General features: G+C 41.7%; 4 protein-coding genes across 4 annotated transcripts; 2 read left to right on the top strand and 2 right to left on the bottom strand.

Annotated features, from left to right (window-relative positions):
• Positions 1 to 3,844: 3,844 nt before the first annotated feature.
• Positions 3,845 to 8,141, top strand: LOC133001555 (calcium release-activated calcium channel protein 1-like). The gene is made up of 2 exons (XM_061071161.1): positions 3,845 to 4,163; positions 5,464 to 8,141. Exons 1-2 carry the CDS (start codon positions 4,050 to 4,052, stop codon positions 6,007 to 6,009), a joined length of 660 nt encoding a protein of 219 aa, XP_060927144.1. The 5' UTR covers positions 3,845 to 4,049; the 3' UTR covers positions 6,010 to 8,141.
• A 2,410-nt stretch (positions 8,142 to 10,551) lies between these two features.
• Positions 10,552 to 21,979, top strand: LOC133001909 (histone-lysine N-methyltransferase SETD1B-A-like). Its single transcript, XM_061071619.1, has 17 exons — positions 10,552 to 10,689; positions 10,801 to 10,905; positions 13,247 to 13,517; positions 13,610 to 13,722; positions 13,835 to 14,854; positions 15,347 to 15,964; positions 16,073 to 16,189; positions 16,286 to 16,364; positions 16,473 to 16,642; positions 16,751 to 16,880; positions 16,975 to 17,394; positions 17,910 to 18,935; positions 19,430 to 19,593; positions 19,682 to 19,810; positions 20,839 to 20,958; positions 21,168 to 21,305; positions 21,785 to 21,979. Exons 1-17 carry the CDS (start codon positions 10,552 to 10,554, stop codon positions 21,956 to 21,958), a joined length of 4,932 nt encoding a protein of 1,643 aa, XP_060927602.1. The 3' UTR covers positions 21,959 to 21,979.
• Positions 21,980 to 22,035: 56 nt separating this feature from the next.
• Positions 22,036 to 26,405, bottom strand: hpdb (4-hydroxyphenylpyruvate dioxygenase b). Its single transcript, XM_061071620.1, has 14 exons — positions 26,236 to 26,405; positions 26,039 to 26,065; positions 25,745 to 25,807; positions 25,305 to 25,409; positions 25,013 to 25,055; positions 24,650 to 24,732; positions 24,484 to 24,573; positions 24,224 to 24,327; positions 24,038 to 24,115; positions 23,470 to 23,632; positions 23,298 to 23,369; positions 23,082 to 23,204; positions 22,776 to 22,892; positions 22,036 to 22,663 (listed from the first exon to the last, which is right to left on the bottom strand). Exons 1-14 carry the CDS (start codon positions 26,236 to 26,238, stop codon positions 22,553 to 22,555), a joined length of 1,182 nt encoding a protein of 393 aa, XP_060927603.1. The 5' UTR covers positions 26,239 to 26,405; the 3' UTR covers positions 22,036 to 22,552.
• A 14,074-nt stretch (positions 26,406 to 40,479) lies between these two features.
• Positions 40,480 to 42,250, bottom strand: aplnra (apelin receptor a). The gene has a single exon (XM_061071666.1). The coding sequence runs from the start codon at positions 42,111 to 42,113 to the stop codon at positions 41,028 to 41,030; it is 1,086 nt and encodes a 361-aa protein (XP_060927649.1). The 5' UTR covers positions 42,114 to 42,250; the 3' UTR covers positions 40,480 to 41,027.
• Positions 42,251 to 63,525: the final 21,275 nt, after the last annotated feature.

Raw genomic sequence — 63,525 nt, 5'->3', positions numbered from 1 at the left:
CATCGATGTAACCGGAAATGAAGATAAGCAGGTAAAACAAGATGATTCACTCTTACACATGTGTGTTGGCTTCTGCTCGGTGTTGTACAGGTTAATTCTTCAAAGGTTCATTTTGATTTATTTGACATAGTAATCCCCAAATGTGTGTGTTAGTCTCACACTCAGCTGACAGGCCTTTGAACGGGTTTACCTGACATTATGTGTGGCCTTACTAGCTTTGTAATGATTACTCGTGGTGTTTACATGTTATAGCTCTTTGGTCACAATGTTAAAAGTCAGTCAGAAACCTCAGTGCAGCTGAGGAGGTGTTTTAGCTGAGGACAGGAGCAGATGTGAAGATGGCTGCCGTATATGTAACATCAATAATTAAAATGTCAGCCGGTGTCATTTACCAGATTTGCCATCATATATTAAACACGATAACCTCAAATATATTGAATCCCTCTGAAAATAAAAATAAAACACCGCCTATACTAATGATCTCATATTGATGAAGACCCTCAAGTCAAACGTGAGTCAGCTCTTTGATGTTGTTTAGGTTCAGATCTAATCAACGTAACAATCAATCAATCAATCAAATTTTATTTGTATAGCCCACATTCACAAATAACAATTCGTCTCATAGGGCTTTAACATGGTGTGACATCCTCTGTCCTTAACCCTCAACAAGAGTAAGGAAAAACTATTAAAAACCCTTTTAACAGGTAAAAATATGTAGAAACCTCAGAGAGAGAGCCACATGTGAGGGATTCCTCTCCCAGGACGGACAGAAGTGCAATAGATGTCAAGTGTAGGAAAACATCATCGGGATTAAAGTTTTTTAGCAGCATCGATGAGGGTAAACATTTCTGAAGGATAACTTCAATACTATATGTCAAGTAGTCCTGCTGCAATCATAGTCTCTGGTCAGCAGCCAGCAACAGGAGATGTGTCATCGACTTCTTCGTCAGTGAACCGTGTGATATGATACTGGATCATGTCGCTGTGTGGTGTGAACATGATGTGATTTGGCGGCATCTGGGGGATCGAATCAAGAACATCTCCTGCAGCGAAACAGTTATATAACCTCCATGTCGAGGGAAACGTCAGTGTTCTTTCGCTTTATATGAAAAGTGATTTAGTCTCAAGATGAACTGGTTATTTTTTATTTAATAAAAGGGTAAATTGGCAGATTTATACTGGGATGTCCTCTTCTCACTCATCACTGTGCCATGTGTAATGCACTTATAATGCACAATCTCTTAATGTCACTGGTTGTAACTGATGTTCAAATGTAGTCACTTCAATTATCCTTCTTATTCACAACAGCATCGTGTTCCTTTCAAATGATCAAATGAGGCTCTTTGCTTGTATTAGGTCCACTTCCTCACTTGATATGTTGAAGCATGCCCTGTCCTCTCATTTAGAGATGAAAGAGCAATGAAGCTGTATGTATATCATTTCATCTATATAAATAGATACAGTATAACAGTATATCTTATGTTAATGCCTGACAATTATAGCTGGTTGTATGTGGCGATCCACTCAAACTCAACTGTTTATGAGTTCATCGTTTTTGACTGAAATCATTCATAAAATGATTTTTTTTCCTGTTTGTTTTTGTGTTTGTTTTCCTTCTTCTGTTGCTGTTTCGATAACTGTATTCCTATTTTGGAATGTATTGATTGTGGTTTATGTCAGGACCCCTCGAAAACAAGATGGTAGGCCTACATCTCAAGGGGTTTGACATAATGAGTGCAATTGAAATAAATGCTTTTATGTGTCTGCAGGCTCTCTAAAGGCTGCACTGTGTTTCATTTTTTTCCTTATACAACCATATTCATATTCTTTTTTGAAACATGGCTAAATCCAGACCCGACACATGTAGAGGCTTTGATTCATCAAGATGAGCTGTATCACAGGATATAAGGGAGTGGTGTTCAATCTGCAGAGATGGGTTTGGCAGGGAAATCAGAAATCACTGCTCTCAAAACTAATTAGAAACGACATTGGATTCAATGAGAGACATTTGGTATGGTTTATCTGTGATATATAATATAATATGTAATATATACTCTTTACTATAATATAAGGTATTTTCTCAACATTAAAAAATCGACATCCCATGCATGTCGGATTCTGCCCATAGGATATGTTGTGATTGTGAGCCCTCAGGTGGTGAACGACTGCCATGACGTTCCTCACCATATTTTTCCCTGTCCATTCATTCCACAGTGATAAATATAGCGTCTTTATTCTCAATCCAAGAAAACTGAGCCAGATTATAGAGAAACGCTTGTTGACAATAAGCTGTGCATGTGTCTTAGATAGTGGTTACCTTGATCTTTGTGGTGTGAACGTTCACAGGAAGGTCTGCAAAACCAGTGGCTGATTGTCTCCAGTGCTGCTGCAGAGCCTCAATGGAAACAAACTCTGAGTGTTTAACTTTGATTATATCTACTCTCTGTCTGTGGGTGTGTGAATGCTTGAGTTTACCCCAGCTACTGTCAAATACATCTGTGGATATTGTGGTGTGGAGACAGTTGATATGAATGAGTTGTCAAGTAATATTCAATTGATGTAAGTATAGGGAAAAGGAAAACATAAATAGCTGATGATGATACTACTGTGGTGGAAATAGATGCACACCATTTCTTGGATGTCAGTGGAGCCATTTTGTGTCAAGTCCTCACTCTTTTGGACCACACTGTCACAGTCTCTGATTTGGTCATATAAAAAAACCACATGGGAACAATGGGTTGTTTGTCTCAGTGAGATATGGGCTAACAAACCACCTCAACCTCCAAACATAGTTTTGCAATAAATTGAATTAACATTTAGGTAAAATATTTCTTTGAACACACTCCCCAGTGGCATGGGAGCCATCACTAATGTACAGTTCATTAGTATTTTGAATTTGCTTGCGGTTAGAAACACAGAGATATGTAACATTTAGTTTTCATTGGTTTCTCATCAAAACAGGATGACAATTTTCATTAATATCTGTAAGGGTGTGAAACCTAAGTGTAATGATTTGACACAGAATGACACAATGGCAACTAAGGAACTGTAGAATGATTAAAAGGACACATCACACCAGACTTCAGTTAGATTCTGTGTGTTTTCTCCAAGTCGCTCTGACTTTAGGTCTAAAATCAATAAGTGCTGAGAGTAAACCCAGTGAGCGACACCACTATACAAACACTGTATATGTTTGTATAGTGGGGTTGTTCACTGGGTTTACTCTCAGGAAGTGAGACGCTCACACTCAGGAAGTGTGCGAGCATCAGTGTTAAGCCATTTCCTGTTGAAATAAAACAGGATTACACAGTTGTGCTTAATGTTGGGGAAGGGCGGGACAATATGGTCAAAAAGGATCAGTCAATATCAATAATCATCAAGATAGATGTCACATTATTATTTATTTTAAAGAGATACTGCACACTTTAAATATTGTTTTTATGATATGACTGTTCCTTGATGAAATATATAATAATGCATAATACATAATGCTGGGTTTAATATCACCTTTATTACATATTTTATTTGAAAAAAATCCATATTCATGGGTTGAACATGGCTCATAACGAATCATAAAGACATATTTTATGACACTTGATAAACAGAAAAATATTTAACAAATCTGAGGTGGATCAGTTGTGTGTTCTTACATCAACATATGTTAGACACTTATTATACTGCTAAGAATGAAAATGAGTCAGCTTTAATTATTGACATGATTTCATTAGCCAGCTCTACGTTGGGGACGTATTCTCAATGGAAAATAGGCGCAGAATGACAGTTTGAGCTGCGGGCGTAAGGAGGCGAGCTGAGAGGAGGAGCGGTGGATTGTGGGTATGTTGTGTTTCCTGACAGTCAGCTGCTGCAGGAAAGTCTCCACATAGTTTGACAGCAACTTTCTCAACCTACTTGTATCGAGGGTTAACTGAGTGGAAACTCTTTTCCTGCCTGACTATTAGATCCTTGTGTGGAGTCGCGACCTCCAGCTCCAGCTCGGATTGATCCGGACAAAGGCGAAGCGGAGACTTTCCGAGCAACTCTCTGTCGGAATGAGTCTGAACGAGCACTCGTTACAGGCTCTGTCCTGGAGGAAACTCTACCTGAGCCGAGCCAAGCTGAAGGCCACCAGCCGGACTTCGGCTCTGCTCTCCGGCTTCGCCATGGTGAGTTCACCGCTTCTTCTTCCCGTGAACACAACAGTGAAGTTCGACCCAACACACAGACACACACACACAGACACACACACACACACACACACACACACACACACACACACACACACACACACACACACACACACACACACACACACACACACACACACACACACACACACACACACAGACACACACACACACGCACACACACACACACAAAGAGTAAATGTGACGCAGATGCTTGATTTAACCTGCTCAGGCCCAACCACCGCTCCTGTGTAATAACATGTTATGATTGTGTATTGACTCTTTACAAAAGTAACTCTAGGAAACAAAAGGTAAACTCTCTCCTCACGGTGCAAAGCAGCGCAACAATCTGAAGATCAGTTGGTGCAAACTTCATAGAGTTTGCCAACTCACCCCCAACTAAGTCGTGTAGGGTCACCTTCCGCCACAACAAGTAGACCGCAAAGCAGCACCGTGCTGACACATCCGAACCATTTAGCTACATTCACATCTACACCAATCCAATTCATATACAATAAAAAAGCAAGCTACACTTTTAAGTAGTAAATAATGTGCAACAAGGTGTTGTAATGTTCTACTTGGGATGTTACCCCCCTCACACACACACACACATAATTATGATAGTACTAAATAGTAAAATGCTGTTGTGGAAAAAGTGTTTTTAGCTCATATGTTTTGGTTTTCAGATAAAAGTTAGTCTCATATTGTTAAACATGCAATATAACACTTCAGTGAAGATTTGTATGGTTACATTTCATTGGATTAATAGCTGCCATTGATATGCCCCATCTCATTGTAGAAAAACTGCTCATTACTTATTCTCATTGTGCATTTACTGTAAACAACAGTCGTGTTTATTGTGTTACTGATACAGTCTGGGTTAAATAATTCAAGATATTAAATAATTGCATCCGTGCAGTTGGTTGTTTATTCAGTCGTTAGGTGGAGCAAAGTAATCTCAGGTGTGTATCAGTCCTGTTTTTCAGCATTTTTGATAATGGCAACAGCCTAAATCAATTTATATCTCCAAACTATCAAAGTTTGAAATGGACTGAATGAAAGACAAGTTTATAAATAACTCAAAAAAAAACTCTAAAAAAACACAGCAATTAATAATAACTATATTTAATTAAAGATACAGGATTTCCGTACAGTTACTACCAGTGGTGACACCATTCCAGTGGAGTTAGATCGGTGCAGAGATCTGCCACTGTGTTTATTCATGAAAAATTACTGTTTATAAAATATTGTAAATACCTCGCTGTCTTTATTTTACCAGGTTGCTATGGTGGAGGTCCAGTTGGAACCAGAGCATGAGTATCCTCCCGGGCTGCTCATAGCCTTTAGTGCCTGCACCACAGTTCTGGTTGCAGTTCACCTCTTTGCCCTCATGATCAGCACCTGCATCCTCCCTAACCTTGAGGCTGTCAGCAACGTTCACAACCTCAACTCCGTCCACGAGTCTCCCCACGAGCGGATGCACCACCACATAGAACTGGCCTGGGCTTTCTCCACAGTCATCGGCACCCTCCTCTTCCTTACGGAGGTGATGCTCCTGTGCTGGGTGAAGTTCTTACCCCTCAGAAGCAAATCAGAAGTAAACGGCACCATAAGTTCTGGCCAGGCCGCGGCCATCGCCTCCACTTGCATCATGGTGCCGTTTGGAATAGTCTTCATTGTGTTCGCCGTCCACTTTTACCGCACGCTCGTTAGTCACAAGACGGACCGACAGATCCGAGAGCTGGAGCAGGTCATTCGGCTCCAGGACCAGCTGGACCACCGGCCGGAGAATGAAGAGCTGAAGTCAGTTGCTAATTTCCCTTGATCACAGCCAGACAGCACACAGCAATATTCAGCAGTACTTTTATTGTGAAATCTCCTCTTATAGCTTTTGATGAACTGTGCTCAGCTGCTTTTTTTCTGAAATTGCAAGCCTTATCTGTCCAGCATTTCAGGTCAAGCCCCTTTCGGATAATGCATGATCACAGACAAACAATGGCAGTAAAGTAAAAGTGCACTTCTTTGTCAGGCCAGAAATTCTTTTCAGTGTTTGTGTGAATTAATTCCGTTGAAAAGGTCTTACCAGGGTATTTTATGTGGGGAGTTTGCAAGCTCTCCCTATTATTGCCTGAGTTTATCTGGGTACACTGGTTATCTTCCACAGTCCAAAGACATGCTTGCTAAATTAGTTGGCGAGTCCCTAATTGCCAGTAGGCGTGAATGTGAGTGTGAATGGTTCTCTTCATTATCTGTGCTGTGATAGGCTGTCCAGGTACCCCACCTCTGACCCAACGATTCTTAAACGATAAGCAGTCTTATAATGAATGGATATTCAGTTACATTAGAAACTCTGTCTGCTGGCTTCAAAACCAAAGTTATAGAACGAGCTGCTTCCTTGTCAAACATTTATTAGTCCTAAGGTTTGGTTGTTATACACATGTTCATCCTCACTGAATTTAATGGTTGCTTGTAAGAACCTTTTATTATCCCCTAGTTATCGGTTGTGTCAAAGCTTTGCTGATTTTCCCTTATGAGTTTTTTTTTTGTCTCCTGAACAATTGAAACCTTGCTATTAGTATAATTATCTTTTTGAAGATATGTATGCATAGGAAAATTCAGATCTGAACAAAGACATGGTTTAGGACTTTAACAATAAAAGCAAATGTAAAGTAAATGAATGGCACTTACAGCAACCTTTAAAATGCTACAGTGTAATCTTTTTGTAAAAACTTTTGTTTTTAGTACCACAAAGTACCATTCGTTAACACCCATGCATTTATAAACATAGGACCCAGATTGAAAAATACCAAAATTGTGCTTAAATGTTAACATCTACCAGTTTTTATGTGCAATATGAGGCAACAGGGACATTGCTTAAAACAAATGCTGGTCAGGGAAATTCTTTGCAATGTGTGTTATTGCAGTGAACATATTTTTAAAGCAACAGTTAAAGTTAGGAAACAGATAACATTAAAGACAGCATTTTATGCCAATGGTTGCGTCTCTTTAGGACCATTTTTTTCTTTCACAGTCTCTTTTGAAGTTCCAAATGACCTCAAATGGCTTTTGGCAAATGTTGGTTATAAATATGTATGTTTTGTACTTTGAATAGTTTACAGACTTGAGCATGTTCACAGGTTGTTAAGGGTTAAAGTGTGGAATATAGGGTTTGTTCTTTTTGTCCTGTGGCACATTGTTGAATTGTTTTACTTGGGTTTGAACATTTTCTTTTCTTTTTCTCTCCATTGATGCCAAAACTCAAATGAAGGAATGTGAACTTTTAGAGTTGAATGGTGATTTATGCAGAATGTCGTATCCCTAAATATTATTAAATTAGTAAAATCCCTCTTAACATGATTGTAAATATATAAATATATATAGAATGAATCTTTATTTTGGCTTTTTTTCAACAAATTGCACAATTTTGTGATTTTGGACTCTTAACCAGAGGCTGTATTTAAACCAAGGCAAGGATGTGGTTATCATTGCAACATCAGTTTTAGTCTTGGCACAGTCATCTTGGTGGTGAACACAATACTACTGTGTTTCTATGTAGTATGCAAATGAGTAATAAAGGGTAAGTAACTTACTGGCTGATTAGTAAAAAAATGATCACACTATACCAAATCATTGTTGATTGGGTTTCTTGAAGACTTTTTTGTTACAAAGAATTAAATAAAGACAGAACTGCTGTCACTCTGAAGCACTTCTGATGAGAATGTTCTGCGTGGGGCTTCTTTACAAACAGATCAATGCAAACAAAAGCATGTTTCTTTGTTACATTTTTTTGTGGCTTATTTATTTAATTATTTGTTTGGTACTGTATATAGAGAGTTTGCTGGTTCTCTGCATGCACGGCTTTAAAAAGTGAATTATCTGTAGATACTGTATTTTAAGTTTAAGCAGCTGAAGAAGCTTTTTGGGATTCTGTTTTCAGTTTGAATAAAAAACACAACATTTGAGATAATTTGTGTGTGTCATTTATTTTTATTTGCATGTTTTCGTGTTTCGAAATAACATGAAAAACAGACAACCTTATTCTCAAACCGAATTTTTTTTAAACTGTGAAGTCAGAAAGGGGAAGCTACACAGGAAATGTGTCCGGACATTCAATTTGAGTGCAGCCTACACTTGTGGCCAGTAAGAAGCATGACTGTGCATCACAACAAGCAGCCTTGTGGCCTCTAGTGTTTCCGAGGCTGCTTATCTTGCTAAGCCGTCCACAGTTTCCCTTAATCTGGCAGAACACTTCAGTTACAGAAAGTCATTGATTTACGTCTGGCTTGTTCTCACAAATGTGTGACTTTCATTTGTTTTTATCCTGTGATCACACATAGATATTGCTTAAAAAATAATACTATCTACACATGCTATAGCCTGGGTAAAATAGTCATGGCCACAGGAGATTGTTTGTGTGGATACTTGTGAAACCATTCTGACCCGATGACCATTGTTTTCACTTTTTTTTTAAATGTCTGCTTTGTATTAAGCATTGCACCTCAGGTAACCACTAAATATATTTAGCACAGGCATATTTGTGTATTGTAGGGAAGTACTAACTGCAACATGTTATTTATGCATAGGTTGTGATAGGATAGTATTACCTCTGTCACGTTTTGAGGAACTTCTCTTCAGGGACATAATTGGTGAAAGTAATTTCACCCTAATCCGGATGTTAACAAGAACAACAAACAGTAAAGATACCTAAATACCTTTATATAGCATCAGCAGATCTTAAGCAATCCCATTAACCTGATAATATCATACACTGTACGTAGGAGATGAGATCTTCATATACAGTGTATGGATGAGTGCAGAGAAGAGAAGAGAAGAAAAGATCAGATCAGATCAGATCAGATGCTATAGCAGCAGATAGTCAAAAAGAGGTTCACAAGTGAAAAAAGTATGAAATAGAATTTAAAAAAGGGATACAAATATTTTATATTAATACCATTACATCATGCAATCATATACCATCATGTTTTAAATCAGTTTCTCATTTTAAATCACATTAAAGTCAAATAAGTCACTTAAAATGATACAATAGAATGTTACATCCTTCTCTGGGGATTGTTAGAAATTGTTGATATTATTTGAAAGTATAAGTATATAGTAAAAGGCATGAAAGTGTGTATTTTATTTCAGTTCAGTGTATTTTACTATAGTTACAGTCTACTGTATGTGTACAAACATACTGTGTACCCTGTACAACACTCCGCTCCATATACACTTACTTCACATCATATGTGATATGTGTTACTATAAACCATATTGATATTATATATCATTTTATACAATAATATTGTCTTTTGCACACTGTCTACATAATCTTTCACTCATAGTATATTATATTATCTATTGTATAGTCAAATACTTATATTTATAGCTCTACTATATATCATATCATTTTATATCATACTCTCTGTATATTCTGTACAATAACATTACCATCATATCATCAGTACTATTACCATCATCTTGCCACTGCACCATATCTACCTATTTATCTTGTGTTTCTGTTTTTATTCTTTCTACCTCAATATTTTTTATTTTATTCTATTCTATTGTATTTTCTTGTATTCAAATATACCGGCTGCTATGACGACTTAATTTCCCTTCGGGGATGAATAAAGTAATCTATCTATCTATCTATCTATCTATCTATCTATCTATCTATCTATCTATCTATCTATCTATCTATCTATCTATCTATCTATCTATCTATCTATCTATCTATCTATCTATCTATCTATCTATCTATCTATCTATCTATCTATCTATCTATCTATCTATCTATCTATCTATCTATCTATCACTCAAACGTGAATATTTATTCAATATTTATTAAAATTCATAAGAGTGATTTTCTACTTCCTATTTTTCATTTGTATTAGTCTGATTATTATTACGTGACAATAAACTCGTAACTCTTTAGTGACGCGTCACACCAGCCACCTGTTGACTCACCTGTTGTGCTCCTCCGCCTCGCCCCGAGGACCTACATTCGGTCCCAGCCTGCCCGGCGGATGGATCTAACGTCCAACCTGGGCGACGACACGGAAAACCTGAGCAGCTTCTCCGCGATGTCGCTCCATCACGGGATGAAACTTCGGTCCAGGTGAGCGACACGACGCCAACATGGTCATATATAATATAAGTGACGTGGACTCTGTGGATTTGCCTGGTTTCCCCCCTTGTTGTAGTCGTGTGTGTCCGGGAGGAGAGCAGCGTCTCAGGTGATGCTCTCCATCACCTGTCGGGGCGTGTTCACCTCCGAGTAACGGCTGCTCTCCGCCGGTTCACCGCCTCTCCCTCCGCTAAAGCCCCCTGGCTGTGTGTCCCTCACCTGCAGGCTGTGACCAATGTGATGGACAGCGACCGACAGAGACCTGAGAGAGACACCCCCCCCCAGCACTGGACGAGCTGCAAGCTGATCATCGACCCCGCGTTAACCAACGGACTCCACAAAGTGTTCCGCTATGATGGACGGCTCTTCAACATCCCAGTGAGCTCCTCTTCATCATCACCTGCGGGAAACAATGGCGTCGGGCTGGTGTGTTTTCCACCATGTGTCGTGTTGTTCCATCAGGATGTGTAACTGTGTTCGCTTCAACAGGTGGAGGACCTAGGTCTGTTCCCTGTGGAGACTGTGAGAGACCCACGCATCAGCCGCTTGTGGAGCAGATCAGACCAGACCGAGCTGTCAGTGCCCAAATTCAAGGTACAGTCTTTATCATCATCAATAATAACAACAATAATTACAATAATTAAATTAATACAAATATGATAAAAATATCTTCTTTTAAATTGCTTTAAGATGAGATAAGATAAAGTGATTAAGGACATTACATTCCATTTAGCTGATGCTTTTATTCAAATCGACTTACAATAAGTGTGTGACAGGTAAGTAAGTTTATTTACAGCACCTTTCGAGAGCAGAGACTTCACAAAGTGCTTTAAAGGGTAAAATAATCATATACATGCTTACAAATAATAAACAGAGTCTTTATCATCACCAATAATAACTAGGGTTGCAAAATTCCGGGAATATTCAAAGTTGGAAACTTTCCATGGGAATTAACGGGAATTAACAGGAATAAACTGGATGTTGTGGGTAATTTATACTAACTGTATTGACCTTGTCATATACAGACATAAATATAAACATTTTGTTTTGTCATAGGCTGATTTGAGCCCTGAGGAAACTTTGGGCACTTGACTATATGCTTCTGCATCTTTTTCATTCTTAACATAGGTCTTTGCACAGTATTTGAAAATGTACACAGCCTTTCCTTCTACATTGGATGGGGTGAAATGTCTCCACACATGAGATAGTGCACGTGGCATTGTTCTGTAGAATAAGATGAGAAAAAGTTTGTAAAAAAACACTAATGCAATGCCAGAGATATAAATAGTTAGCCAAACAATTGGAATCATCTGTAAAAGTATTTTACAATTGATGGATAAACGAATGGAAATAGGCTAGATGAACAGATGAACAATCCTCAATCAGCATGCTAATATATTTTCCCCAGTAATATCATCGAAACTTACCTGACTAGTCCTGCACTCTACAGCAGGCTTCAATAGTGCTGTAGAGTGAAGGATGCTGGGAATTATCTGTGCATGTGATGGAAGAATCCACAGTTAAGGGTTGACATTCAACGTGCAGTGTGTGCTGCATTCCATACATCTTTAAAATAGAGTTTTGAATGATGTTTTTATTGCTCAGCGTTTAATGTGCGTAGTTTTTTTTTTTTTTTCAAAATTCCCCAAATTCCTAAGCTTATCTTCCCATGGAAAGTTTCCGGAAAGTTTCCGGAAATTTACCAGAAACTCTTCGCCCCTTTGCAACCCTAATAATAACAACAATAATTACAATAATTAAAGTAATACAAATATGATAAAAATAACTTATTTTAAATTGCTTTAAGATGAGAAAAGATGAAGTGATTAAGGACATTGCATTCCATTTAGCTGATGCTTTTATTCAAATCAACTTACAATAAGTGTGTGAGCAAGAAAGTAAGTTTATTTATAGCACCTTTCGAGAGCAGAGACGTCACAAAGTGCTTTAAAGGGTAAAATAATCATACACATGCTTACAAATAAGAAACACAGTAGGAAAACACAATAAAAACAAATAGACAATTACACAAAGGCTAGTCTAAACAAACAAGTCTTAAGCTGCTTTTTGAAGGTTTCCACAGTGTCCACAGATCTTAAGACCAAAGAGAGAGTTCCAAAGTTAAGGAGTTACAACTGCAAAAGCACAGTCTCCTTTAGTCCTTAGTCTGGATCAGGGAAACACCAGCAAACCCCGATCAGAGGAACTTAGAGACCTGCTGGAGACATAGGGCTGCAGCAGATCTCTAATAGGCAGGTGCATGGCCGTGGCAGAGCTCTATAGCTGATTACAAGAACTTAGAATTGGATTCTGGATTTAATGGGTAGCCAGTGAATCAGTGTCACGTGAGACCTTTTGGAAGACCCAGTAAGGAGTTTAGCAGCAGCTTTTTGGACCACTGCAAAATTATCCAAAAAAGTTTTGCAGAGGCAGGTGAAAAGTGAGTTACAATAATCAAGACTGGACGATATAAAAGCATGAATGAGAATTTCCTCCTGAATAAATGCATTCAAACAATGAGGGTACAAACCAAAAAAAAGGACTCAATAATACATAAATGCAATCCTTAAGTCATTTAGTTATGTATGTATGTATGTATGTATGTATGTATGTATGTATGTATGTATGTATGTATGTATGTATGTATGTATGTATGTATGTATGTATGTATGTATGTATGTATGTATGTATGTATGTATGTATGTATGTATGTATGTATCTATCTATCTATCTATCTATCTATCTATCTATCTATCTATCTATCTATCTATCTATCTATCTATCTATCTATCTATCTATCTATCTATCTATCTATCTATCTATTAACAATAATAATAAGTAGATTAACAATTTTAACTACATTACCAATATTAACAACAATAATCCTAATAATAATGATTATAATTATGGTTGTTGTCTGCCTGTGTTGTTTCAGGTTGATGAGTGGTACGTCGGCCCTGTTCCTCCCAAAGAGGTGACGTTTTCCAGGTTGAATGACAATGTGAAAGAGGCCTTCCTGACCAACATGTGCAACAAATATGGGAGTATCGAAGAAGTGGAAATATTTTACAATCCCAAGAACAATAAGCATTTAGGGATTGCAAAGGTGGTTTTTGACACGGTGCAGGCTGCAAGAGACGCTGCTCAGCACCTCCACCAGACGTCCGTGATGGGAAATATCATCCATGTGGAAGTTGATCCTAAAGGTAAAGCTCATTTCAGGACTTCTTCACATATATACATAGCAAAAAGAGTGTCATGGTTCATCAGTTGATTGTAATATGTAAACTTTTCTCAGGCGAAAACAGAACCCGATATCTCCAGCTCCTCTTGCGTGGCCTTTATAATCCCTGGATGTTGCCAGGTCGCAGCAGTGAGCAAACCCTGCAAGACTTGATTGGCAGTTTGCTGGTAAACACAAGTCTCTTTGTAAAGATTTGAACATTTAAGAAGAAATGTGTCATTTAAGGTTAATACTGCTTAGTTGTTTTGTGGATTTATCTGTATAATGTATGTTTTACAGCGCAGCGCAGCCACACGGCGACAGGGGAGTGTTTCCAGCCCCACCAGCACCGCCACACCCCTCTCCATGGACACAGCTTACTCCAGTATTTGGCAGGATACACCTTGCAGCTTTGGGCTCACGCCACGTTCTCAGGGAACCCCCCTCACCCCTTGCCTGTCTGCCACTCCTCTCTCCCAGGACTCTTGCTACTCCAGTCTTCAGGCGACTCCTGTCCTCCAGGGGGAGCCCTCCTCCAGCTTTAGTGTTCACAGACCATTAAGACGAGAGCTCTGCCGTCTCAAACCTGGCAGGTATCGCCGCAGATCCAGCAACGTCTCTAAGGTCAACCGGGATTTGAAGCATTGCCAACCGCAGCCGCCACACGCCCTTTCATCTCAAGCACAAACAAGAAGCCAGCAGCTTGAACTGTGGGGTCCCAGTGCTCAATCCTCCACCCACAATAATGCACAGCCTTCGTTTAACCTCACCTCCCCCCGTCAAGAGCCCAGAGACGGGATCACTGCTACCTCAAAGACTTTACCTCCGACCTGTCACTCTTTTAACATCCTGAACATGAATTTCCCAGCTGTAGAGCAGACAGCAGCATCCCCCTCACCCGATGACCATGCAGTTCTTACAGAATTACCTCCATCTGCTGGAAAAGGCTCCTCCAGCAGCCCCCGACCACAGGTGGAGAGTCTGGACTCCCGCATTGAGAATTTACTAATCAACAACCAGAGCACTGCCCGCTCATACTTTGCCAGACAGACTTCTGAGGCTGACGTGCCCTCTCAGGACAGCCCAGAATCACCTGGCTCTGCTCATAGCTCCCCTTTCTCCGATGACTCCAGGGATCGGCTGCCGGACAGTCAAGGGTCTCTCAGTGAAAATGAAAATGATGAAACCACTCAAGCTGTATCGTTTCTTACAAGAAACGCCCGGTCCCCCGCTGCATCAGAGGTCACAGATTTAGAAAGGAGGGCACACCTGAACACATATAAAGATGCTAAAAGTTTCCAGTCATTATCATGTCCGAAGGTAAGTCTTTTAAGATCTCTATATACATCACGATGAAAGTAAAAGTAGTATTTCTAGTTGTAGTTATTACCAGTTGCAACAGAGTGGCTGGTGTGTGTGCGTGTATGTGTCTGTGTGTGTGTGTGTGTCATCCTGGCAAAAAGGCTGAATTAGAAAATGGATAATTAACAATTAAAGAGCAAATTATATAATATAACATTTAAAAGTAATGACAAAAGAAAAGGATAAAACAAAACAAAGTAACAGCTAAAAGTAAGTAAGTAGGTTTTGATAGAAACAGACAGAGTTTCCACTCTTGAGTTCCTAAACTATTCCAGAGGATTGGGGCTCTGACAGCAACGGCCCTGTCACCCCCGGTCTTCAGTCTTGATCGATGAATATCTCACATCAGAAGAGCTCAGTACTGATTCAGAAGTTTAACAATTGGTTGCTCAGCATTGTCTATAAATATGTCTTGAACTATAAATCCACTTTTATTCTCATCATACTCAGGAGCATCATGCAGTGAATGCAGAACACTCAGCCAACAGACTGCCTGGAGCTCTGCCACCAACAGGAGACTCTCTTCCTCAGCCCCCCCCTGCAATTACAGCTGGATGCCGCCATCCACCTTCTTTCCCTTTCCCTGTTCCTCCCTTTCCCCCGCCTCGCCTGCCAAACGGCATCATCCCCATCCCACCACCAGGCTGGATGCCCCCTCCTGGCCATGTTGGTATCTCCATTCCTCCTCCTTCTATTCCTCCCCGAACAACTTTTTTGGGACCCCCTCCACCTTTGATGGCGCCACCTTCTGTTCCCCCTCCTATGCACGTGTACCCTTTATCCATGCCGCCGAAAAGCCGTTTGGATGAGAGGAATCCTCCGAGGCATGGCTTCCTTCAACCGCCCTGGCCTGCGCCTCCTTTCCCGAGGTTTAACCCATTTGTACCACCACCAGACTACCTGCCTGTGCGGGCAGACCCTCATAAACTCACAGTAGATAAAGTTTTAGAAGTCCTCATGGATGAACTCAAGTCAATCATTAAGAAGGACATCACACGTAAAATGATTGAAGGGGTGTCTTTCAAGGCATTTGAGGAGTGGTGGGACTCTCAAGAGGAAAAAACAAAGGTAAGTTCTTCACAGTGGTCAATGAAATCACCAGAATAAAGATGTTTAACTTTATCCTTTTGCCGCTCTTATGGCAATACATTCAATTTTTGTTGTTTTATTCATAAGATACAAGTTTCTCCTTTGAAAAATGGACCGGAAAGTGTGGATGAGACAATCAAACAAATAAATCCCCTCAGTCATGTGAGTGGCAAGGGCAAAAAACCTCCACTACCGTCCTTCAAGGTAAAATAATCTGCTCACTGTACTTTGAACCACGCCAGCATTCATCCTCTGAGTGATATATCACTCAATGTAATGTAAAATAACATTGTTATGCAGGTTAAAAGGAAAAGAGACGGTGATCTTGCCACACCAAAAGAGACAGACACTGTGTTGTCCTCTGCACATGAAATTTCTGGTCAGTGTTTTTTATTTCATCTAATGCTCATTTACCATATGTTCACTTCTTCATCTGTCTATTCTAGACTGTAGCTTTATCAGCTGTGTTGCTCTCTTTCCACTCTAGATCGAAAACAGGGGGATGACTCAATGAAAGCTGCATCGGAGCGGCATAAACGCAGACATGCAAGGCCACACGAGCTAGACAGCGATGATGATGAAGGGCAAGAAGCAGACGAAATGATGCCAGACAGGATGGAGGCTATTGTGCCTGAAGACAGCGCCTCTCAGAACCTGGTAAATGGGCATTTTTCATGAAAAGAAATTATACAAAAGTAGTTCAGCAGCATTAATAACGAAATTCTAAAGGCTGCATAATATAGTTATATTATGTGTTCTATTTAGTGTGACAGAGAACATGACAATGATGAAGAGAGTAATCCTAACGAGGAAGAATTCGAAGTGGCACAACACTCCTCAGAGGACGAATTAGCTGTCATCTCCCTGAGTGATGGATTGCAGAGCTTGGATGAGGGTATGTTACAAGGTCATATAGCCACAACACTTAAAAGTTAATAAAGAGTCACAAGCCTATGAATGCATGTTTTTGTTTCCGTTTTCTATAACAGAGCCGTTCTCAGACAGCAGCTACTCCGGGGAAAGCGAGTACGAGTCGTCAGACTTCAACTCCTCTGACTCGTTCTCCTCAGGCAGCTCTGAGGACTCGTCCTCTTCTTACCTCAGTCCTGAAGATGAAGAAGCCATGGAGGAGGAGGAAGAGGACGACAGGAGTTATGTTTGTATAGTTATATCGTCAGATGAAGAGTCAATGGGGCAGGACCCTTCCCTTAACTCAGCGGCCCCGCTGACCCCTGGTGCTCAGCTTGATCTGTACCTGCAGGACTGGTCAGTTCCGTTCCCAACGGGGGAAGGAGAGGAGAATCAGTGCACAGACTGTCAACAAGACACACAAGACTTTGATGCTCTGATGGAGCTCCAAACCAGAGCATCCCATGACCTACAGCCCCCATCACCTCTTGGACTTCCAGGTTATATGTCTTACACTATTTAGATTGAATCAGTTTACTCAGTGCTGGGTGAAAAATCCAAACATTATGTCAAAATAAACATTTTCATGGGTCAATATCAATAACCATGATAACTATCAATATCAATATCTATTTTTATTTATTTTATTTTTAAAGACTTATTTGAGTGAAGGTTGTGGATTTAAACTCACCTTTATGAGCAGTATGATAATATTAGACTGTTGTTATATTGGTATTGATTAAAATTATATATATATTATATATATATTATATATATATTATACATATAAATATGGATGTAACTGTAAGAAGTTAACTGTTTCATGTCAGTCAAAGATTATCAAATTGATGTTATTAATTAGTATATACAATTACCCCACATTATCTGACATCCTGTTTAATGTGTATTAAATGCCTGTATATTCAGCATGCAGGATTTCAATGATATCAGATGACCTGTTAAAAAGCTGTATAGTTATTAATGAAGTCGTCCTTGTTATTTATCTGTGTAGCAGCTGAGCCTTACCTTGACTCGGATATGGAGAGCCCTGGATGGTCGCTGGAGTCTCTGGAAACCATAGAAAACCTCAGGCCTCTCACTCCCAGTGGCTTCTTGGTGGAAAGTGACCCTGACATCCTGATTAAAAGCAAACCAACATCTCCGGCTGCGGAGGAGGTTGAACGACCACAAACACCAGGCAAGCGAACAGTGGCTGAACTGGAAAGTGAGGAGTCAAATGAAGCCAGTGAATTCTTGTTCCGCTGCCCAGAAAGCAGCGAGCTCATTCTAGCTCCCCCTGACCTCCGGGCGGCCTCATATCATTTATACCAGGAGATACCAAAAACTCCTGGGAGAGAGGAGAGAAGTGGATGTACACAGTACAGCTCTGTAAGAACTCCAGCCACACCTGGCAGAGAGACACACATATCAGAAGGTAGCGCTGTGATGTGCTCACCTCTTAAAAGCTCTCCAATAATTCCAGCTTTGTCCAACAATCCATATATAATCGCTCCAAAGACTCCTGGAAGAGACATTGTCCTACCCCGAAGAGCAGTAGTCCACAGGAGGAAATCACAATTGGGGGCCACCTCACTGCCCCAGTTGGGTGACAACTATCTTGGAGGTTCTCCCATCACAGGGATCTCTCCATGCAGTCTCTCTGAATCTTCGTCTGATGGGAGGAGTGCATGGACCAGTTCGCGTGTGCGAAAGAAGCCTTTGCAGGGACTGGAGAATATGCTCGGCCTCATGGGTGAGGAGAAATCTGTATTTAGGCGAAAACAATGGAGGAAACTAAAGAGAAGATGGAGAACTCATCATCGGCAGCGCTCCCTTAAAAAACTTGCTGGTCCACTCTCGTACCACAGTCGTCCTCACAGGGGGCGCTCACTGCGTGAGGAGTGGAGAGTCCTTCATAGTATTTGGAAAGAGGGTCTGGATCAAGAAGATGCCAGGCTGCTGCAGTCGACATTTGAGCGGCTGCAAGAGCAGGATAATGGTTTTGGGTGGCTCAGTGACACCCTCTGGATACCTCATCCTCATATCCTTTTTATTTAAGGTCAAATGTCATAGTAGTCAGTGTTTCCAGTCATTGATAATGTCTGCACAGGGGGTGTGATTATCTTATAAGTTGTGCTGGGCCATACACAAATGACTGATTGATTTTGTAAAAGTATTTATGTTTTAATTTGAATATTTGAGGAAAAAAAACTGCAAATAAAATACTAACCTCTGTGAAGCACATTGGGATATTGGTGAAAACACCCAATGTAAAAATAATCTTGGATCCTCCCCTTTGCTTTTATCTGTTCCTAAATTGAACAGGCTCATTTTTGGCTCGTGTTCCAGATTTACATGAATCTGTCAAGTAGTTTTTGCTTTATCCTGCTGACAAATATACAAAGACACTGGGGTGAAAACTAAACCTCCTTGGTGAAGGTAGTTATCATTTCTGATGAACAGGTAGCTGAATGTGATTGATACGTTGTTTCTGTTTATCTTATGACATGTTTGATCTTCTTGACTGCTGCTCACTGACTAAAGTCCCCACAGAGCAGAGTGAGGAACAGAAGCCATGGCCAAAGCACCGGACCGGCTCTGCTCGCAGTGAAGGGTTCTACAAAATCAGCAGGAAGGACAAATTGAAATATTGGAAAAACACAAAGCTGGACGCGGAGCTTCCATCCACAAGTACTCAGGTAGTAAACAGGGGGATGTGATATCTGTGGAGATATCAGAGCCCAGATTAACCCATTCAGTGATAAATGTCAACATGTATTTCTGCAGGGAACATCTACTCCAGTCAAGCCCTCCCCCTCACTGCTGCGTGCTGGATCTGGCTTCAGGTCTGAACAGCGCCGCCTGATGTCCTATTTCAGCTTTGACAGTGATCTGCTCAAGTTCAACCAGCTGAAGGTAAAAAAAGATACCACTATCAGAGATATTATTGGTCGCTAATGACCTATTACAGATATATCTGTGTTGCTCTAAGTACATCGTAAAATGTAAATTGTTAATATTAAATACTATTAGGACAGATAAATTAGGGCTGCTCGATTACGGAAAAAATCATAATCACGTTTATTTTGGACAATATCGAAATCACGATTATTCAAACGATTATTATGTCCCCTTATTCTGAAGTCTTTGCTTTATTCTATAAATAGCTGTAGCTGGAAGTGTCACTCACTTTCGGTTAAGGTAAACGCTGATGACGGCTGCGTGTCTTATTCCTCCGTGAAACCAGGATATCGGTGCCCGGTTATTCACACCCTTAATGATGGCAACCCTAACCCTCTCCAAAAAAACACTTTGTAACTGAGAACTTTGAAATTTCCTCTCATTATTAAATGTCCCCATCTTAGTGAGGGCCAGTCAGCTGGGCCGCGTTGAATGCTTTTGGGGAGGGACTGAATTGCGCATTCGCGTCTCTTTTGAAAAAAAATGCCAAATAATCATTTCAACTCGATTATAGTAGTTTGGAGATCATTTGACCCCATAATCACTATTAAAATTCAATTAATCGAGCAGCCCTAAGATAAATACAGCCAGTTTGAAAGATCTGCTTTCCTTTTAAAAGGAAGCTTACTCAAACCCTTTAAGTCCAAAGCATTTGATATGAATGAGTTTCCACTTGTTGCTTTCCTGAACCACAGACTGTCTTTTTCTGAATTGTGCGAAAAGCAAAGGTAATGCTATGTTAAATATAAAACGGATTAGACCTCTGTAGATACTTAGCTAGTTCGTTTGTTTGTAGATCTGCTGGTATTGGTATCTTGGCATGCAGCTGTTATTACAGACTGATAATTAACACTAGTTGTGAATGCGATCTTTTTGTTTCGCTGTAATCTCTGTCTATACGTACCCACTATACTTTTGGAGCCTGTGTTAACAAATAGTATTTGTCTCATTTTAACATGATCTTTTGTATTTTCTTGTAACAGTTTCGAAAGAAGCGGATTCGTTGCAGTCAGAGTCACATTCATGCGTGGGGCCTGTTTGCGATGGAGCCTATAGCAGCAGATGAGATGGTGATTGAGTATGTGGGACAAATCATCAGACAGGTGAGACAAATGGAAACTAATGACAAGGCTCAGAAACAAGTGTTTCCCGTCTAACAAGCATCTTAACAAACACCTATCCTCCTGACTGCTTTCTGTGAACCCACTGCTCCACTGGGACCCCTGGTTGTTCTGGGTAGTTTCCAGGAGTGTGAGTCGAGTGATAAACAACACTGTAAGGAATAGACTTCTCTGTTTTTCTTTCGCCTCAGGTTATTGCTGACATGAAGGAGCAGAGATATGAGAAGGAGGGCATCGGTAGCAGCTACTTGTTCCGGGTTGATCAAGACACCATCATTGATGCCACTAAATATGGGAACCTAGCCAGGTTCCTCAACCACAGCTGCAATGTGAGTGAGAGTTGAGAGATTTGTTTAATGTCGTTCTTAATGCAAAGTTACTTCACATTCTTCAGTGGCAGATCCAGGATTTTTTTAATCAGGGGTTATAAAGGAGCCACAGTTATATGACCAACATCTCTGCACAACTCCTGATTCATTAAGATGCACATTTAAGATATTCCTGGTTTCCTGTTAGCTCTATAACTTTGAGCAAAACCACATATCAATGAACATATTTTGAAAATTGTTCCTTGTACAGCACATCATGTTCTTCAAAAAAGTTTAGAAAATAAACATTCTTAACATAATCAAATTGATGTTAGTAATTGTTTAGTTTTTTGAATAGACAACTGACAGGATAGGGGCACTCCAGGGGCCTATCAAGTTTCAGCTGGGGCCAGTGACCCCCTGACCCCACCCCTGGATCCGCTCCTGACATTCTCATTAAAATGTTTGCACTCATTACTATTGTTTCTTTTGTCCTGCAGCCTAACTGTTACGCTAAGATTATCACTGTGGAGTCTCAGAAGAAGATCGTGATATATTCCCGGCACCCGATAAGCATCAACGAGGAGTTAACGTACGACTACAAATTTCCCATCGAGGAGACAAAGATTCCTTGCTTGTGTGGAGCAGAAAGCTGCCGCGGCTACTTGAACTGATCTCCAATGAAGTGTCCTTGTTATGTCATGAGCCAAAGTTGCCTGAGGTACTGTACAATATAAACACAGACACGGGATATGTGTCAAAAAGCCATTTTATTACTATTCAGACAGTACAGTCGATAATTTAGAAAAGCACTGCAGCTTGGTTAATTATAATTTCACATTTTTTCATTATAGAACACTACATTTGGTTGTATTTGTTTATTAAGTTCATGAACATAATTGTTCACACATTGCAGGTGTGTGCAACAGCACACTGAAGGCCTCTGCTACAATGAAATATCTATTGACCTCGTTGTCCTAATGATAACATGAATGTATTGTTAAATGTTTTCGTTCATGAGAGCTTCAACTGTGATTTGCTTGAGTCAAGCTTGTATCAAAAAATGTTGGTGGTGTTAATATTTTATAATAAGAAAGCATTTCTTTACGAATGTTTAGTGTTGATGTTCTCTTCTTACTGATGAGGTAACATGAAATAAAGATTTGAATAATAAAACAAGCAAGTCACAATAATATCTGGTAACAAGGACCCTCCAAGGAAAGTGTCTTTTCATATTTAATACATAGTTATTGAGACTAACACGAGGTTCACATGTTCTTTGTAACTCCATTCGGTGTCAGGATCGTCAGGTTTCCTCTGGCTTGCTGGTCGGCTTCAATAGCTTCAAAAAGAGATTTGAAGTTTCCTGCTCCGAAGCCCTGTGAGCAAATAGAATATATTGTTATGCACTGAGAACAGTACACTGAACACACAGAGCAGGTGTTTTTAAAGTGTATCTCCCTGTGTTCATCTTCCCAGCGGCGCCCTCACCTGGTGGTTGTGTCTCTGAATGACTTCCAAGAACACAGTGGGGCGATCCTGAACTGGCTTGGTGAAGATTTGAAGTAAATAACCGTTCTCGTCGTAGTCTACCAAGATCTGCAGATCCTGTAAATTAAGTGTTGACACAGCTGTGTAACAACTAAAGTGATATATTCACATTTTGCTCTAAAATTCACTGTGACAGGAGAATAAATAAAGTTATGTTACGCTCTTAAAAACACACTTAAGTTTTGACAAAGCATAAAAACATCCGTCCTCCATGTTTTTTTAAAAGAATATGGCTGAGACTCTGACCTGCAGGACGTCCAGGTCCTCTGTGATTTGTAGCTTTGAGTTTTTCAGATTCGCCCTCAGCTGCTCGTAGTAGGTGTCCGGTATCGACATGAACTCCATCCCACGCTCCTTCAGGTTACGGATCTGCAGAGAAAAAATTCCATCAGGGCGTTGTGTTTTCGCCGCTGCAGGGATGCATCCACATGCAAAAGCAAACACAGTATTTCCCAGACTTACTGCAGGGATGATATCTGATGTGTTCATGGCTATATGCTGCACTCCTGGACCTCCATAGTACTCCACATACTCCTATAAGTGAAAACAGATGGAAAGGACACCTGCTATTCAACTGTTATCAGAGAAGTAAAGTGTCTAGTCAACATATTTATGGAGGTGTAAATTAACATGCCTGAATTTGAGATTTTCTCTTCCCGATAGCTGGCTCGTTGATGGGCATCTTCACAGTCTCCTCATAGTTTGCCACCACGATGGATCGCAAGGCACTGAACTCTGTCTGAAGCTGTTTGTCATCCACTGACCAGAAGCGGTGAAAGAGAAGGTTCCTCTGGTACCTGTAAGATCAGGAACCAGATCAACACCCGAACAATTAACACACATGCACCTTATTTTAAATCCTTTTAAATTCAGTGTTTCTGCGTTATTTTTTCTGATAAATATAAATAAGTGATATATTCAGACTTGAGCCAAAAACCTCTGGTATGTGTTACACCCCCCCGTCTGAAGGATCAACCAATGATCTTGCTCATTTTGAGAACTGCCTTTTCCCACCTACTTATTCCGCATAGAAACAAGATCCAGATGTGGAAAACCAGTGGGGACCTTCTTAAAGAAAACTCATGAGTCATGCTGATGCTGCCTCAGAGTTATGCAAGAGTCAGATGGCTGTTGACTCTGCTATCTATCAACTTCACATGCTTCTTTCCATGTTGGATGTTTCTCCTCTTTAAGTCCATTACCATTCCACCACTGGAACCATCTCGTCGTCTGGCTGGTTTCCCACCACGTGATCGATGAAGTTCAGTTTTCCACTGGGACTGAATGGACAGACCAAAGGGAAACCGCACAAACATACAACATTGATTAGTTGGGATTCAGACGGAAACATGTATGTTTTAAACCTGTGCAGAAACACATTAACTCACAGTTTGGCTAATGAAGGGTCCTTGAACAGAGGGGGGAGGAATCCTGGCAGGAACAGCCCATTGTATCCTGTCCTCTCCACAAACGTGTGTGTGGTGTCACCATACTGCAGCAAACACAAGAGGGTCTATAATCATGCGAGTGCTTCAGTTTATCATCAGCTAATATCAGGACGTGTCAACCTACATTCAACATCTTCATATTCAAATATGAAGATGTTGAATGTTAATTCATAGGATTCCTTCTCAGTGACTTCTCTCACCGTCTGAAGCACAGCCAGTCGGACTTTTCCATATTTGTCCTCCACAGTGTGAGCCTCCTTTACAATAAGTGCACCTCTCTCACGGGCTTTCTGAGAATAGAGAGAATCTTAGTGCGTTGAGAGCAAAACTAACAGCAATAATTTAAATGTAGCAGTAAAGCGTTACCTGCACAAGGAGGTCACAGTCCTCCACTGTAAATGCGATATCCTTCACTCCATCCCCATGCTTGACCAAATGATCTCCCATCTCTGAGGGGAAAACAAATCTTTAGTGCAAAATCTATTGCTTGAAGTAAAATTGAATAGTACGGAGCCCCTAAAGTCCCAACATGTAACCAATTTAATCCATTTGTGTGTGCAGGTAATAACAATGATAATTATCCTTAGATCATATATGATATGCAAATATGTTTATATTATAAATAACTTAAGATAATTACTTTGTGGGCATAAGTTAATATCTAACTACAAATACATATTTCAGCTTTGACCTCATAGTGAACCCACTGCAGCATCAGTGAAGTCGTACCTTTGTTGTCAGGATTCAGGGCAGATGAGAACACATAAATGATCTGTCGGACATAAAGTGACAACATTAACACAATAAAAGCAAAAGTAGCTGCAAGATTATTTCAGATTTTCTCCGTAGAGTTACATTTATGGACCATATATTTGTATATCTGTACATTGACAATAACCAGTGACATTCAAACTCGAGTTACTTCCGCAGAGCAGTGATTATTGTTGTACTTGTTATTGCACTGAAGGAAATCTTCTCTGCTCCTGGTGCATCCTCTGTCTGGTGTGTTTTCTTTTCTTACCTTGCCTTGTTTCACTGCATGGGACACCACGTCGCGGCAGCCTGTCTCCAAACCCTGGTAAGCCAAAGGCTCAAATCCCATCTTGTTGCAGTAAAACGATGCAGACTGTTGAAGACAATCATTTTAAATCAGCAGAATAAAACTCATTGAGATGTTTTATTTCCATTTGTACCTCAAACTAAGCATGATCGAAGGTGGCTGGCTTTAAACTGTCTGATAGCGCCACCTGCTGGTGACTACTGAGCCTTAACTTGGTTTATGCAATAATAAGTTAGAAGCGGTTAGGTTTAGTATTTGAGATGCTGTGTACCCTCCACCCCTCTGGAGAACCAATAGCCTTGCTCAATGTATAGTCTACCCCTTCTTCTGCAGGAGAAGTAGGTCAGGGGGAAAATGATGTGCTCCAAAAAGTGGATGGCAAGCAGGAGTAGTTAACTTACTTGTTTTGCATTTCCAACCCAGAATGTTAGGTGATCGAAGCAGAGGAGCCTGCCCTTCTCATGCTGGAGACATGAAGACATAATGGTTACAAAGATCCGTCACTGATGGAAGATCAATTTTTTGAGTTATATTGCTATAATACATGAAGGGGGAACTTATAGGAAAATGGAACTAACAAATGCTGAATTAGTAGCATTAAAATCTTAGTTTTAGTGCTGCAATGTCGCACTTGATGTCAAAATACTCGATAACCTCTTTGAATTCTGTAGTTTAACAATGATTATATTACTTACCTTTTCTCCTTTGTCTGTGTATGTTGTCTACAAGAAAGCACATCATAACATTATTATAATACAAGGAAAAGTAATAAATAAACTGTCAAATATTCTGATTTCTTTGTACAAAGTCCAACAGATGAATAAAGGGTAATAATGGTATTATAAGATAATAACAAGAAGCAAGTCAAACTAATGAGATTCTGGTAACTCACCATGTTGCTCCTGGTGACCTGACCTGATTGACAGAATGAAATCCACAATGACTTCCAAAGCTGAGAGAGAAGTTTTTAAATCGCCGGCCGCCGGTGAGGAGGAGGGATTGGAGGAGGAAGATGAAGAAGAGGGAGGGAAGCGTACTGAGGCATGGTGCACTTTTGCTGTTACACAATGACTACTCGGGAAAACATTGTGACATGCAACAGGTCTCAGCATCACTTATTTCAGTCTGATGTATATACGGAATATGATGCTTGTATAAAATGTCCCATCAGGAAATATCTATGCGTCAATAATGTGTGGTAGCTCTCTTTTGCAAATTAAAAATTGTAAAAGCGCTGGAATGGATAATTTTTTGGCTTCTGTTTAGTGCATTATAAAAAAATCTAATTTATTTAGGAATAAATGTAAACATGTTTCTTCAAAATGACACTGAGACCTGTCTGAGGAGGTGTAGAATTACAGATGCATTTTTCTGGAAGAAGTAAAAGCAGCAGGGCCATGTGTTAGCGTTTAGTGGCGAGAGGAGGCTCACTCATGCTGCGCTCTCATTGGCTTAGTGCTGTGGAGTCAAGTGAACCCTTGCTTGCTGTGAACTGCCCCCATCCCATCAACCCTATCCATATTGTTTCTCTAGTATTCCTAATTCTGATTTATCCAGCTGAGAAAAGACTTTAAAAAGATATCCTGAAAAATAATCAAAAGCCATCCTACAGATTCCTGGTGTGAAAACACAATTCAGTCAGGCAAACGCAGGATAATTATCAGAAACCAAACAGATCAATAAGAGAGATGATAGCTGGGAATGAAAGAGGTCAGCTGGTGCCAAGGTGCAGCCAGCAGAGTTGGATTCGGTCACTTGAAAAACAATTTTTATGGAAACAGAACAGAAGTAAACGTAATATCTTCTCTTGTGTCTCAAAACCCCTGAGAACCACATACAGTACAGTAACGATTCAACTTCCTGTATTTACAATCACAGTATCCACATTTAGTTTTGTTCTTTATGATGAAACATGAAAACTGAATAGGTCTTTTAGATTCTGTAACTGAGTAAAGTAGCAAATAGGCATCAGTGTGATAAGCTGCTTACATTAAACTACTAATAAGCCACCATGCAAGCAGGAAAACACTTTCTCCCTCAGTCTCAACACCAGACAACAGGACACTTTTTACAAAAATGATTTATTTTTTCTATCTTGTGCACACAAATTTAAAAAAAAATCCCCTTTTGGGACTCTGTGAATTTGTAATCCCAAAACTCAAAAACCACCAGATAAGAGATAAGAGAGGATTTCAAAAAGGACATAACATTCCTTCATTATCTCTGCGCTAAACCTTTCAAATTTATGGTGTGACAACCGGAACGACCTTGGAGCTATCTGAGATTAGACTACACACATAATTTGTGTGTGTGTGTGTGTGTGGACCACAAACCACACATCCCCACTGTGAACTCCTGCAGTAACATAACCCCGTATAACAGACCCAGAAAGGGACCAACCCCCTGATGACAACATCTTCATTATTTTTTATCTGAGGTCATTATTTTGTGTGATTACTCTGATTATTTCATCCCAATGATCAGACAGGGTCAGTGCTCATTATTTAAAAGACAGAATACTGAACATGAGCTGGAGTTAGCAGGTGAGCAGTTTGTTTTCATCTGTTGTCGGTATGTAAGCATTGCAGGTTTCTTGGTCTGGTGTTACAGCGTTGCATTTCACTAACAGCTCACTAACTACTAATGGGACTTTGGATCCCCCCCCCCCTCAGTGCTCCCACTGCGGACGTCCCTGGAGATCTTTGTTTTTCATGTTTGTAACCAGCTGTTGTCACGGGCTGCAGCGACACACATGCAGACAGAGGAACATAACATCGTGGATTAAATAAATACCGATGATTGCATGACCAAGGCCAATGGATCATTCAATTGGTTGATATGGAAGAAGTAGTTTGCTGTAGTTTACGTGCTGCTGGACAGAGTTCACTCTTCCTTTTCCCAGAGCTGAGGCCCTTATTCCAGGATTTTATTGCTCTCATAACTTGCAGTGCTGATGCACATTGTTTTGAAACACTACCTCATGCATCACACTGCTTTACATTAGACTGCAAGCCATAGCTCCCCTGGTGTCCAGTCTCTCTAAGGACATGAACCTCAGTCCAGTGGGACCTTCCACACCAGCTCTCCTCACACTGTTGTAGTGGCTCAGCTCAAGGTAGAGCTGTGAAGACGAGAAACAAACATGAGTAAATCCTCCTCCGACACGAATCCGCAGATACTGGTGAACGGTGAACAACGGCAGGAGCAACAGCAGGAGCAACAGAAGGAGCAACAGCAGGAGCAACAGAAGGAGCAACAGACGGAACAACACAAGGAGCAACAGCAGGAGCAAAAGCAGGGCACAGACGATGCTGCAGGAGAGGATCACATTTCTTCAGGTGGTCCAGATAATGGATGTTCAGAGGACAACGCTGCTCCAGAGAAGGAGATGCAGGTTAAGCTGCAGTCCGTTATCCAACAGGTACGTGGGCAGATCAGATCACAAGGGGGCACGAGGGCTTCTAAGAGCAGCATCCTGGAGCTGGTGCAAAGAGTCAAAGACAGAGAAGTGGAGGGAGCCCAGATGGGCAGTGAACCCGAGGGTGGGGATGTCAACAGCGAAGAGAATAGACCCTCAGAGATGAATCTAAAGGAGCAGGAGCTGTGTGCAATGTTTGAGCAGAAGCTTGAGGCCAGTAAAAAAGCCTGGAGGGATGAGTATGAGCTGCAGATTTCTCAGGTGTGTCGAGAAATGCAGGCCTACACTGACAAGGCTCTGAAAGACATGGAGTGCAGGATGCAGAGCTGGCAGCCCCCCACCGTGCAGCAGACACCCCCCAGAGAACAGCAGGAGAGCAAAGGGCCAGACAGGAAGCAGAAGCCTCCAGCTGCAGCTCCTTCACTGGCCGCCAGGAGAGGGAGGGTCCTGACTCGGACCATGACCACCATCATCCCCAAAACGTGCACTCCCGTCATCATGGGCCCACGTGCCAAATCAGAATCACTGTCCTACTCGAGGGGCGTTAGGTCTCGGCTTCTGCCCAGAGATCTGACCTTCTCCTCACCGGGAAATAAGTCTCATCAGAGCCACAAGCCGCTGCCCCCGACTCAGCCCCAACCACACCTTCAGTTCAGACAACCTGTCTGGGGCAAAAACAAAGCATGAAACCAAAACAAGGAAATCTTACTCATTCCTGCAACTGACCTGCAACCACCTGGAAACTGTCATACATAAATACAGAGGGGCTTTGTTAATATGTATTCCCTGTGACCTTTACTGTAGTTCTGTGGCCTTATTTTAAATGTGAAGACAAGTAGACAGTGTTTATTTAGATCTTTGTGAACCACTAGAAGCAGCTTCAGATATTTGTTTTCTTTTAGTTTTTTATCATTTTAGCGTCTGTCACATGTCGCTCCATCCAGCAGGAGATCCCTGCTTGAAGGTGTGGAGAATTCAGTGCATGTCTAAAAGCAGCTCTACATACCTACATATACACATTGTAAAAATTATCAAGTTGTTTAAACACAATAACTTAAGTTTGAGTGCTGCCTCAAAAACACGAGTAAACTTAACTTCAAGATAAGCATTGTTTAACAAACAAGGTTAAATTGTACAAGTTGTTGAATTATTTCATCTCACATTTTCCACATAAAATACCAACCTGCGTTCACACCAGTTACATTCTTAAGTTATTTTAACTCAAGCAACTCAGCAATTGAACCTGAGTTTTCAAGTTCATTACGCTGATGTTTTTAGTTTCCCTAAATTTGTGTAATAATAGCATGTTTACCAGTTTCCATCAACATCACACTGAATAAACTTACAACTCATCTGTTCCAAACATACAAACCCTAACCCTGAGTCTAACCCACACATAGATTATGTTTATATTTCCACATATGTGCCACATATGTAATATGTACCTGATTCACCACTGGACAAGTTTGGAAAATGCATTTACTTGTATATTTTAAAAACAATAAAAGATCTTGTGGGTTTGAAAAAAAACAACAGCTTTTCATTTCAACACAGTTCTGTGGCCTTATTATTGAGTGAAGACAATTAGACGGTGTTTATTTAGATCTTTGTGAACCACTTGAAGCAGCTTGATCCAGTGATGCAGAGCTTTTGCTATCACACACCATTCATCAAACAGAAGCTCAAGACTTACATCTCTTAAGGGAATAAAAAAGAACGCTTGCTGACTTCAATGCTGCTTTCCCCTCTTACTTTATAATATTGTATTTTACAATTAAATGTAGATAGCCTGTTATATATTTGAAGACCAATGTCGTCTGTATGAATATGAGAATGAAAGAACAAGGAAATGTTTTAGACAATCTGAAGTGGTAAATAGCTGTTAATATTGAGGTGATATAATATAGAGTGATTGTTGATTTTCAATCATGAATACTGACGTCTGTAAATACACACTTAAATATATTTCCCATATTATAACACTCATTCTTGCCAGAAGTGCCTTTTGAGTACTTAATGCTTTATGCATTTTTCACACCATTCATACACGCCCGGGGCGATTTGCAGTTGAGCAATTCGGAATGCAGACTGGAGGTGCCAGGGATCGAACCACCGACCTTGTGGTTAGAGGACGACCCTCTCATCTCCCTGAGAGTTCAGAGCAGGGGCCTTAAATGATCCTTTACCACTAGGTATGTTTAAATAAAGGTTGTTGAATGTGAACTTTAATCATCTCAAATGTTGATTAAAAAACATTTTTCTCTGTACACTAACCAGTTTTGGTAATTGTACAACCTTGCCAACAGGTGGCAGTATTTCCTTGATCACCTCCTAACGCCTCTATTCCTTCTTCTCTAAGAGAGCAATGAAGCGGTTTTATAGCTTGATGAGTAACATTTATAAATTTTACACACATATTTATTTAAACTGTGTGTCTGAGAGTAGGTTTCTCTGCTGACCCTGTTTGCTGACTGGAAAGGTTCTTGTGCATTGGTTGTATGTTTTCTTTGTCACTTTTCTTCATAGTTTTGTGTTGGTTTGTTTGGGAAATTAGTATAAAAGCCAATGATATTGGTAATAAAACAGTATCAGACTGATACTCGACATCATAGACTATATATAACATTGATATAATGCATTCCCTAGACCTTTAACCTGACCTTAACCATCACAACTAAATGACTAACCCTAACCATTACCCAAAACCCTAACCCTAACCCTAACTATAACCATAATCCTAACCCTAATCACTACCCAAAACCCTAACCCTAACACTAAAACCAAGTCTAAACCCTCAAACAGTCCATTGAATTTGTGAAGATCATCCAAAATGTCCTCTCAATTATTGTTTGAACCAAAATTGGCCTTCATCACTATAGATAGACATGCTTGCACATACACACTGGAGAGTTCATTGCACACTGTGTAATATTGAGGTAAAACAGGTAATATTGAGGTGAAACAGGTTTGGCAATTGTACATCTTGACCAACAGGTGGCAGCAGTTGCTTTATATGGGCTCATATGTCGACCTGTTCCAGTTCATACATAACACAGATTACCCTGAATGGTGACTGGAATGGTTCACACCATAAATAAATGGTAAAGTTTAAATTTGTGATGAAACAGTGCAGACAACTTGACCCATGAGGTCAGTAACTTAGAACAAGTCAGAAGCCAGAGGGAAAGTTAATTAGTAGAATCCACTCACTGCTGCCCCCCAGTGACTGAGGACTGAACAGCTCCCAGGAAAGACACTGGGTAACAAGTGAATGTAAACAAGGGGGCGATAAAAGAGCTCTGTCAATCTGCACCAACACCTTATACTCAGTTTAAACATCCTAGTGGCCTCCTCATGACCGATTCAAGATTTAAATTATTTTGATGAAATAAAAAATGCTTATTTTATTGATGTATTTGTTGTTTTATGTTATTACATTGGGCGCTACTACGCACTTGTTTCATTTCTTTGTTTTTCCATCACCTCTTGCATTAACTTGATTAAATTTGCATTGCAGTATTTTCAGATTTTATGTTAGTGAAGCACTTAGCCAACCTGTTTTGAAAGTGCTATACAAACTAAGTTTATTATATATATCTATATACATACAACAACAACAAAGCTTACCATGTAGTGATGTGGACAGATTAACTTAGAGATGTTTTGATTTCTGATGTTATTTCATCTCATTTTCTTCCTTCTGCGGAGGATCAAACACACACCTGCTACATTTTAGAATTGACATTCTCCAGCATGTATCCACAAACATCACAAGGGATCACACCCAGATGGCAAAGGTAACTTTCATGTGAGGAAGGTGGACTGAAGCCTGTCGTTTCCCCCTGATGCAGCAGCTGAACTGGCAACGGGACCAGCCAGTCACAGGAGAAGCATTTAGTCGTGAAGCAGGCATGGCAGCAGCGTGCCTCGACGCCTGACCTTCACAATGGAAGGGATAGAGAAGGATGTGAAGAGGATCTTTGTGTCTAAAGGACGATGAGCCCTGAGCGGCCATATCCGGAGGGGACAAGAGCCCAGCACATTCAGGTCTGGCCAAGATACGCTGCCCTCGGAAGCAACATCTCTTGCTTAATGATACCAAGCAGCAGCAGCAGCAGGACTCATTACCATGCACTGTGCAGCAACACGGCCCTGGTCCTACCTTCAAATATCCATGATAGATAGACAGAATCATACATAAGCCATGACTGCGGATAAAGTCCGGAGAATTGGGTCTGGGTTTTGCTTTTCACACAAGCACAATGCAGCTGGAGGTTCTCTGCACAGATGCGTTCACAACAAATCCTCCACATTATTCAGATGAGGGGTGGTGCAGCAGGCGGAGGCAGGAAGTAATATATTAATTCAGCTGGGGATATCACCTGGTTTTCCTGACAACACCAAAACACTGGTGTTGGCTCTTATCGCCACAAACACTTCTACATGACACCGCTTTTTCACTGGGAGATATTTGTTTTCTTTTTCTTTTTTATCATTTTAGCGTCTGTCACATGTCGCTCCATCCAGCAGGAGATCCCTGCTTGAAAGTGTGGAGAATCCAGTGCATGTCTAAAAGCAGCTCTCCATACCTACGTACACACATTGTAAACATTATCAAGTTGATTCAACACAAAAACTTAAGTTCAAGTGCAGCCTCAAAAACAATAAACTCAACTTCAAGTTAAGTGTTGTTTAGCAAACAAAGTTAAGTTGTACAAGTTGTTGAATTATTTCATCTCACATTTTTCACATAAAATACCAACCTGCGTTCACACCAGTTACATTCTTAATTTATTTTAACTCAAGCAACTCAGCAATTGAACCTGAGTTTTCAAGTTCATTACGCTGATGTTTTTAGTTTCCCTTATTTTGTGTAATAATAGCATGTTTACCAGTTTCCATCAACATCACTCTGAATAAACTTGCAACTCATCTGTTCCAAACATACATACCCTGACCCTGAGCCTAACCCACACATAGATTATGTTTATATTTCCACATATGTGCCACATGTGTAAGAGGTTAGGCCTTTACAGTACAAGTTATATCCTCTTACTTATTTTCTCAGCTGACTAAAATCCTCCACACACCCAATCAGATCCAGTCAGTGGTGTAATGGGTGGAGTGGACATGACCCTGAACAACAGTGAATAACAATGACAGGCAGGAGGTGGGTGGGTGGGTGGGGGGGTCAATTTGAAAGCCCAGATTTCCTAATCACTTCTTGGAATGTGCCAAAAGATAACGACATTAGCCCAGAAACACTGATCTCATACAAATTATGTTCTTTGCTTCTTTTGTTCTCGATTGTTCTCAAGGTCCGAACAATTGCAGTGAGAGGCCACATCCAGGTTACACCAGAGATCACTGAGACAAGCTGATTTCAACGGGGGACCCCTGAGCAGACGTGGTAACAATTTAGCGTTAATTTATGGGGGAGGAGTCAAGGAGGGAGACTGGGGCCGTTGGTGTGTATTGGACACTCAAGTGGCCAATTTCGGGAGGCATGATTAGACGTGCTACGCCCCATTATTCGTGAAACCTTTTTTTGATAAGATTTGTGGCGACATGGCTCCGTTTCCAACGTCTGTGGTGTCTCATTCATCACTGTCAGCACAGATTCAAGCAGAGGGAAAAGGATATGAAGATAAATGAGGCTGTGAATGTGAGCGGATGGGGCCTTTAGCTTGTCTTCTCTACATCCAGAACTGCAAAAACAAAACCACAGGGGGCAAACTGTGAGGGATTCGCTCATTCTTACTTCACACTCACATCACAGCTTTAACTAACAGTTGTTTTCATTTTTGAATGATGAGACATTTATTGTCTTGGATAACTGTTTGGTCTATATGATTTTGGAAAATGTCTGTCATAGTTTTCCTGAGAGTGAGATGACGTCTGCGCTTGACTTGTTTTGTTTGACCAACAGCCCAAAACCCAGAGGTATTCTTATTTTACTATCATGGTCGATTAAGAAAACCGAGAAATGTGCACATTTGAGATGCTGCCGCCTGAGAGATAAGGCTTGTTAACGTTTTGAAAAATTTGTAAAAGGAATTATTTGATTTCAAGAGTTCCTGGTGAAGTCTCTGTTGATCAGCTAATTGATTATTTGTCTGGTGTCCTGATAACTGACAGCTTTGTAACATGTGAGTTTGTTTTGAAGGTAACAGATTAAGGAGCAGAGGGGTTGAGAGGTCACATAAATGAGACAGGAATGAAAATCTCCTTTTTTAAAGATGTTTCCACTGTAAACAAGTGTTGAAACATGGGTTTGGAGGGAGGAGGTGTCAGTTTTGACACAGAGAAACTAGTCTCCTGGTTTCTGTGTCAGGTTGGACCGACTGGTTTTGGGGGATCAGTGGCTCTGCTGTCTAGACTGGTCAGACACTTTATGTTATTAACTGTACACTGTAAGCCTTAATCCTGCGGACAGTCAATCACAAAGCTGTCAGTCCCTCAGTGAACAGGAACCGGGGCTTCAAAACAAGGCTCCTTGCACTTTATACCACCTGGTTTCCCGGTTAGTTTTTCTTCAGCCTTTTCTGTGGGTTCGTTCAGGATGCTGGTGTAAAGTCAGTGATGTGGTGATCCATAAAATGCTAATTAAACAACATCAGACTGGTGCGTCCTCCTAAATACTTCAAAAGGCTCATTTTTACTGGAGCCATATATTGACATTAACAGAGTAGAGAACATACATGGCAACATGTGTTCCCAGGGGTTTAACTTTTATCCTGGAAACACATTCGACTTTTAATTTGATCTTTTATTCAAAACAGCAGTTTCACTTTGATCGATACCATAAATCACAAAGATGGTTGGTATGAAGGCTCCCCAATAGTGAAGCCAATGCACCTTAATCCCCACCTGGTGGCTGGCTGCAGTATACAGTAGGTCATAAGTCATGTCTCCTCCATGTTAGTAGATGGGACATGGACCAAACCAAAAAGTCATATTAAATAACATTTTCTTAAACAGGGTTCATATCATTTAAGGTAGTTCTGATCACGCTGATGTAATATGTAACATAACACAAGTTTCTCCTGAAAGTTTGGTTTGAATTTGTTGTTTGACGAAATGACAGCTGAGACAGACTCCTGATTGGTCGAGCATGTGTATCTGCTGGACCTCGCTACTGTGGCTCCATGTCCCAACCTCCACTGAGCAGACGTGGCTCCAAAGATGGCAGCATTCCTATCCAGGATATTCTGACTTCATTTATAGATAGTGAGAGGAAAGGGAGATGGTTCTATATTTACAGTCTATGGTCAAAACACATTATTTTTGGCTTTTGAAGTAATAGTGGGCAAAAGCCAGGCCAACTGTTTCCATCTTTTTATGCTACGCTCAGCTCACTTGCTCTGGCTTCATTTATATTTATACAGATTTTAAAGTTGTAGTATTGATCTTCATGTCTAACTGTTGGTTAGAGAGCGAATGATCACATTTCCCAAAAATGTAAAACTATTTATTTAACAATAACAAAAAGTTAGAATAGAAAATATTAATAAAAACATTGTCATATCTAGTCACCTCTCTCCATGACTCCTGTTTGATTTACAAATAACAAAGAAAGTGAAAACAGTTGAAACGTTCAAATTCTAATGAGTGACAATGCTTCATTCTTCTTTGAATACATTTACTAAGAATGGAACACTTGAACATTCAATTTATCAGCAAACTGGTTTTAACTGTGTTTTGATCTGAACTGAATCGAAATCTGTGTTTTAGACAGTGAAGTATGTGATTTCATCTTCTCCTGTTGAACCTGCACACGTTAAACAAATGAGAGAGAACAGACATAAAATATTACAAATATAATTCTTTAAAACACACACACACACACACACACACACACACACACACAGAACCAAATGCAGGCCGAATGTAAACACTCTCATCCCCTATACTCGTCCCCTGTCCTCATTTTGTGGGTGGGGTCTGGTCGACCCTTTGTGCTCAATATCCACAGGTAAGACATAGAGACAGACAGACAGACAGAGGGACACCCAAAGCTATTTTTGATCTTTCAGAGGAAGGTTTGGAAGGATAATAAATAATGCTTTCACCCTTTTGAGTGGTTGTTGGTGTGTGTGTGTGTGTGTGTGTGTGTGTGTGTGTGTGTATGTGTATATGTGTGTGTGTGTGAGTGTATATATGTGTGTGTGTGTGTGTGTGTGTGTGTGTGTGTGTGTGTGTGTGTGTGTGTGTGTGTGTGTGTGTGTGTGTGTGTGTGTGTGTTATAGCCAGGCAACAGGTGGACGAACGCTGTAGAGAAAGTAGGGTTAGCGTTGACAGGCTGTGGAATGTGTCAGATGTCTGTTTACATGAGCATATGAACACACACACACACACACACACACACACACACACACACACACACACACACACACACACACACACATTGCGGAGTGCATTTGTTGCTGCTTGGGTGGGATAGAACAGCAGGGAGATCTGAGGATCAGCGTGCAGTTGCGTTTCGGTTCAGATGTCCCATTCGGGTGTGGCAGCTCACACTGACCACGACAACACACAGGACAGGCACCTGTGTGGGCTGTTTTAGTGTTTGGAGTTCGGAGGTACAGGCTGATGATGTTTCCATTCAGATAAAAGTCTGGTGACAGCATATATGTGTCCAGCAATAAAACCAACAATTGTCTGTGGATTCTAACCCTGATATGTGATGTCCCTCTGTGCCAGATAGAGATCTGTTGTTGCCACTGGCTGATATGCTCCTTCAGTATGATAAAAACTAGCACGGTAGTTTATTTTAGATGAATATGACATTGTCCTGCTGCTGTAAATGCTCACTAACTGACTTTATTAGTGTTAATTTACTGCTCAAAAATGTATCTCACCAGTCAGAACAATTGTGTTTTGGATTGAGATGCAGGCGAGGGAAGCTGGAAAGTGAGAGACCAACCAATCCCTTTTAGAGTTTGGTGTTTTCTCTGGATTTGTTGACAATAACAGAAATGTGGAATATCTCCAGCTTACTTTTTACTGAAGGTTTTGAAGATAAAGTTTTTCATTTCAGTTTTCAGTTTCAGTTTTACAGGGCTAGAGTGTAAATCCAATCTAAAACTCACTCAGTCCATAATAACTGAGTTATGCTTGCAACATGACGAAAGCGGTTCGACCCCATCCAAGTCTTCTCCAGGTTCAAACCTCACGGTGGAAAACAGACGGTCTTCCTCTTCAAAGTTCATCCATGGACCACTGCTTGTCTTTGTCTGTTAAAGTCACATAGATCACCCCCATCAAGGGCTTCAAGGTTTTGAAGATAAAGTTTTTCATTTCAGTTTTCAGTTTCAGTTTTACAGGGCTAGAAAGTAAATCCAATCTGAAACTCACTCAGTCCATAATAACTTCAAGCTCATGCATTTTTATTAATGTTATCAGATCTGGAGCATGTAAAAGGCTCCAGGGTGTTTAACAGCTGTTGGTCAGAAAAATGTAAAACTCTCCTGATAAGAAAAAAGTAAATCATTTTAAGAGGTCAGTGGATCAACATGGTTGACCTCCCTCTAAGAATACTATGAGGCCAGTGTAAAGCCCACACCCCAACACCCACACGCACACAAACAGCACACGCAGGCCACACACAAACACGGGCAACATTTACGTGCATTCTGAGGCACAACACAACTGTTGTTGATGTGCTGGCCGCGGCCCCCGTGGACCCCCGGTGCTTCGCTCAGCTGGTATTCTAGATGAGTTCTCCCCAAAGAGGACTTCCTGGCTAACAGCATGAGACAAGCTGTCAGCCCGGCTCATCTCTATAACAACAACAGGTCCGGCCAGTCCAGCATGCTCGATTGACTCCGCCCTACCTCCACTGTCCCACTGTCAAACGTACGTCAGCTAAAGATAAGCCAGATAAATGCTGAATTCCTCTGTTATGATCCTTTGTTGTTATGTTTTGCAATAGAAGTCAGGGTTATTGGTTCAATTCCCTTTGCATTTAAAATTTTAAACTCAACTGCACCTATAAATCCGCCCGAAAGGCATCTGACTGAAGCAAATGAAGAATAACTGTGTGTTTAAGTTTTCCTCTGGCTCTCTGTGTGCGTCGAGGCCTATACACATTCATCATAATGACCATCGGCTGATCCACTTCAAGCTGCGTAGCCGTCAAATCTGCTGCGTTTTTTTGCCAGGATGAACAATAAGTAACACATGATCTCTCCCACACAAAAGGCGAGATGAATCACGAGGCTTCGCCCTCTCGCCGTTTCACACATGTTGTTACTTTAAAGATGTGAGGCCACGCACACTCCTATAGCTGTGAGTTTTCCAACAAGTCTCCCAAAGCCAGGTTGCTTGTCCCTCTGATGCAAGGGTGGCAGGGCGTACCAGACCACTGTCGTCATGGTAACAGCAGTAAACATGCGGTGAAGATTGTGGAATGGTCATGGATAAAAGAAACCACGTTGAATATTTGTATGACTTTGATGCAGCCGGAGTTACCATGGTAGAGTTCGGTGGAAAACAACAGGTAACTCAGGGTCATGATAAGCTGCAATAGCACACAGACAAAGTTTGAAATCTTGTTTTTTTTTTTTTTACAGGTCGGTTTGGGGTTTTCTTCACCTCTCTCCCAAATTCTCCTTTTCACATCACCACCCCCAACCCCCCAACCCCGCCCTGCACCCCAGCAACTGCTCCAACTGCAATCTCTTTTCAGCGGAGACAAATATTGACTTGTTTGGCGGCCCAACCTCTGCCAGGATTAGAGACCCACTTCCCACCCCCCCCACTCTTGCCGCCGCCATCTCTAACGGTGATTATGTCCAACAGAGCTCATTACTGTCGACTCAAAGGATCCCTCAGAAGAGTCACTCATTGGTAATGACCCCGTTATTCAGTGACCATGTTGAGGTTTGTTTTGGCTTTACCTCCTGTGGATGGATGGTCCTTTTCTTTTTGTGACAGTAAATGACATTGTTGTATATGAACTGCAGTGGCCTTTTTACCTGTTACCCACGATACTTGCGTGGGGTCACAGAGTTTCAATTTCAAAAAAAGCTTTGATGGTAAGTCACAGGACTGCGTCATCCAACAGTTAAAGCACGGCGGCTGTTAGAAATCGCAACTGAGCATCGAATACACAACCCTCAGGATGGCCTGCGCTTTGCATAATCCGGTTACAGTCTGGATACTTGCTGTGAATCAATAGAGATTAGGGATCTATTAGTCTGAAGGTGTAACACAAATACAAGGTATTCATAGCAAAGCCTTAAGCCGGCGGAGATACTTAATACTGAAATAACAGGACGGTGTAATGAAACTGCACTTTGAAAGAAAGACCCTCAAAAGACCCTTTTTATGTGCAAATACTTAACATTTGGTTTTTAAAACTACAACTTTCTCCACTTTTACATTTGCATTTCCAAACTTTTTCACACACTCAATGAAATTAAAGAGATTCTGGTTCATAGAGCACGTCTTTAATACAGTAGTTAGTTACAGTGATGTCAAAAAATAAAACATGTACATCAAATTGGAACATTTTATAAAGTTCCTCTGTCACCTCTTCAGTGCCTTGACCACACTGCAACCCCCCCCCCTTCCATCCCACCAACCCCACCCCGTTCCTGTTACCCAACATTTGTCAACTGCCATCTGCCTGTCTGCCCCCGTCTCCTCTCCACAAACTATATAATTAAGCCGCAACACCTTTTCTCCCCTTACGCCCCCCCCCCCCCACTCCCGCAGACTCCCACTATCACAAACAACAATCTCTCAGGATGACACTGCTCTGTTTCCCTGCTCACACATTTCTTTAAAACAAGTGCTTCTAAAACAAAACAGCATTTAAACAAAATGTCATGGTATGAAAATACTGTACAGCTTTATGTTTGATCCAGTTTAAAAAGACTTCTATGCAAAATCCATTCACAATTCCTACAGTTCATCTTGTGTTTTTAAAATCAGACATTTCGGGCACCTTCCATGATACAGTTGAGAACTTTTGTAGAGCAGGACAAAACAAAAAAATAGATATTTTTTCTCTGAGAATTCGATCAACAGAGCAGCGAAGGAGTTCAGCCAGCTGCCTCCAGCTGCTCGATGACACCTCTCACTGCAGAACAGGAGGCACATGTAATGGATTTCATAACTGTGAGCGGTGGCAAGTCAAAGTTCATCATCTCATCTTACCAGCTTCGAATAACGGACACGTAAAGTCTGTGTTTTCAAGTGTTCCAGTGGTGGGAGCTGGGACCGTCCCGCAGTGACCGCTCCACCTTCCCTTTTACTCTCTACACCTTTGTGGCCAGAGAATGAATCTCTGACTTCTGAGTCTGGGCGCTCAGCGTGGAGGACATGGAGCTCATCTGGCCATGCATGGCCTTCTTCAGGTTGAGCAGGCACAGGCACTGGGAACGAAAGCGCAGGTCAAAGAAGGCGTACAGGAACGGGTTGAGGCAGCTGTTGACGTAGGCCAAGCAGGTGGCGTAGGGGTGAGCCAGCAGCAGGAAGCGCAGGAAGCCGCAGGAGTTGGGAGCCAGGTTCAGGTAGGACAGAGCGTCCATGCTCTTCAGCACATGAAAGGGAGTCCAGCAGAAGGCAAAAACCACCACCAGCGTGGTGATGATCTTCAGCAGCCTCTTCTTCTTCTGGTCCTCCTTGCGCAGGTTGTTGAAGTGACGTGTGACTGTGCAGCCAATGAAGCAGTAGAAGATGGTCATGGCCAGGAAAGGTAGAAGAAAACCCAAGGCGGACGAGGACAAGCTGAGTCCTGCGATCCAGAAGGACTCGTGCCTCTGGTTCATGGTCACTATGCTGAAGTCCATGGCGCATGTGGTCCGGTTGCTGTTGGTGTCGTTCATAGTGGTGCGGAAGAGCAGCGTGGGCACAGCCAGCAGGCCGGACAGCAGCCAGATACACCCCAGGGACGCCAGCATGGTTCCCCGCGAGCGCAGCCTGCTGCTGGACAGAGAGTGCACGATGGCCAGGTAGCGGTCAAAGCTCAGGCAGGTGAGGCAGAAAACGCTGGCGTACATGTTGACCAGCACAACGTAGCTGCTGATCTTACACAGAGCCACGCCGAAGGGCCAGTGGTAGCCCAGCGCTGTGTACACCGCCCAGAGAGGTAGGGTCACCACAAAGGTCAGGTCAGCGAAGGCCAGGTTCCCGATGTAGACATCAGCAGCTCGGCGTTTGGATTTCGACCTCCAGACGGTGAAGATGACCACGCCGTTCCCTGACAGGCCCAGGATGAAGATCAGCATGTAGAGCACCGGGATGAGGGAGTAGGAGGGCTCCCACTCTGAGAAGTCACAGACAGTCTCATTGTCATCATAGTACTCGTAGTTGTCAACATATTCCCCAGTGGCGGACTCCATGCTGCACAGTGGAACAAAAAAAGGAAGAAAAGAAGAAGAAGATAGAGTCCGGTACGGTTCCAAGGCTGCTGCGGTGAATCAAAGAGTAAATCAGAGAGTCACAGAAGCCGGGTGCTGCTGCTGCTGGAGGAGACAGATCGTGTGTGAGAGTGAGTGACTGACTGCTGGGGCTGTCTGCCTTTTTAAACTCGGCCCTCCACACACACCCCCAGATCCCTCCCAGGACGACCCCTCCACCCTGCCCCCCTCTCCCTCCCTCAAGTCATCCCTCGGCCCTCCCCCCTCCTCCCTCTCTCTTTCCCTCTCTCTCTCTCTCCCCCTCTCCTCTTCCTGGAGGACGAGGACAAGTTCTCCCTTGTAGACAGGTCATTCTCTCATTACAAATTATAGATCAAGTTTGTGAAATGGGAGAATGGAACTTTGAGAATGGAAGGTTAACAAGAGACATCAGATTGATTTAGCCACGTTTTTTCTGTTTGTGCACCAAAAAGAAAAGAAAAGATTTCAACTAGAGACTGTGACCAAATACTACTACTACTGCTACTACTACTACTACTACTACTACTACTACTACTACTACTACTACTACTACTACTACTACTACTACTACTACTGCTACTACTACTACTACTACTACTACTACTACTACTACTACTACCGCTACTAATATTGATAATAATAATATGACTGAAGATGATGTCCTCAAACTGTTAATTAAATCAATCAGTGGTGTAAAAAATGAAATGAAATGTAATCATTCATCATGTAAACTGATGTCACACCCTGCATCACTCTCTTTCTTCCTGTAACATCTTTATCCTTTAATCTGTGGCTACTTTTGTCAGTTGTTTCACTTCCCCAGTGTTTTCTGTCATCTGAAAGAATGGGTTCTGGTCTGGTCATGTGCCAAACAAGTCAGGACATTTCAACTCTGGTTTTTACATGACAATCACTGCATGTTGAAAAGCTGTTAACAGCCTGATGAGTCACATTTAGTCATTTCTGGTCAAAACGTTGGAAAATTCATTGGGTTGCTTCAGTTTAAAAAATCACAAGTTTAATGAAATGCTTCAAAATGGGGAAGTAATTAGATCGACAGCGAAATGCAAAGCGTTTGAAGATTAAATCAAATGTCAGCAGGCCGCTCAGCTCGGGGGATGTGTGAATTCAATTCTCAAGTCTCAAGGATTCATTTCCATGAGAAAGGGACAAGCAAACACACCAGGCTGAAACAAAAACAAAAGGAAACTTCAAATTGACACCATCACACTAAAAAAAACTGTTCTGCTAAATCCTGTGTTCATTTCACTTCACAGCTGATTGTTTCATATCAGAAGTTAATGCAGTGAAACTTTTAAAACAGTTAATAGGTAAGTTATCCTGTGTTTTTCATACTAACAATAATACTAAATTGATTAATAACTGTTCTCTAAGTAATCATTTTGTGAGGATTTCACATAAAGCACAAAGAATAACTACAAAGGCACTCAGTAGAGTCTATAAATCCACCCAGGCCCCTTATTAAACCATATTTATATTCACTAGGTCCAGAATCTTATTTGGATCTGCACCAAGTTTCAGACACTCATAATTATCAGTCCCTTAAACACAGTTCTCCATCAAGAAATCAATAATAATACATAAAAAAAGCCTTGTATTTGTGTAATCAACGCACAAAGAAAATGCAGATGTAAACCTAACCTCCTTAACAAAGTCATAGGAAAAGCTCTGAAACACAGAAAGTACATGGTTACAGGAAAAATAAAAATAATGAGTTGTATCAATCAGTGTTATGATTCCAAGCCAGCTCAAATCAGTCACATGTCTGAGCGAGCTGAAGATATTTACAGCAGGTTTAGTTTGGATATTCTTTCCAAAACCGGCCTCCTAGTGGTGAGAGCAGGGCCATGGCAGATTATTATTATACTGTAAATGCATTGGCTCTGAGATATGTGTCAAATGACAGGAAAAGTGTTTCTGGATCATAACTTTTAGCCTGTAGTGAGTAAATGCTGATGGTGCTAGTGAAACACGGATGAGACGTTATCCTTCTTTCAACAATGACAAGTAGTTGCTTTTCCAGTTTTCTGTCTCTATGGAAACACAACTGCTGCACCGCAGATAAGATGAGGAACTCTGAGCTCTATGTGATTGAAGTCATCATGAAACAGACATTTAAAACTTTTTCTATATTAGTGAACATGGTGAAATCTTTGTTTCCTCCTTTTTTGACTGTTAATAGTAAAAAAAAACCAGCACAATACTTATTCTGATACTTTTTTAAGAGGCCAGCCCTAAACCTTATCCTGATCCTAAACTTAATCCAAATCTAACTCTAACCCTAAAAGCAAGTTTTAACCCTCAAACCTTTCAAACCCATTGAAAAAGTGAGGGCTGGCCAAATGGCTTCACTTTACCCAAATGTCCTCTGTTGGGTTCAAAATGGCCCTCAAAAGATTAAAGTAAAGTACACACACATGTTGGTACAGCTATCTTAGTGAGGACACTCATCAGCAAAATGTATTCCCTGACCCCTTACCCTAACCTTAACCATCCAAACTAAATGCCTTACCCTAACCCTTAACCTAACCTAAAGCTAATTCTAACCTAAAACCAAGACTTAACCCCCATCAGACAAATAAAAGGGGGGGTCACAAAGTGAGGAACGACCAAAAGGTCCTCACTTTCCCAAAATGTCCTCACTCCGTAGGCTGTAGGCTCAAACTGGTCCTCTCAAAGATAGCTGTAGAAGAGCACACACACACACACACACACCAGGTGGGTCCCACCTCTGCTCCCCCCCCCCCCCCCCGGGGAGAGGATTGGGCTCCTGCGGCTTCGCAGGCCCGATATCCGTTAGACAAATAAATTTGCAAATTTCAAAAATAAAGGTGAGCAGATAAGAAACAGATGGTCAGATTAGACCGTCGTCTTGGATATCTTCAGAGGAGCTCCTCACTTGTTAATCAGAGTCTCTCTAGGTGCCAAGATAAAGTCCCCGCTGCTGATCCTGGGCTCAGTTTTACCATGGGGGGGGGGTGGATGGAGGGGGGAGGATGATTATCAGCTGGGTGTGAGGATTTATTTACATTTCTCCTCTAATTCAATAAGTAGCATCCTCTGCTTTTACTCTGCATGTCATATTTTCTTACCATGCTGCAGCTATACGTATATAATCTTACAGCTGCTGCGCTCTCAGGGTCTCTCTCTCTCTCTCTCTCTCTCTCTCTCTCTCTCTCTCTCTCTCTCTCTCTCTCTCTCTCTCTCTCTCTCTCTCTCTCTCTCTCTCTCTCTCTCTCTCTCTCTCCTCGGGCCTGGACCACACATGCGTCCCCGCCGCAGCTGTGGCTGCTTTTGATCCGAGGCTGTAATCACCCTGCTGCTGTGATAGGACTGCTTCTGTCTCACTTATTGTGTTTGTGTGTGGACAACATGTGGCCAAAGTCGATGCTCTCACACGCTTTGAAGAGAGAGAGAGAGGCTGGTGTGTGATATCCATCTTCACTGAACCTCACTGACGTCACTGACACGGGGACACGAGGGACATTCAGTGTGTCAGCTCCAGTCTTGTCAGGGGAGGAGATAAGTGATCGAAGGTGTAATCTGTGACCCGACGTTTGTTTGAAGTGTAAAAATTGTTGGCAGCACACACCGAAACCCCCCCCCCCCCACTTCATTGATTTGTGGCTGGGGCAGCAGACCCCTGGTCTCACAAATCATGTGGCGGGACTTGGGGGACCTGGGGTCACAGGGTGGTGTCGCTTGAATTACCGTGGAGATGAGATGCCTCTTTAAGCGTGCACCGTCCCTGCTGGAAGCTTCTTTATGTGGAATAAAGACAATAACTCATTGTGAGCATTTCTTGGCGTGTTCATGGACACGCTCCTCCGGTGAGCGTCAGCCGGAGAGCTTTCACGTCGGCTTGCTAAGTGCCGACTCTGCCGTGTCAGACGATGTCGCACTCCTGTGCCACCGCCACACCCTCAGATGCACCAGGGCACTGCTCCTGCTGAGGGGTTTGCTAATCATGTTGTCAAACTGCAGGTTATCTGAGGATCTGTTGTGCCTCTGCTGCTCCACTTTGAAATCAGCCACTGCACTGAAATTTAAAAAAACCATCCTCATAGTGTTAAATGGAAAGATCTGAAAACATCTTGCAGAGGCCATTGTACTGGGCGGTTCACGGCTAATGAAAGCCGTATGGTCGAGGTCAGCCGTATCACTAGCAGCTATCTTTCCTCCACATCTGCCTACTCTCCACCCGAGCATTGAACCGAATACGGAGCTCCACCCAATCATCAGAAGTGTTCGTGCTGATAAGGCCGCTCTATTGTTTCATTTCTGTCGCTCTAAGCACTTTTCTCTTAATGAGCAATGCACCTGTTGATAGAGCGCTCCTTATAGTTTCATCTCCTCTTCGCGATTTGATTAAATCAACAGATGCGTTTTCTTTGTTTACGGTATAAACTTGGCACCAAGAGATTTTGGTGACTTTTCTGTGCGTCTGGATTGTTGACCTTTCTACATTGAAGATGGAGACATAATGAACCCTAATGTTTCACTTGTCCGCGTAAATCAAACTTTATTTGGATGCTCCCTTTGAATGAGAGAAAGACTGCAACATCAGGATTGTGTAACCAAATGAAACGTTAATATGTTGATGAAACAATAATTTTCCTTAAATCAGTAACGACTAAAACCATGCAAGAATCATTGTCCTTTGCAAACAAATTTACATTTTACCTGTAGTATAACACAAACTACAGATGTTCGACTTTATACAAAATTATATCAAGATACAAAGCTGTCCTATCAGTTGATAGTGATGTTTTAACTTTAGATTTAATCTACGGCCAGTTCAGATTTGATAAAATAAGCGTTTCTGTTTTTATTCTTTCTACCTCAATATTTTTTATTTTATTCTATTGTATTGTATTTTATTGTATTCAAATATACCGGCTGCTATGACAACTTAATTTCCCTTCGGGGATGAATAAAGTAATCTATCTATCTTGTTTTAAACTCTCTTTATGAGCAGAGAATGACAAACACTTGACAAACAGAAAAGCATTTTACAATCTGAGGATCACTCTTGTTTTGTACCTCCTCACTCTGCTTACATAACACAGCATCAAATATGATTGTTATAATGCTTTTGAAAATTACATTGCATTCATGATGGATGTTGTATTATTGCACGAGGAAGACTGATGCTCATAAAAATAAGTTTGAGTCAATTCCACTTCATGCCCTATTTGATTTGGCAGTATGAAGAGAAAAAAATCTTCCAGACTCACTTCGTTTCAACTCCCCCCCCCGGTCAGTGAAGTGTGCGTGCATCAAAGCATAGTTTTCCCTGGATGGCTCAAGTGGAACGAAGGGTTTATCTGCAGCAGAAGTCATGCTGTCTGTGCCTGGGAGACAGTCGGGCTTGACATCTGTATCAAAACCCAAACATGTCCGAGCCTCAACGCCAAACTGCAGCCCTGTTGGCTACCCTGCATTGTTGTTGCCATGAGAAAGACTGTTTATTTACCACTTATCTATCTTCCTTCTTGTACGTCTGCCAAGTACACACACACACACATGCAAACTGATATACACACACACACACACACGCAAACCGGTACACGCACACAAACATACAAAGCATTTGAGCGGTAATTTATGATTTTAAATGTAAGCCAGCAGCTGTCCAGTGGTGATCTGTGCTCTTCCAGTAGTTTGTTCAGGAACAAGGGGGTCACAAGGTGTTTCCCTTCTCGAGACCCTGGACCTCCCCCGCACCCATCCTCTATCTGCCGCCTACACTGCGTGTGTCAATGGACAAAACAGCAAGCCCCAGGATGTGCTATAATAGGACAGTTTATCCTCTCCCACTGAGATGCTTCTGTCACACTTTTGTTTTATAGCTGCCTAGCGTAAGCTATTTATTCAGTAGATGTTGTGATTGACTGACTGTATAAATATTATTTTTTCATCTTGCCACAAACAGTTTTTGTTTGTGCAGCAGAACTATTAATCAGGTCAGAGCAGTTTCGTGGACAGTTCTCATATCTTGTAATTCTTCCCTTCAATTAAAGTTTCCTTTAAGACAAGTTCTTTTTTTTCATTTGATGTGTCCAGGGGAGCTCTGGAAGGGAACCTTGTCGAAAAACATAGGAAACAATAACACAGGAGAAAATAAAGAAGCCTGAGATGAGCCTAATGAGAGAGAGGATGTAAGCAAAGAAATAAAGGGACAAAGGACAGGGTTGATGAGAGGGCAGTGACTGGCAAGCTGGTCAGTTTGAGCTAATGACAGGGATTAAGGAGCCGGAGGACTGCTGGGATCTCCAGGCTCCGCTAGACTCCAGGCCGGCCCTCCCATCATCCCAGGAGACCTGCGGGAATCTGACTCCATTCGGCCTAAAATCTCCTGACAAAACAAAAACCTACGGCTCAATTAGGACGGTATTAGTCTCTTTCTACACATTCACAGTTTACACACTGCCTCGATGATCAGTGTGAATCAGCATTCATTAGTGGGAATTCTGATTCAGTTTTCACACTCTTGTTTTTGTGTTCTGTATTAAAGCTTTTTCTTCTGTATGTTTTTAACTACTCCCCTAAACTTTTCCGTTTCAACAGCTAAAATGTCAAAACAGTTAACTCATTAAGGAGATTAAAGGTTAACATCAAACCTTTTTCAAATACTTGTACTTTTCTGCATTTTTCACCCATTTAAATGAATGGGGAAGGTGTGTAACTAAAAAAACAAGCTCCTTGAAATCTACTCCTTTATCCCTTTTTTATTTGGGATTTGGGGGGTTTGATAAAGGGTTTAGATTGAAGCCAGGATCATTAACTCAGCTTTTACAGCTTTTACAAACTTTCACAAAATCTCAACTCTAAACTTCAAGTTTTTGATTCTGATTTTCACCTGTTTTTTTTCTTCATTGAATTCACTTTAGTCTTCATCTGCTTTAGGAAGAGACTCCAACTGTCAGCTAACACTATCACACTAAAGATTACAAGTATTTCAGTTATGCAAAACTTTTCAACATTTTCAGCTAATTTAACTCATAACCATCTGTCTTAAACTTGTTTTCTTCAAATCCAACAAAGCCTTGGTACATTTTCAGCTTGATTAGACAAAGTAGGTCAGCAGCTCCGCATTCACGCTGTATTTTCAGCTGGAAATGCATTTGAAAGTTTGCACTTCTGTTTGTCTAGCGTTACTCTCTAATGCATATCACTTCTGAAATGGCTGGTGATTAAGATTAGTACTGCCTGGCTGTTACATTAAGGCCTGATGCTAATCCATTGTGTGGGACCAAGGAACCTGAACTTCTGAAGTGACAGAAAATGTCTGGATAAAACAATCCAAAACACTGTGCCAGCATGGTTCCTTTTAAACTTAGAGCCACTCGATACCCAAAACCCGCCTCCATTATGAAAAGTCAAAGTGAAAAGCCGCAGTGAGAAAACCAGGTGCTCTGCGGTCTTTCCACACAAAGTCTCATGATGTCCGGGCAGAAACTTTGAATGCAATATTGTACGAGACAGAGCAGGAGACCCTGAAAAAATACTTTGTGAGCAAAAAAAATATTAAATTGCTCTTTATGATATTATGCAGAGGCCTAAAATGTGCTCTCTGCAGCATGGCACTAAACGCCCAAAGGTTTTGGCAAGTGCTGAAAGTCCGACCCATAAGTGGAGCCGTGCCAGGGAAATATCTTAAAGACCCTTTTAAGAAAACCACTAAAATAAGGACTAAGTTGTCTCACACGCTATTAACATGCCTGGAATATTCTGGACTATTTATATCTTTAGCAATTTGCGGCCAAAACAATGTCTACCTCTGTGATTTCATCCCACACAAGACCTGTGTTGCACTCTGTTCTTTTTTCAGTGCCAGGCTTCACAGTGTTTGTGTAAAAGTTTTAAAAGTAGCTTCATCACCATGCAGCTGCTGCTAAAGGCAGTTTCAGCCCCTCACTCCTCCCAACTAGATTATTTCTTTAAGCAGGTTCATGCAGGCACAAAACAATTAAGCGTACGCTCCACTGCTGCACTTTTATGGTTGCTGTTAACCTTCCCATCAAACTTAAGGAGCAGGACTCAGGCGCTCTTGCCACTGGTGACACTGCCAAGCATCAAACAGTGGCGACAGTGTGGCGGAGGGCGCGCTGTTTTCCCCATCTGTCAGCTGTTTGACAGACAGCAACAAACTGTAAATCAGTCACCTCCGAGACCAGGCCGGCCCCATCGCCTGCTCACAGCAAACAAACCACAGGGTGTGTGTGTGTGTGTGTATTCAACCCGTGAATTCTTCCTCTTATGAATGTAACGTGAATTCTTTAGCCATAAAAAGCACCATTGTTGAATTTAATACACTGAGCTGTCTTTTTGGTCTGCTTTGATCAGAATCAGAATCAGAAGTATTTTATTGCCAAGTACGTTTACACATACAAGGAATTTGCTGTGGTTATTGGTGCATACAATGAACATAGAAACATAAAAACGCAATAAATACAACATACAAAGGAGAGCAATAAAAAATATGAAACCAGTATATATATACTCACTGTTTACTTCTTATTTATTCACTTTTGACCAATATTTATACAAAGTAACATTTATTTTGACATACTGTGACATACCTTTGACATTTCTGAATAAAAATATATAAAAGATAAAAGATATAAAAAGTGAAGTAAAAAGTGAAATGATTTCAGCGGCTACTATCTTTGTTAACTTTACACTGATTTTGCCATAAACATCCACCTCAGGATCAAACTGAAGCTGTGTCAGAGACTGAATGAAGAAAACTAAACCGCTTGTGCCTGAGTAGATTCCACCGCTCGACATTGTGTCTTTGCAGAGACTGAGGCTGTCTGGGCTCTCAGCTTGTCTGCGCCGCTCCTTTAAAAAAAAAAAAACCCTGACAACTGCTTTGAGGAGTCAAACAATAAAATCAACTTTTACACTCTGTCGACAACTTTGATGTTCAATCACATGGAGAGGGGGGTGGGGGGGTTTGCGGGGCAGAGTGGGAGTAAAAACATCCTCTGACTTGCCCTAATTGTTTCAGCATCTGTTTTGCTGCTGCTATCACCCGGACGGACCCGAAACACAACTGAAAACACACATTCAAAGTTTCCACTCAGTCCATTTCCTTTAATCAAGCTACCCTCACAGTGACTGATTGCCAGACCTGACCTGGTGCTGCCTGTCTCTCCATCCCCTGCTTACTTTTTGACTCATGTAAAACTCTTCCCCCTCAGTTCCGATACTCTTTACTGCTCAGCCGACAGCTGATAATCACATGAACCCATTTGAATTGATGGTTATCGTCCGAAAATGTGGCTGGGTGAATTAAGGGAGCGTGTGTGTGTGGTGAGGTCGGGCCAGCAGGGAGAGGCTGTGTTTGAATAAGAGTCTGCTAATGAAACGAGACCAACTGGTGTTGGAACGTGGCCTTCCCATTATGCACGTACTTCAGGTTTCTAAAAGAGGAAGCGGGACACTGTTAAAACACAAAAGGTCCAGATGTGGGGCCCCCCTCGAAACACATCTCAGTGTCTGCCTCGTGTTGAATGCTGACAAATTGGCCTTTAACGATCTTTAACAGAGCTAAAGTCAATGTCAAAGCCATGTGTCACTCTTCTGAGCCCTGTGTGGGAAGGCTAACTGCCTCCAAAAAGAAGCTGGGACTCTAAGAAAACATTTTGACGAAGCCCCCCTGCACTATTTCAGCCCCCAAAATGGGTTGATCCACATACTCGGCATTCAACACATATTGTTGCACTTCATCTCGCTCGAGGATTGAGGGCTTTGGAACCTAACTGCAGCGTTTTGAAGACTTCTATGATTAATGAGTGTTATTATTAATGAGTAGACATTAATAACCTCGTAAGAACACATTTTTGGACTTTTGTTGGAAAAGCACAGGTGGGAGAGGAAGGAAAAGATGCAAAGGCCTCAGACAGAGTTCATAATTTGGATCCACAGCAATAATACGGCAAGTGGCCTAATCCAATGAGCTACCAGGATCTACAGTGAGAGAGTTTCGTACAAAGAGGGCCTCTGGGTGTCAGGGTGGCCATGATACCAGCATATGTGGCAGCACAATCCCTAATGAAGTCAAATGTTTGCATCCCACACTCATCTCAGCTGAAACAGACAGCTGCACACCACCATCCCTCCTTTAATCTACCGCTTATCACCACAAAGAAATCACTCTCAGCACTCAGTTTAACATCACTCATAAGTGACAACCTGCCGTGCATACAGTATTAATCCATGTGGAGTAAGAACAATATGATACTGTACAGGCCAAGGGATAGGTGCAGTAGCTGTGACGAATGCTGGCCTGGATATAAAATATGATGCCTCCTAAAAACTCTTTGCAGCTCGTCGGTATATGCTCCCATATGGTCAAAATACAATCTGGACGAATCATCTCGAAATACGATCTCTTCTCTCCAGCTGTGACGGCCAGGAAGATTCACAAAACAGTTGAGCGACACGCAAGAGTTTCACTTAGATGTGTGTGCAACTGATCACATGTGAGTATACTTTGTCATATTGTGCAGATGGACACTTAAAAGCTTATTCATGCTTAATGTTAGATGCGTATAAGGAAACGGACAGAGCCCTTTTACCATATTCTGTGTTCATTTTTTTTGTTCCTTGTATTTGTATATGGACGGATAAATCGGAGCAGTTCCACCAGAGATCATAGGGGGCAGTGTAGCGAATATTTCAAGCAAGACATGATCATAAGACACAAGACAGAATTTCAACGATGACGGAACTTTGATGAAACTTTGAAAACAACAGGCTTTCTTATGATGTCACTTCACCCAGGGACAAGGACTTTTTTTAGAGGCACATTATCACAACCTCCTCCACTGTTACCATGCTTTTTCGTTAGAAACTCTTGACTCTATGCTCCCCTCTAGTGGATGTATAGCCAACATAAAATTCGCAAAAAAGTATGTGGGCAGTGACGGTTAGATTCTTTGAAACTGACGTATCTCTTTTTGTACACAAAGGAAGTTTAAATGAGCCACAAGACTACTAGAGTCTTACAGATGTGCTAGCAGTGCGTTGTGTTTACAATGAATTCTAATGGCACAGTTGAAATCTGTACCAGATTTAATGGAATACCACCTACCAATAATTGTTGAGGTGTTTGCAGACAACAAAGCAGTTAAACTCACAGGAGTACAAGGATAAAAGTTAGAGGATTTATCAAAGTCATTGGGATTCAGCAATAACAACAAATAAACAGTCAGAGAATCTGTGACCTTTTTTAAGAACTTTAATAATATGTTTGCGAAACTTTGAAGAACGAAGCTGCAATGGGTGTGGCCATTCTGTCTCTGACACTTGGATAAGATTGACTTTTAGGCGTCTCCATTCTTAGAAGATAATTACAATCCTGAAATGGTTTCTACTGACCCAGACGGGTTATCTCCTCTGACAAATGATCGTACCTCAAGGTTTTTTTGTTTGACTGTTTGCATGTAAGATGGACCAAGATCTTTCCGCGGTTACGAATATTCAACCTGATGGTTGGTTGAGTAAGTTCCTTTACTGTGATAACCAATTATAATTTCAGTCATCTTTTATCGATCATCTGTGCAGGATTTTTTTCTTCATTAGGCCAACACTGCTGTACCTAGGATAAAATCACATCCCTTCCCAAAGAACAAGGCACTTGACAGTGGCCTCCTCCACCTCTCACGCACGTTAGATACCTTAATGTCCACATCCAAGCCTGGATTTGAGAGTGTTTACACTGTGCTCCAGCCCTCAAGGGCTCTCAGAGGAGGAATCTTTTAAGAGGGAATAATAAAACAGGAAGAACAGTCCGTGCTACCTATCATATGCCACTGACACTCTGTGCATTACGATGGATGCAATGGTTTGGCCCGGGTGTATGGGTTCACTGGTTCAGCCCTTCCTGCCTTTGTTGGTCTTTGTTTAGGGTGGTAGACCAGCATCAAGCAGAGGTGTCCTTGTTCATGACCCTTGCTCTACAGGTTCCTCCAGAAAGATCAGACATTACGTTGTTGTCGGTTGAAGTTTGAGCTTTTTCATTTGTAAATTTAGCAGAACCATAGGGGACTTGTGTGTGTATTTTCAAGAGTATCATGGAAACTGTGTTTTTGTTTTGACAGAGGGTTGAGGTGGGTGCAGCCCCGAGGGTCTTTAGGATTAGGACAGAAAGGACAAGCCTAAACCTGTGCTCTTACCTTTCTGTCATGAGCCTGTACAGACCACTACCTTGATGCAAAATAGTGTTGAGTGAAACACAGGGGATATCTGCTCCTACAAACCGCCGAATAATGATCAAATTAATCTGTGATAAAAATGGAAACCTTTTCATAAATTTTTTGGTTACATTGAAACCTCTAAAATTAAAGGACAGGAGTTCTTCCCCCTCACAACTGTGGGAATGTGACTGCACGGGTCCATGCAGAGGGCAGGCGGCTGCTCGACGGCAGGATCAAGGTCAGAGAGTTTGAGAGGAGGGAAGAGAAAGGAGGACACCCAGGATCTTTTCAGGGATAATCTCTGCTACCACAGTATGGAGTGACAAGCTTTCACGGGCCCAAAATGCAAACAGCTCTCAGCATTCCAACATGGCAGACACATCGGTCTATTCACAGAGAGAATGACGACTCATCGCCGTGTTCATCCCGACATTGGAGAGGGGACGGAGGGGGATTTCGGATAGGATTTGTTTTGCAGGAGAGAAGTCTCACCTGTCAGAGGTAGAAAAGCCCTTTGGCCAGGAGACAAAGCGGATAACAAAATGTGACAGGGCAGACACTTCCTAAAGGAGCAGAGACGCTTAACAGGAGAAATACAATTAACCCTGAATACAACATGCATTTAATTCTTGCACAGGTATTAATTTTGAAGCGCCAACAAGCAAACATGGTATGAAATGAGGCTGGAAACTTGCAGTAATTAAGGTTTCACTATCTGCCTGTTGAATCCACTTGAGAAACTCCTCTAAACAGCCTCAATCGTCCCACTGATCCTTATCTTGGCTTTAACATCCTCCCTGCATAATGCACATGAACCTGTTAGCCTGCTTAATTTGAAATGACGTATATAATGGACCTTTTGTTTCATGTAATAATTCCATTAACTCTATCAGATTTGAATGAATAGATGGTCACTAATTATTTCCGGCTTGTTAAAAATCCCCTTTTGTGTTCATGTAAAAGGTTTGGTAGTTGTAATAATGTTTGTGCAGGTTTTGTGCACACAGATATCTTTTGCTAAAACTTTGTCGCTTGTACCTTCAGCATCAAGTTTTTGTGTCTCGCACTAACAAATTCTACAGCTACAAAACTTTTTCATATGCATACAAACAGTAATGTACAACTATTATTTCACAAGTAGAAAATACATTACATGAGACCCTTATGTGATCCTTTAAATCTACTCATTTGCTTTCTTGCTGAACATTAGATGGGGACGTTGATACCAGTCTGGTGTCTCTATGCAGAGTATTTTCAGCTAGCTGTTAGCTTAGCTTATTATCAAGTCTAGAAACTGGTTTAAACAATCAGTTTTAATGCAGCTAACACCTCTGGGCCATGAGACTGGTATCAATCTTCTCTTCTAACGCTCAGTGAGAAAGAAATTTAGACCACATATGCCCCATTGCAGAGGGAGCTGTGCCTCAGGAGGAATTTTATTAGGAATGCAGTGGGAAAATTAATAAATCACATATTCTCAAAATAATATTTTTGGCAATAGTTTCCATAGGCAATCACGCCAGACTATGCACAGTAGATCACTGCATTTTTCAAGTATACCATTTGGCAGCAGGCCTGTAAATCAAATTCTGGTCTGGTGGACAATCTGCTGATTTTCTTTGCAGCAAACGAGGGACAATCCAATTGTTTTTCGACCCCCCCACCCTCTCCCTCTGTGGCTATCAGCAGGTCTCTGGAGAAGTGCTGGTTTCCGTAAACGTGGTGGGGAGATGTTTCCTGTGGCAGGTCTGTCTGCTGCTGATTAGAGCCCATCCATCAGCCGGACCTCCTCCGAGCAGAAAGGAGGGCACTGGTCAAATCTGTCTCCCAGTTCAGATCAGCCTCTCGTATTGAAACAGCGCCACAGGTCCTTGCCCTACCTCTCAACCCTGATACTGATACTGACACCCCATCAGTGCTTATTCAGGCCAAGATGATTCACTGATTCAAATTTGGAAGTCGGTTTCAATGCAGAAAAAGAACAATGACTGAATCTCAGCCAAGATATAATTTAAGAGATCCTCTCTCAATTTCTGTGCTATAGATCTTCATTTTCAATGCTCTAATTTGGCAGCGTGGTATGAGTGATACTGCATTTAGACTGAGGCTATATCCACTTTGAATACAGGCTTTTCAACTAAAATTATGTCTGTCATCACAAGCTTTTGGGCTTCATATCAATTTCAATCCCCGTCCGTTCCAATGCGCCTAAAACGCATATCACATGACCACTCACGCACACTGGGCATGTGCGTGCCAGTGTAAACTCGAATTGCTCAAAGAATGTCTTGACTCAATATGTAAACAGTTGTATCAGCTTAAAAATCTGAATTTAACTACACAACAGCTGTAAGCAAATACAACAGGGTCAGAAACGCCTGTACTGGTTATTATTGCGTTCTACACTGGTAGCCGGGGTTAATGCAAGTTGTTTTCTTCCAGAAGGGGGGTCATATGATGGGAGATGACGAATAAGCGAAAGCTATGTTTTGACCTTAAAAGACTCAATCATCATTCAATTGTGAGTGTCTATGTCAACATTTCCAAACATCTCCATTTCTGCTCGTCCAGACTAAAACACAGCCCCACAGTTTTCAAACCAAAGGGAGGCCAGCAGCGTTTCCAGTAATCTGTGTGGACTCCAGACGTATCCGTAGCAGAGATGTGAAGCTGCTACTTGGTGGCTTGCAGAGGTCAGTGCGTCTTTTTTTCCTCCTTTGCAGACAGGACACTTCCTCAGCTTCGGCCTGCTGTCGCTGATTGCCCTGTGCAGCGGTGCATTGAGCTTCGCCCCCTGCGGACCTCTGTGTCACACTTGGGTAAAGCACCCACAATAGCAGGATGACTCCAGTCTAAAAACAGACTGCTGTCCGTGCCCCCTCGCTGGGTTGAGGCCCTTTTCTCCCCAGTCCCCATCACTTTCTTTGGCCTCCAGTGAGAAGTGTAAACAAGAGGTTGAGAAGTGTCCTCCCTGGCTCTGCAGAGGAAACCGCTGAGGGTCTGGAGACTGAACTCTCCCGTGGTCAGCTGGTCAACTGGGAGGCAACGCTGCAAACTACTGACTCCGAGAAATTGTTTTACATCGTCGGTCTATTGTGTAGGACATTGTTTGTGGATAGGTCTGAAAAATATGTGACCTTGCGCAAGAATGACCTTAGTTCATGCGCTGGCACTCTCGGGTGAAGACGCAAACAGGAAAGAATTAATTTTCCAAGTGAGCACACACAAGAGCACTGTACATCTCAGATGGTCAGGCTATCATCTGTGCTGCCGGAGGCATCGCTCTCCCAGTTTTAAACCCCAGTGGTGATAAATTGTGCTTGCATGCAAAAAAAGTCCCAACACTTTCCTTCTATGCTTATTCTTTCAACACTTTCGCCAATAAATCTGCAGATATTACTGTTTCTGCAGACATACTGCAGGTTACTGTTACACAATGTTGTAACACAAATCCCTTTGTAGTACCACTACAGCAACATATATTGACCACATCAGAAGAAGGAATTTGGTAAAATTTATGCCACCCTCTGACTTTAGACTCTCTTTGCTTTTAAGGGCCCCTTCCAGGCATGCATGTGTACGGATGTAGCATTCCTCAGAGAGCAGTAAGTGATAGAGCACCACTGACCGTGCTCACCTCAACCTGTCAGACTATTGAACCTGAGGCTGACGGAGACAATGCCCCGGTCAACAGGTCTGCACTGCAATCACTACAGGCTACAGATTCCATTACTCAGCTTTGACCTCTGACCTGTGAGGGAGTCTGAATAAGATCAATAAAAAGGGGGAAGCAGCATCCAAACATCCCTCATGAATGGTGGAAGATAAAAGACACACAAGAGGAGCTTTTAGCCGAGCGGGAGGATCCGTGAGGCTGATGACTAAACTACAATGTGACCTGATGTTGACACTGAGTGAAGAGTCAGGGGAGCACCAAAGATTTGATGATTTATCTTGAGGTTTTCACTAAAACCACCATACATCAACCTCCTGGTGGCACTAGAGGAAAAAATTAGCTGATTGCTGAAGTCATGAAGATTTGTCCTCTGGGGAACAAGAATATCAAACCCTCATGGCAATCCATCCAATAGTTGTTGAGATATTTAGCTTCTTAACCAAAGTGTTTGACTGATTGAGCTAAGCTGCTAGCACGTTTCACGATTCGGTGAAATTTCTGTGTTTTATCGGTTACTTTTTAAAACCATGTTGTCGTCTTTAATTGTAATTCCCGGTTAAAATTTGTGTAATCGGACATATTTTAATGCAAATAATCCCTTTAAACAAGGAGAACATGTTTGAGTCCCAGTCCCAAACTGGAAGATGCTTTTAAAGGAGAGGAGACTGAGGGGTCTGCCTATCACAAGAACGCCTGCAACCTGGGAGCAATGTGTGTTTTAGTGGGGTAACAAGGCACTATGAGCTCTTTAAGATATAATGGTGTCCGACCATGAATGGCTTTGTAGCTGAGGTGCACATTGTTAAATTCTATTCTGGATTTTACAGGGAAGCAAGTGCAGAGAAGCTCACATGGGAGAAACATGATCTGTTTTCATAGTTCCTGTCGTGGGCTGTGCAGCATCATTCTGGAGAACCGGAGAAACCTTTCTGCTGGTTTGGCAGAGGGGAAGGGGGAAGAGGAACAGGGGTCTTCCCAGCTGCAATTCTAAAGAGGGAAATGTGAGGCGGGCTCGAAGAGATTTATAGTCTTCATAATAAATTTCACAGGAAGGATTGTAAGTGTGGCTATAGTAGCGGAGGAGCAGGCAGCACTTCATCCAGGCGGGATTGTTCTGATAATAGCTTGGCCACCGCCGCAGTTATTGTTCAGGAGACGCTGTGCCAGGCAGACTGCTTAATAGATCAGATACAAGTCTCAAAAGGCAGACGCTGAGATTTCCTTTTCCCGCCATCCAGCTGCCGTCTGTCATTACTGGGCGCCTCTGAAGTTACAGCCAGCTGCTTTAGCAGATCAACTCGCTGCAGCTGGATACAATGCATTTAATTACAAGCAAATACAATAAGTGCAAAATTTGTGAATGAAATTATAATGCTCTATACAGGCTGTTTGCAGGAGCTCACAGAAACAAACTGAGCACAAATCTGACATTAGCAGAACAAACAGCACTCAGACGTGTCCTCATATTACACATTGACTCATTTGCCTCTTCGTACATTTCTCCTCTTCCCATGGATAACGCTAAGGAGAATTTTCACATATGTGTCATTCCATTTCAGCATCTATCTGATCTGGATTGTTCACGGACACACCCTCCAAATTCCACAGCTAACGAGCACCGTGGGGCAGAAAAGGAGGGAAGACAGTTTTCACAGAGGAACATCTTATCAGACAAAATAAACAAATATAATCACAGAATGCTGTACAAAGTTAATTTTCTGTGTTAAGACAGTCAACGCTCTGCAGACATGTTGTGCAACTTGGATGAAACTTGTAGATGCTACATAGATGCAACAAAATCTGTTGATATAAAACTTTCCCAGATTGTAACTGAGGAGCGAGACGGATCCAGCAGCTCTGTACATGCAGAGACTGCTCACAGCTTCGGCCTCCACTCGTCTTTTGTTTCTTAGGCGTGGGTTGTCAGATCCCGTGTGCACCCGCTGTCTTACAATTTGTGAGAGGAGGGCTTGCTCGGTAAAAAGCTGCAGAAGCCAGCGGTGTGACCTCACGCCGGCCCCTGACCGACACCCATTGGGAATGAGGCTCAGCGGCAGGACGCCTCGGCCGGCATGACAGCTCCTGCTGGGAGGGGAATGAACGAGGCACTGCTCACCTTTAATCCTCGCCAGACTGGACTCTGACAGGCTGTTGGTCCACCTGCAAGGCTGCACTCACATTCCTGCAAATCTCCACAGTGCAGGAACCCCTGCAAGGCCGGAGGAAGAGCCCCTGCTAAGACTCACTCTAAGAGAGAAACTAATGTGGTGAATGTCTAATAAGTGAACATTTTATATGTGAGCATGCAGATACTGTAGATACGTAGTGCTCACATGCACAAGAGCTGGTGAAAGAGTCAAGTGTGCACATCATACATGCAGCAGCACGTTTCAGAAAGCATGTCATGTTCACAAGTTTTAAGATTTTGCCTTTAGGGCACAATGCCCAAAGCAAATACTGCAGCTCTCTGAAGAAACAAGGGTAAGGCATTGAGGGGCTCCCCGAAAGCAATTATTCTGGCATGCATGCACACAGACACACACACACACAGACACACACACACACAGACACACACACACACACACACACACACACACACACACACACACACACACACACACACACACACACACATACACACACACACACACACACACACACACACACACACACACACACCCACATCCACACCCAAGACTATGGTCAGTTACTGGTGAACGGCTTGACTCCTCAGCCTCTGCTTCTCAAAACACTCCCTCTTCCTGTTTTCATAGGGAGAAAACAGGGAGAGGAAGAGAGGAGATGGGTGACAGAGGGGTGAAGGTGAAACCGAGTTGTCAGCAGCTAAAACAGAAACCTGTGTGGTGCATAACGCATGTGTTAACTGGAGCTGATGCAACTATTAGCCATATGTACCAGTAACAGTCTGTTGGACAGAGGTCTACAGTTTGGAGATACAACCTTAGGCCCTGGAAAATGACTGTATAATAGTATTTTTTTCACTTTTGATTTAAATTTAAAAATGTTTCATGATATTTGGATATTTTATTAAAATAATTAAATTTAATTAATGATGGAAATAAAAATGTTTTATATACATATATGTAACGTATTAGTTAGTATGGACACAAGACATTCAGATAACCCTGCAGCGACCTTATCACTCTTTTGATTTAGTCTGTCGTTTCACCAGATTTTTGTCCATAAAATATTAAAAACAACACAAAGTGAAGTTGATGTGGGTGGTGCTGAAAGCTTTTTAGAAGATGCAAAAAGTAAATCAAGTAGCTCAGAAAGAAGAGAGGAAGTGGGGGGGTGTAAATCCCTCATTCATAGGCTGATATAATTCATGGGTAAAACACGTAACATTAATGGTTCCAATATGCCTGAGCCAAAGGTCGGATATTGTGAGCCCACAGTTTTTCCCACATAAAAGCAGAAATTAGAGGAAACCACTGGCTTTAATCCACACCAAAGAGTTGAGCAGACCGAGCATCAACTAAAACATCAAATATTTTACTAAGCACAGGAATTAGTGAGGTAACTGCATCAATGTGGAACGCCTGTAAGTCAAAGTATAGGTTATATATGTATAAGAGCCTCTCTGAAGGAAAAGCTCCATCTCAAGCAAATGCCCAGAAAATTGGGTGCAGACATTTTCCAGAGTCTGTCTTTCACATATGAAGAATGTAGCGCAAGAGGTTCTCTGGGTCAGACACGGTCACAACAACAGAAACATTTCCGGAACATTCCGACGAGAAGTTACAAACTCCGACCAAGTTTATTTCCTGTCCCTGTAACTTGTTTGGGAATATCGGCATAGATATATAGATAGATAGATAGATAGATAGATAGATTACTTTATTCATCCCCGAAGGGAAATTAAGTCGTCATAGCAGCCGGTATATTTGAATACAATAAAATACAATACAATACAATAAAATAAAAAATATTGAGGTAGAAAGAATAAAAAACAGAAAAACACGATAAATAGCTAGATAAGGTGCAGTGGCAAGATGATGGTAATAGTACTGATGATATGATGGTAATGTTATTGTTAGACAGTATATAAAAATAGTACAGTATACATAGTATTTAATATAACATAATATATATTTATATATGATAGTAATTATATCAATATAATAGCAGTATATAGTAATAATGGCAGCAACAGTATATATAATAATAATAGTAGTAATAATATAATAATAATAATAATAATTATAATTATAACATGTACATGTACATGTATAATTACATGTATAATTATAACATTATCCCCAGAAGCTCTCAAATCCTAATTCTGTTAGCATCATCTACGTGTACGGCTGTTATTATATGATATTTGTATTCTTCCAGTTTCACATTTGTTGCATGTTAGAAATGTCATCACTCCTTCACTGTTTCCAGAGATGTTCCCTCTGTGTTTATGGAGCAGCTGACTCCAAGTACTTGTCTGAAAACAGCTTCAGACTCCAATACTTTGAGCTCCTCCAAACACACAAAAAAACACATGATCAGTCACGGTGTGAATCAGAAGCCAATAGTCTTTTTATAGACCTTGAGAAAGTCACCACTGTTTTCATTGTTGTGAGTATGCACAACTTTTATTGTAGGGAAATCCTGTCTACAGGGGGCTGGTGTAATGTGAAACTGTCAAAATGAGCTGTGAACAGAGAAGTCATCTCCAGAGTACAGTGCAGCATTCAGCGGGGGGAGCAGCTTTACAGGCCTCTGCTGTCGTCACACCGAGTGGATTCATGGTTCCTATGAGGCCTCTACGTCTTCAGAGAAAGGCTGAGGAGACGCTCTGCAACCGGTCAGCATCAAACCTACAGCCCTGAGAGCTCATCGGGTCTCATATAGCACACCCAGCAGATACACAGTTTCAGTTCTCATGCCATGCAGTATATTTAGAGGCATCATTTTACACAAACTCATAATTCAGGTTAATACCTTGGATCCTCCTTGTTAATAAATACTTTTGAGAGAAGGGAGCACAGAGGAACCTTTGTGCGTATTTCTTTTCTCCCCCACTCGGCTATCGGCGGTGATGGGGGCCTCCTGTCCTGACCATCGCGGGCGCCGCCATGACATCAGAGCGATATCTGAAGCATGCAGGCCAGGGGAGAGCAGAGAGGTGGAGCCGCAGCTGGACCACATCCACCTCCCCATCTGGGTCCAGGCCTCATTACACCATCACACGTGGGCTCCAGCCGCCCCGGGCTCCGTCCAACCAACACTGGATTATTCATACTCGAATACGCTTCTGTTTCTTACACGAGCTGCTCCATGTATGACTGTGGAACAAGTGGGAACTGATGGGTTTTTTTGCCAGAGAGGTCAAAGCTCATGTTGATATGACTATAATTGGAATTTATTATAGTTAGAGGACACTTAACTGTGGCTAATTTGGTAAATCCCTTCAAGTATCATATAACACACAACTAAATATTGCTTTTTC

The sequence above is a fragment of the Limanda limanda genome, chromosome 5 (assembly GCF_963576545.1).
Source record: "Limanda limanda chromosome 5, fLimLim1.1, whole genome shotgun sequence".
In the NCBI taxonomy this organism is placed as follows: domain Eukaryota; kingdom Metazoa; phylum Chordata; class Actinopteri; order Pleuronectiformes; family Pleuronectidae; genus Limanda; species Limanda limanda.
Note: the sequence above shows the minus strand (reverse complement) of the source record. Positions and strands in the feature narration are given on the sequence as shown.

What these genes read in the sequence shown, in the direction of transcription:
- aplnra (XM_061071666.1), bottom strand. Translation starts at nt 42,113, where the DNA reads ATGGAGTCCGCCACTGGGGAATATGTTGACAACTACGAGTACTATGAT.
- LOC133001555 (XM_061071161.1), top strand. Translation starts at nt 4,050, where the DNA reads ATGAGTCTGAACGAGCACTCGTTACAGGCTCTGTCCTGGAGGAAACTC. An exon ending in TGCTCTCCGGCTTCGCCATG is followed by an intron (nt 4,164 to 5,463) that starts GTGAGTTCACCG and finishes TTATTTTACCAG; the next exon opens with GTTGCTATGGTGGAGGTCCA.
- LOC133001909 (XM_061071619.1), top strand. Translation starts at nt 10,552, where the DNA reads ATGGACAGCGACCGACAGAGACCTGAGAGAGACACCCCCCCCCAGCAC. An exon ending in TGTGGAAGTTGATCCTAAAG is followed by an intron (nt 13,518 to 13,609) that starts GTAAAGCTCATT and finishes AACTTTTCTCAG; the next exon opens with GCGAAAACAGAACCCGATAT. An exon ending in ACAGCGCCTCTCAGAACCTG is followed by an intron (nt 16,643 to 16,750) that starts GTAAATGGGCAT and finishes TGTTCTATTTAG; the next exon opens with TGTGACAGAGAACATGACAA.
- hpdb (XM_061071620.1), bottom strand. An exon ending in ATGCAGTGAAACAAGGCAAG is followed by an intron (nt 25,056 to 25,304) that starts GTAAGAAAAGAA and finishes TATGTCCGACAG; the next exon opens with ATCATTTATGTGTTCTCATC. An exon ending in ATGGTTCCAGTGGTGGAATG is followed by an intron (nt 23,633 to 24,037) that starts GTAATGGACTTA and finishes CTGATCTTACAG; the next exon opens with GTACCAGAGGAACCTTCTCT.